The sequence below is a fragment of the Hevea brasiliensis genome, chromosome 6 (genome assembly GCF_030052815.1).
Source record: "Hevea brasiliensis isolate MT/VB/25A 57/8 chromosome 6, ASM3005281v1, whole genome shotgun sequence".
In the NCBI taxonomy this organism is placed as follows: Eukaryota; Viridiplantae; Streptophyta; class Magnoliopsida; order Malpighiales; family Euphorbiaceae; genus Hevea; species Hevea brasiliensis.
Genome location: NC_079498.1, coordinates 3,825,478 through 3,897,566, shown reverse-complemented (window position 1 = coordinate 3,897,566; position 72,089 = coordinate 3,825,478). Strand labels below are relative to the sequence as shown.

The following is a 72,089-nucleotide window of genomic DNA, read 5'->3' as shown; positions in this document are numbered from 1 at the left end:
GAAATTTTATATGTTTTCAGACTATGATGGTTTTGAACAGTTCACTATTGGCTCTCTTCAGTTATGTCACTCAACACAAACCTCAATTCCCATTTCATTGCTACACATCCATATTTTACCATCCCCATAAGATAGGCCAACTCCTTTTATTGAAATATTATTAACATCAAATTATAAAATATATTTAATATATTAAAAAATAATATATCAAACACTCATATAAAAATAATTATATTATAAAATTAAAAAAATAAAATTCATTATTTTATAAGTAAAAAAATATATATATATATATATTTAAATGTATAAAAATTTTAAAAGTTAACATTTATAATAAGAAAATTTATAAATTATTAATTAAAATTTTGTAATTTCAACTTCATAATTCATAAATTAAAATAACATTATTTTTATCATTTAAAATTGTTATTGATAATTTTTTTAAAAATATATTAATTAGTTAAAGATATTAAAATTAATTTAAAATTAAAGTTAATATTTTTTTAACTATAATAAAAAATTATTCAAATTATTTTTATATAATAAGATGATATATTTAAATAAAATATATTTTTTTAATGTTAAATCTGAATGTGAAACGGAGCAGTGCATGAGATGAGAGCAGGAAGAGAGAGGCTAGACTGTGGGCCTAAAATGTTATTTGAGAGAAACTATAGGGAGAAAGTTGTAAATGCGCCGAAATTATTAAGAAAACAGGTAAGTTTGTCGGTATGCGTGCAAATGAAACTGCTCTCTCTCTCTTTTTCTCACTGTTTCAAGCTCGGACTTAGGTCATTCACTGTCACCCCTTTTCCTCTCTCTCTCTAATATTTCTATTGAAGTCTCTCCATTTTTCGCTGGACTGTATCGAGAGTCATGGTTAGGGTTGCATTCTCTCTCCACATTTCCCTTCTTTTTTAGCTACCCATACGCAGCTACTCTCTAATGTCACACCCAATTGCGCTCTCTTTCTGGATAGAGAGCTTCCTGGTTCTTGTGTTTCTTTCTTTTTCTTAACTCTAAGCTCAATCAGCAGAGAGAGAGAGAGATAGAGAGAGAGAGGGAAAGAGAGAGAAAGGTTTCTGTGATAACCAGCTGTTTTGGTTTAGATTTGAGATAAAGGATAAAAACAAGGAAAAGAATAAGCTGGTTCTGAGAGAGAGAGGGAGAGAGAGAGAGAGGGAAAAAGGAGAGAAATTTGGTTCCGGGTTTGGATTTTTTTTAAGCTGATATGTTTTTTTTTTTTTTAATTATTTTCTTTATTTCCTCCCTTCTTTTGGGTTAAAGCAGAATTGGGTTTTTTGAGAGATTGGTGAACAAATAAGGGAGAGAAGGTTTCTCACAAAAATACATACAGATTCGCTGTGTCTGTATATATTGGCCTTAGCTCAGCAAAAACCCAGCTCCACTTGGCTTTTACCTTCCTCTCCAATCCCTGCCCTTTTCTTTTTTAGTTTCAAGATTCTTTGTTAAGCTCAAATCACAATTATCCCTCTCTCTACCTCTCTATATCTCACAACGCATCTTTTAAAGGGACTGACTTTACTAAGACCAAAGAATCTTTACCCATAAGCCCCCGAAAAACAGAGGAAGAAAATCCCAGAACAACTACCCTCTCTCTTTGGCTGGCTGACTATTTGGTTATTTAGTTGGTGGGTTTCCTTTTTTTTTTTTTTTTCTCTCCCCTGCGGCGGAAATGGCGATGGCGGTGGCGCAGCACAGAGAGAGTAGTAGCGGAAGCATAAACAAGCACCTTACTGACAGCGGAAAGTATGTCCGGTACACGGCGGAACAAGTGGAGGCGCTTGAAAGAGTGTACACTGAGTGCCCCAAGCCCAGCTCCTTGCGTAGGCAACAGTTGATCAGAGAGTGCCCCATTTTGTCTAACATCGAGCCCAAGCAGATCAAAGTCTGGTTTCAAAATCGCAGGTGAAGAGTAGCATATAAGATTAAAAGAGGAACTGATCATTTCTTTGGCTGTTTTGGCAGTTGTTTCACTGAATTCTCATATTATGAAGTTTTACAGTACTGGTTGATGGAAGCTTTAAAGTTTTGATATTTTTAGATATATTTTTGGTGCCAAGATTGAGTTTTTCAAGATATTAGATTACCTAATAATTAGTTTGAGCTCGCAAATTTTAGTATTTTAGATTAGATCATCTCTGTACTTGGCTTTCATTTCTGGAGACAGTTTAATGTTGTTTCTAGATAGAATGTTTGTTTTATCAAATTCATTGCGTCTATAATTTCTGATCTAATAATACTTATTTGAGTTTGAATAGTTTTCTTCCAATTGGATTTTTTATGAAGTCCTTGTTGGCCTGTAAAAAAAAGACATAAGTCTGGTTGGATATGGAGCTAAGCTTGTTTTGGAGATGAATTGCTTCTTGGGAAGCTAATAATCAATAATTCCTGGCTGGGTAGGTGTCGAGAGAAGCAAAGAAAAGAAGCTTCAAGACTTCAGACGGTGAACAGGAAATTGACAGCAATGAATAAATTGTTGATGGAGGAGAATGATCGCCTTCAGAAACAGGTGTCCCAGCTAGTATGTGAGAATGGTTACATGCGGCAACATTTGCAAAGTGTGAGTTCTTCCGGTTCTTATAGTTTTAATCTCCACTTTAATCAGGGATGTACGGTGTAAATGTACATTCAAAATGACTTGATTATGTTGATTCTGTCGTAAGTACATTCTAAGTATTAGAAATCATTCTAGATAGCTATTCCTATAAATAAAAATTAACATGAAACCAAAATTTCTAGCATTTACATTTCAATTACTTAATTAACGTATCAGTTCTTTTATTTTTCCCTATCTAATGAATTCACTCTTGTTTTATGGCTTGATTTTCCTGTCTCAGCCTTTCTATATTTTTTCATACTGCAGTAGAGCCCTCTCCTCTCCCCATTCCTTTTTCCCCTAGTATGCTAATTGAACTCCGTGAATTTAGTTCTTACCTTCTATTTATTTTTAATCTTTGGGCAATTTTCAAATTGATATGATTGCAGGCATCAGCAGCAACTGATGCAAGCTGTGACTCTGTAGTTACCACTCCTCAGCATTCACTGAGAGATGCCAATAACCCTGCTGGGTAATATCTCCAACCCATGACCAAGATCTGTTTTTGTCTCTCTGCATGCTTGTAACTAAGATTATTTTGGTTCTTACACTCTTTGGCAGACTCCTCTCCATTGCAGAGGAGACCTTGGCAGAGTTCCTTTCAAAGGCTACAGGAACTGCTGTCGATTGGGTCCAGATGCCTGGGATGAAGGTTTTACACTTTCTTCCATGTTTTGTTTTTCCATCAACCAATTTCCTTTGATATGTGGTTCATGATACTGAGGCTTATCTTAACGGATTTTTTTTGACAGCCTGGTCCGGATTCGGTTGGGATCTTTGCCATTTCACAAAGTTGCAGTGGGGTGGCAGCTCGAGCTTGCGGTCTTGTAAGCTTAGAACCTACGAAGGTATGTGTTCTCATATTTCTAAATATTTCAAGATGTTTCTTTCCCTTGGTTATGCTGGCCTTTTATTTAAAAATTTTTTGAGATGGTGATGACAGATTGAATATCATAAAAATGACAGATTGCGGAGATCCTTAAAGATCGTCCATCTTGGTTCCGGGATTGTCGGAGCCTTGAAGTTTTCACCATGTTTCCTGCAGGAAATGGTGGAACAATTGAACTAGTATACAGTCAGGTAAACAAGCATGATTGAAATCTTGACTTCTGCTGCAATTTATGGATTTTTACTCTCTTCCAGAACAACTAAGGTGAAAATTGCTTCAGGTATATGCTCCAACAACTCTGGCTCCTGCACGGGATTTCTGGACTTTGAGATACACTACAAGCTTAGAGAATGGCAGTCTTGTGGTATGCACATCTTTTATATTCTGTTATCTACGCTGCTCATAAATGGGTAATCGGTAAGTAATTTTTGGTATAGAGGTCGGCTAACTGATTTCTATGTTTTCTATTATTTTAAGGTCTGTGAGAGGTCTCTTTCTGGTTCTGGTGCTGGTCCAAATGCAGCAGCTGCTTCTCAGTTTGTGAGGGCTGAAATGCTTCCCAGTGGCTATTTGATAAGGCCATGTGACGGTGGAGGGTCGATTATCCACATAGTGGATCACCTGAATCTTGAGGTACAATTTTTGACAATAGCGTTTTTCAAATTAAATGTCTAAGTAAAAGCTAATTTCTTTCACATTCTTTTCAGGCATGGAGTGTTCCTGAGGTGCTGCGACCTCTTTATGAATCATCAAAAGTTGTGGCCCAGAAAACGACAATTGCGGTGAGTTGAGTTTGGCCTGTTGGACATATTGGGCTATTCTTCTGAGATGTGGTTGCTTAAGGAAAGAGGGATGCATGGTGGTCCACTGTCCTTCAAACAAATTCGATAGTTAGCAGTCCATAGAGCATGATTGAGCAGTTGCTGACCACCACTGATCAAGAAATTATCTGATTTATAGAATTTGTAGATAATTTTAACAACTAGGTTCTGCTGCATCTTGTAGGACTGTTAAGTTGCAGGGCCTTCTTCTGAAAAATGAAAATTATGGCTTGTGTTGAAATGTAGGCATGATCCTTTTTGTATACATGTTTTGTTTTGCCTCTGTTTTTATCATGAAAGAAAATAGAATCTTTCTATTTGGAGTCCATTTGGTTTCTTTTGGGGGAGGGGAAAGCAGATTGGGCAAGTTTCAACAACATTCTCTGCCTTCCTTGTTTTCTCCAATTACTAGGAGAAGGTACTAATTGGCTTGATTCTGTGAAGGCCCTGCGTTATATCAGGCAGATAGCTCAAGAGACCAGTGGTGAGGTGGTATATGGTTTAGGCCGGCAACCAGCTGTTTTGAGAACTTTTAGCCAAAGATTAAGCAGGTGGCTGCATAATTTCTCTCCCTTTCTTTCTTAATTTCAGTAGCTTTCTTTTTCTGAAATAAAATATATGGGCATATTGTGTCTGCCAGTCAAATAATCAACTTGTGTGTTTGAATGTTCACTGTGTTAAGAGTGTTAATCCATTTCTTATCTGTATTTTTCTGTGTGTAGAGGATTCAATGATGCAATCAATGGTTTTAATGATGATGGCTGGTCACTGACGAGTTGTGATGGAGCTGAAGATGTTATCATTGCTGTTAATTCAACCAAGAACTTGAGCAGCACTTCCAATCCTGCTAATGCCCTTTCATTCCTTGGAGGGATTCTATGTGCAAAGGCTTCCATGCTATTGCAAGTAAGTTTAGAAACTGGCATTATGAATTTTCCTTTGGCCCACAAGCGGAAATGTAGCCTGTTGCATTGATTTTTTTATTTTTTTGGCTTCTACTTGAGTAAGTGCTATTGTGTTATAGTAAGCCCTAAATAAGAAAATATTAATGTACAAGTTTCCAAACAATAGTATAATTGACTAAATCCTTCAATTTTTATTTTCGGCCAAATGGTATTTATCTATTATATATATAAAAAAAGAATCATTTGTGTTCATTGGCAAAACTTGGTAGTCGAAGTGATGCTTTGTGTGAAACATGCAAAAGGTTTCATGATTTTTTACTTTGCTTCTACTGTTAACATGTTTTTAGTGTTCGAACTAGTCATATTTTAGATTTGAGAGACTATAAATTAACGTCTTCATTTTTCTTTCTGTTTTGTGCATGGATTTTGTCAACTGTTCCTTTGAAAACATGGAATTCGTATTCTCCAAAAAAAAAAAAGAGGAATTCATAGTACTCATGCTTGCTTAGCAAATGAGCATTTCTGTAGCGTGCCCTTAGGTTCAGAACTGATGAGATTTTTCTGCCCCCTTTTTCATTGTAGAATGTCCCTCCTGCAGTCCTGGTTCGCTTCCTAAGAGAACACCGATCTGAATGGGCTGATTTTAATGTTGATGCATATTCTGCTGCATCATTGAAGGCCGGTTCATATGCATTTCCAGGAATGAGGCCCGCAAGGTTCACTGGAAGCCAAATCATTATGCCACTTGGCCATACAATTGAACATGAAGAAGTATGTTGGTCCTGTTACATTAGATCTTTCAATTTAAAAAATGTAATCATATATGTATTCATGTGTTTTATTCTTAACTGAACCTCTTATTCCAGTTGCTTGAAGTTATTCGACTGGAAGGCCATTCTCTTTTGCAAGAGGATGCTTTTGTTTCAAGGGACATTCATCTCTTACAGGTACTATTTTTGGCATTTTATAGGCATTGTTTGTTTGCTATTGCAACTATTACAAAGGTTTTGTTTAGTTTACTTGAGTTTGGTGGTTCATACAATTGCAATTCATATGTAGATTTGTTGGGCTCAATTAATTCTTATCTCACATCTTTTTTTTACATGTTCAACTTGGACATGTTTATTTTGGGATGAGGAAGCCAGGTTGAAGGGTCCAGGTTCAGATCTGTTACCTTAGGAGTATTATTAAAGTTGAATTTCCTCACTACCATTGAACAGACTTTGGGGAATTCCTTGGGGGTAGTAGTTGCCATGCTGTTTTAGTTGGCTTTGAGAGGCCTAGTTATTTTCTTTAACCATATGCATGTTCCTTAATGGCCTTCATTTATTTTTTTTTGGCAGATATGCAGTGGAATTGATGAAAATGCTGTTGGTGCTTGCTCGGAACTTGTTTTTGCTCCAATTGATGAAATGTTTCCTGATGATGCTCCACTATTGCCTTCTGGTTTCCGCGTCATTCCTTTGGATTCAAAAACAGTTAAGTCAAACAAGACTTCACATTTAACTCTACTTTCTTACATCATATATGGTTGTTGATTTAGTATCAATGTTGAAAATAACAAAATATTAGGCTTAACTTCAATTGTACTTGAACCTATGGAATTCCTTATGGTGCACTGCCTTTGCAATCTTCTGATACACGGGAATTGAGGCACAATGAGGCTCGTATTAGATCTACCACTTGGAAAAGTAAAAGTGTCTTGAGTTTGAATTTAGTCTTGGGGGGAATGTTTACATTGTTTTTATCAAGTATACTAATGTTGTAAATCTACAGAAGGATGCCCCGGATGTGATGAATACATCTCGCACCCTGGATCTCACATCTAGTCTTGAAGTGGGTCCTGCAACAAATCATGCTGCTGGAGATGTGTCATCATCTCATAGTACACGATCAGTCTTGACTATTGCCTTTCAGTTCCCTTTTGAGAACAACTTACAGGACAATGTTGCCACCATGGCTCGTCAATATGTACGCAGTGTGATTTCCTCCGTCCAGAGGGTTGCCATGGCTATATCTCCATCAGGATTGAGCCTAGCTGTGGGACCTAAGTTATCTCCCGGTTCTCCTGAAGCTCTTACCTTATCTCACTGGATCTGCCAAAGTTATAGGCAAGTTCTGCTGGAATCTTTATCATACATGATTTAGCAATTATAAGATTGTGTACGACAAACATAAGTCGTCTTCTGGCTGCCTGCTATACTTTTGTGCATAGATCATTGCTTCTTATTTGTTGAACCATCAAAGTCTATTATCTTCAATGATTTATTGATGTAGACGGAATATTCTTTTTTTTTTTTTCCTTCTTTTCCTCAGTTACTATTTAGGGGCCGAATTGCTGAGGTCTGATTCTCTTGGGGGAGATTCTGTGTTGAAACATCTATGGCATCATCAGGATGCCATCTTATGTTGTTCATTGAAGGTACAGTTACATTTGATTAGAGAACACAGCATATCCATCACAGATGTTGTCATAGTGCTGCTCATAATTGTATATGCTACAATTTATGACTATTGAGTATATTACTCAAACTACATAATCTTAGAAAAATCTGTCTTTTCTCGTGTTGTAGTCGCTTCCAGTTTTCATCTTTGCCAATCAGGCGGGGCTTGACATGCTTGAGACAACTTTGGTGGCTCTCCAAGACATCACATTGGATAAGATATTTGATGAATCTGGACGCAAGGCACTGTGTGCAGAATTTGCAAAGTTAATGCAACAGGTAACTTTTTTACATGGAAATATTATTTATTTCTTCTGCTGATGGAATGCATGTCGTGTATTGAGAAATAGCAAATATTTGGCCTGCTTTTGCCTCAACCCTACCCAGTTCAGCAGGTTCTTAGCTGAATTTCTATCATCATTGTGACAAAGTGATGACACAGCATAATGGTGCTCTTGTAGCAAAAACTCTATTTCTAATGTCAGTATTTTGATGAGTTTTTGAAAATTCATTTAATGAATTGAGAGAGTTTTCTAAACTGGTAGTTGATAGAAACTTGCTGTATATTCAAGGCTAAACCATAAGTTCCTAGGGAAGAACTGGATCTTTAAAGCTATATTACTAGTAAATCCTAATTGGTTAAGTTTATACTTCTCAGGGATTCACATACTTGCCGGGTGGAATCTGCATGTCGACAATGGGGCGTCATGTTTCATATGAGCAAGCTATTGCATGGAAAGTCCTTGCTGCAGATGAGGACACTGTTCATTGCCTTGCCTTCTCCTTTGTAAACTGGTCTTTTGTGTGATGATAATTCATTCATCTGATGTCCTCTTCCTCCCTGGGTTGAATATGAAAAAACAAAGGTGGAGAATCTTGAAAATGGAAAAAAAAAGAAAAAGAAAAAGAAAAGTTTTGTAATATTTAAACTTCCCAGGTTTGCATAACATTAATTTAATTAATTTTTATTTAGTGCTCCCAGATTTTGCCTCATCTTTGTACATAGATGGTGTGAAACTTTCTTGCCCTTTTGTTCTTATTGTTGGAACTTGAAATAGAAACTGAACGAGAGAAGAATTCTGATGTTCTTTTTTTTTTACCATTCAGTCCTTTAGCAGTTGCTGACAAACAAGGGGTCACGAGCTCTATTTTCATCCTTTAGCTTATCTGCTGCAAATTGTTTATAGGATTTCATTGAAATCTGTCTGCTATTTATTTATTTGATCTTCAATGCTATTTATTAATTGCTAGTACTTGTCTGGATTTTTCCTTTCCACCAAGATCTATTTATGAGCCTATGCATGTTGGCACAGTTCCTTTATTGGTGAATTGCTGTGTACCTGTAAGTTTCTTCTTTATTTTCTTATCGTTCTTGCAGGCAAACCTCCTCAAAGAAGAACATTAAATATGGGTTTTTCACTTTTGTGTTGGCATTTACTGCCATTTTTATTGTCATGATGGCCAAAGATTTTGGGTACCGTTCACCTGTATATCAGATGAGTTGAGCATTCTCTGGTCAGACACTCTAAAATCTGAACTGTGTTCTGTAATTTAATATTCTTTAATATATATATATACATATATATATGCATATACATTTTTCAGCTGATGGGTTGGGATTAGGATCAACAGTGCTTGTGTTGAGATCTTGAAGAAATCTTGTTATTTTCTGCACAATCGCTTCATCAAAGCTTTCGCGGTCCGGCACAGCCGCAGAGCCATTAGCCCCGTTGCTGTTCCCCCTGGAGTTCTGCAGCCAAATGTAATATTCTTTTTCATTTGTGTGAATTACGATAAATTATCTGCTAAAAGCATTTTTAAAATTTGTTTTTAAAGTTAATTTGGAGACTTTATAACAAAAATATAATAAATTTATCTTCAAAATAAATTTTATGGTAAAGAATGGAAAGAACAAAAAAGAATTTAATTTGTTATCACATTATCTTCGCTACACTACAACAAATCTTTGTCGTAATTAGGAATTAATTAGCCTCCTAATGAGCTAAAGATAAAACACCATAAAGGAAGGACACGTTCCACAATTTTATTATGGCGCGTTAATATTTATAAACTCACATATTTATCTACAATCAATATGGGATTTTAAAGAAAGCGTATGTACATTCATCCACAATCAATATGAGATTTTAAAGGATTAGCCTACTAATAAACGGAGCCGCTCCAAATTTTTCGGTGGACACACAACTAACAGAATCGTAATGTTGCTGTAGTTGCGGATATTTTCAAACACCTATCTCAAAATTCATATCGCACAATCATGTTGGCATGTGAGAGTGTGAAATAATCCAACAAAACCCATTATTTATTTATTAAATTAATCTCATTCATAACATCATCTAACACTAATAGTGAACCTAATTATCCTAACATCATCATCACATTTATATTATATTTAAAGAAAAGGTTATGGAGTGGATACACTTTTCTTCTTTGATAATCTGGACTTAGGGTCCATTGAGTCAGTTAGCTCATCAAGCAGTAGCACCTGGTGTGCGAAAAATTGAACTTGGTCAACTTCAACAAAAATAAAAATTTCAAAAAGGAAAAAAATAAAAGAAATACAAATATGAGAATACCTGTTTGACAATTTCTTCGTACTTCTTGAAGCAGCTATAGGGTCTAGCATCATCATCTTCCCTAGACATGTCTCTTTCTTCGAAAAATCTCTAAGAAATATCTAACAGTTTAGCCTGGATGGAGATGTATGTATAGTAGGAAGATGATAAATGAATCAAGCTTAGGTTGGTTTCAGTTTATAACCGCTAGTAACGAACCTTATTGAAAGTATTACTTTCTTCTGTGTTACTTCTCCAAATGCGACTCTCGTGCTGGGAAAATCCGTTAGGGGGTCAAACTTCTTTAGAGAAAAAGAGAGATCAAGAAGCTGTTTAATTAATTCTGTTGGCACAAGTTCAATTTTAAGACACTCTAATTATTTCCATTATCCATGTTGATGGCAACGAGCTTTAATTCATCTCTAAAAACCAATTGAAAAATAAAAGGTGGCATTGGGTTTGCCCAATTTGTGGCTAACCGTTTTTGGGTGTCCAATGCGTCTTCGTGACTTCTGAAAAGATTTCACAAGAGGACAACGTCTTCGGCTTTTTCATGTTCTCGGCAGTTTGGCTGTATTGACACAGACACGCACGCAATGAAATATACAACATCTCACCACAAATTACAGGCAATTACCAGGTCTAATACGGTTTCCAAGACACGGAGTCCACTGTAAATTCAAAAATAAAATTTAGAAAAGTAAAGGAAAGAAAGCGGCAGCAGCAGCAGCAGCAGCACAAGCTTACCTTCAGTTTTAGTCTTCTAGGCAACATTTTGGGGCTGATGACTCGAGTATCATATCTTTTTCTAGATACCACCAAGTACCATCATAGCAAAACCGGAGATCATCAAATAAGAGAGAAAATAATGCCAACATTAAACACTCGTCAAACGTCACACTGATTCACTTCAGATATTCCACATTGAATATCCACACCATAGTGGTCCAATAAAATTCATTTCCTCGCTAATAGACTAATGGAATATTTACATTCATCCTGATTTACAAAACATTCACAAGGGACGAGATGCGAGTTTAAATTTTGGGAATTGGAGCACACAACGGGCAATAAAGATCAAACAATACCATGTATTTCAGTTGGTCTAACAAAAATAGTCATCATTCTCCCCTTTTTATAATTTTTCGGTTATTCTCTTTTGTCATCGGGATGCCAGCGACCAAAAATTCAGGAGAAAAGAAGGTAATGCAGCAAACCAGCTAATGAAAGCCATGGCTGTAGCAGTTTCAAACTGCACACAATGATTCTCAGAACAGTTGCCAAGATCATTATCAATAAGGACTGTGATGCCAGCAGAAGCACAAGCTGCAGCAAACGTAAGAGTGGATGTGATCTGCATGGGAATGTCCGTGTCATTAAGCCATAAGAACAAGGAAAATATGCTATCATTGAGATAACTATACTAAAAAGTTAGACAAATGAGTTGACACATGTATAGAAGTAAAGGCGGCAAACTGCACAGCTGATGTGAACTTTCGTCATGGTTCCATATTTAACACCAATTGTTTAGATTCATTCCTATTCTTGAATTCAATAGGAACAAACATGATAAAGTTGTTCTCTGATCAATTTTATGTGATCATGTCAGTTTTTTCACAGGAATAGTTGAAATATGATGCATACATCCAGGATAGGGAACATAATGAAAATTTTGCTTGATCTTATTATTTGCCTTTCAAAAAGACATGATGGCTCGATGCATGATTTATGGTGAATTCATTCTAGGTCTCTTAGAATTAGAATAAAAAATATCCCAAAGCTCACACAAGCACCGTGTTGATTATATTTACAGCAGTTGCACCTGTGAAAAATGATAGCAAAGCCTGTTTCTTGCCATGCACAAAGATGGTAGTCAGATATATTGGTCCAAGTCAATTTTTTAGACTTGATTACAGACACGAGCAAGATGTAACTTGCTGAAATTGTCTGCTATATATGAGTCAATCAAAAATTAACTCCCAATGCAAGTAACTGTTACTACAAATTGGAAATCATAAATGAAATGAAAAAGAGAAAGGGAAAGAGGATAGCACATTCTGTATTGATTCTGTACCGACTAGAAAATTTGAAGAAACTTGCTGGGAAGGATTTTCATGAGCAGAAACAAGCAGTTCAAAACTACTTAACTATTTCAATGCAATATATTTGAGAATTTCCCATAACTGAATACAAGCCACAAAAAAAAAAGAACTGATTCCAGGATTAAATGCACCATTGATGTAAGCAGCAGCATGTGTAAAATATAAAAGGTCCTACGGCTCATATTTAGCATGGTAATCTTACCCCATCACCAATAGCAAACAAGCTGACAACTTGATAGTTTTGCAAGAAGCGCATCACCAAGAGAGCATAAATGTCCACAATAGCTAAGGTGAGGCTCCACAAACACTGCAAACCAGCAGCCGCAACAAGATAGCTGATATAGCATATATAAATCAGAAAAGATTTGATGGTATGAAAAAATCAGTAATGTGACTGTATCACATAGAGAGATATTAAGGCATACAAAAGATCAAGCTATTTCTTTGTCTACCAAAAATAACTTGTTTATCAACAGTTAATCATATCACTTGCAAAATATAAGACACATTACACTTAAAAACAGTTTCATGACTCCTTGAGAATGGGCAGTGGGATGTCTTTAGGCTTCCCAGTAATTCTTTTGGCATAGAGGCAACAAGTGAGCACAAACCATTCCACTGTTGACCTAAAGCAACTTGCTCATCAATACTTCCCATCACCTTCATCAACACTTCCCATCACTTTAATGTCAAAATATATCAACAAAGAATATCATCAAGAGCTTTGATTTGTTGTCTTCACAAGTGTTATGAAAAGAGGCTAGGTTGGGAGATCCAATTTTACATACTATTATCTACACAATGTTGACCTGATTGAAATGTACAATAAACAGATCTTTGCCAATGCTGATACTCCATTCATATTGTAACATTCAAGACCTTATCCACATCAATAGAAACAAAAGAGCTGTATTCATAATATGTACAAGTTCATTCTCAAATGGATGATCTTAACTCCAAACCTAAGAGTATTTGTCCATTTATACTTAGGTATAACTGTAAACCTTGTTATAGCCCTGGAATCCTGAGTCTCCCCAAAAAGCATAGCCAGGTCATATCGAGACATAGATCACTTATCCAAGTTGATCACCAGATATCAACTAGATCATTAAATGTTTATCCAATCTTCCCTAGTTTTAGCAGACATCCAATATATAAACTAGTCCAGACTACGAATTTCTTAGTAAATTTTCAATATAATTTCATCCGGATTATAAACCCCATTTGTTCTTTCCCTCGCATCTAAATCAAAATTCCAAGGGAACACCATCAAACAGTCTCAATTTACATCACACGACTCACAGAAGTTAATCTCCAATTAAATAAACAAATAAGTAAAATTGATGAAGCACAGCGAGTGTTTACCGGAAAGCAGTAACGGAAGGGAAGTCACTGGTGGAGGCCATGACAGCAAGTGCTGCAGCCGCAAAGAAAAACTGAAAGACACGCAACACAAGGCCGCCTTTCGTGCCAGGCATTCCTTGTATATCCTTCATCCTAACTATTGGCGCGTTGTTGTTATTGTTTCCACCTCCCGTCGTCGGAGGATCTTCCACCGGATGAACAGACGCATGGCTCACATTCATCTCTCCACCCAAGCCAGGCACACCCCTTAATTCATTGATTTGTCTTCTGTTGCATTAGTTATTTGAGTAATTTCACTGCATTCAGACAAAAATCAATTTAATTCTTGAATGGAATCTTATAGGTTACCACATCAGAAGCAGTTCGGTTTAATAAAATGAATGAAATTCTCGTTGTAAAAATAAATAAAAACAAAAGAGAAAAATTCTTGGCACCTATCAATTTGTTTCAGCTATAAAAAAAAAATAATCCTAAAATTACACTCAGATAATGAGACGCTTTTTAAAATAAAAAAAAAAAGTAATTCATTTTCATTGTTTCTTGGCAAACAAACAGAATCCAAGATCTAAAATGATCTTACCTTAATAGTGAGAAAAAGATAACAATCGCATGGGACAATAACGGAAAGCTCTCAATTTCGGCGGGCGATTCTATTGGGACAAATCTCGATGGATCTACAAACTCTCCGATAGAAGAAGGATCTACAAACTCTACTAACAGGCGTCTCTTTCTTCCCTTTTCTAATGGAAGCAAAGATGAGTTTGCAAATAATGGTCAATTAACACTAATTGCCACATAATTCATTTTTAATAAATTATTTGTAAATTCATTGGACACTCCCTCAACCTCCTGCTAAATAGATTTCTATGTAATTTAATTTTACATTTTAAATAAATTTAGCAACGGTTGAATTTTCTTAATTAGTAAGGTTTTGTAAACAAACTAAAATTATAAATTTTTTAATGCATTAAAAAGAATAATACATCTAATATAAATAAAAATGAATTTTATAAATTAAATATTTATATCAAATTTTATATAAAATTAATTAAAAATATGTATAGTTAATATATAAATTTAAATATAAATATTTAATCTAATAATTGTTATAAAAGTTTTTAAAACATCCGAGTTAAATTTATTTATCTATTTACGCTGACAATTTGAGATTAGGTGAAATTATTGGAGTAAATTTGAATAATGGTATCTGAATTATATAATTATAATATTATAATTTTTCAACTTAAAATTGTAGCATAAAAGTTAATTATCTTTTCAAGTTTACATAATAAAATCTTTCAACCTTTTAATTATTATTTTTTCAATTAAACGTTAATTTAGATGGTTCTAACATAACGCATAGTCACCATTTATTTTTTCTTTCTAAGTTATGTATAAATTAAATTATTTTTTTTATAAAAAAAAATAATTTTTCACGTATAAAAAGAATAATTTTACATTTTATATAAGAGATGAGAAAAAAATATTAACTAAGCGTTACACTAACCTATTTATATTAACATCTAAATAAAAAATAATTAGTAATTAGAAGAATTTTATTATATAAAATTTAAAATTTAAAAATATTTTATATTATATTTTAAAGTTAAAATATTATAATATTACAGTGAAGATATGTTTGTGTCACGACTCAAAATTCTGAATCGTGACCGGCGTATAATTTAAGTATTCTTAAATCATACAAGCCTTATCAGAGTATCTTGAATAAATATATTATCACTTACTAATCTCAAAAATAGACAAAATCTAAATAAACAAAATGCTGAATAAACATCATAAATATCCCATAAGTAAAGTCTCTATTTCAAATAAAAACTTAAACAATAAACTAAACTAATTATTAGGAAAACATGAATTCGGGCATACCATGAGAACAAATCAAAGTTGTCCCTCTCGGAAAATGGGTGAATATTTGGATCAACTATAATTCAACGTGGTTTGAGCTAGATGCTCAGTGAATAATAATTATAGCACACAACGGAATAAGAACAGGCAGACACTTGATTAATTTCACAATAAATTTTCTATTCGATAAATTCATGCTCATGCTGTCAAAATCATTAATAAAATAACTTCATAAAACATATATATAAAAGAAATTCATTCAATAAAAATTTTAGTGATGATACCCCACATCACCAAATGCCAGATGGTAAGCGCGCTACCAGATATTAGATACCTTCCTCCTCCTTCACAGATATCAATGCATATGATACTAATGTAAACCATAAACTACAATGATGCATGACTCGACAATGCAACCTAATACCGTGATAGTACACACGGCGGGGCCAGATAACAGAAACAAATACTGGGCACAGGTACCAATTCAAAATAGAAAATCATTTTATACAAATCAATCAAAATCAATAAAAAATTTCATATAGCAAATAATAACTGATAGTGCAATTCCAATAGTGTATTTCAATAGTTTCAGAGAGTCAATAAAACCAAATCAATCTCAAATCAATTCAATAAAATCAAATCAATCTCAAATCAGTTCAATAAAATCAAATCAATCTCAAATCAATTCAATAAAATCAAATCAATCTCAAATCAGTTCAATAAAATCAAATCAATCTCAAATCAATTTAATAAAATCAAATCAATCTCAAATCAATTCAATAAAATCAAATCAATCTCAAATCAATTCAGTAATACATCAGTAAATTTTATAGTCAAATATCAATCAATATAAATACATTAAAGGCCTATTCCCGAAATCCTAATGGGTCTAATGCAGAGATAGTTGGCAAAATCAATTATTTAATCAAAATCGAGATAAAATTCAATAATAAATAAAACTCTAGAAAATCACATATAAAATCATTGTTAAAATGTTGATTTAAAATTTCATTTAATAACAAACTTAGTGCTAAGAAATTTTAAAATGAACAAAAATGGTGCCATGTACTATAATTACCACTCACCTGGAACTTCCAAGACAGTAGTTATTTTCAATTAAAGAGAGACAATTTCAGCTGTCAGAATGAATATTTGAATCTCTTACATACCCAAAATATAAAAGAAAAATATTAAATAATAATAAAATATAATAATTCTTGTTTATATATATATCTATCTATCTATCTATCTATCTTGGAGGAATGGATATATATATTTATATTTGTGGATTTGCGGTGTGCATTTGGGAGGAATGGTTATACTGATATATATATATATATATATATATAATAATTAATTATTATCTAATAATAAATATGATCAATCCAATTTAATACCAATGATCGAAAATAAATTTTTTAGAGTAGTTGTAACAGATCAAGAAAATAAAATAAAATTAGATTCACCCATTATTGAATAAGGAATGAGAATTCTTACATTGAAAACAGAATCGAATGTGATGAATAGAGAAGTAAAAATTTAGGGATTCTCTGTTGAGAGTATTTGATAGAAAAAGGAGGTGACAAACAGGTTTTGAGAGCAAAGTTTAGTAGAAGAGATGATTAGGGTATATATATATTTCAAGAGTTCTATTAGGTGTAGAATGGGATAAGAGTTATTATTGAACTGGATTGTTCAGATTGCAGATATATATTTAATTTCAAAAATAATATATATATCTAAAAAAAATAAATAAGCAGACCATCTAATAAAATATATATATATATATATTTTTTATAAATATATTAAATTATTGTTAGCTAATTAAAATAAAATAATAATAAATAATAAATGTATATGGGTTTTCACATACTTCCCCCCTTAAAAAAATTCGGTCCCCGAATTTGAATAGACAAAATTCTAACCTGAAGAATTAAATAAGTGAGAATATTTGGCTCGCATTTCAAATTATGCCTCCCATGTGGCCTCACTACTTGAGTGATTATGCCACAAGACTTTGATCGGAGTTTCCTAATTTGTCGATCTAAAATCTGTATTGGTTGCTCCTCATATGACATATTATCCCTAAATTGCATGGTTTGAGGTTGTAAAACATGAGATGGATCTGGTACATACTTCCTAAGCATAGAAATATGAAAAACTGGATGTACATGTGCAAAACCAGGTGAAAGGGCTAAACGGTAAGCAACTGCTCCAATTCTCTCCAAAATTTCAAATGGACCAACAAAACGAGGGCTAAGCTTCCCTTTCTTCCCAAACCTCATGATTCCTTTCATAGGGGAAACTCTCAGAAATACATGATCACCAATCATAAATTCTACATCTTTACGCTTAAGATCGGCATAACTTCTCTGTCGACTTTGAGCAGTCAAAAGTCGATCACGAATTAGTCGAACCTTCTCTGAAGTTAATTGTATCAACTCTGGTCTAGTAAGCCTTCTTTCTCCAACTTCATCCCAACAAACCGATGACCTACACTTTCGACCATATAATGCCTCTCATGGAGCCATCTCTATACTTGCCTGATAACTGTTATTATAAGCAAACTCCACTAAAGGCAAATGATGATCCCAACCGCCACCAAAATCCATAACGCATGCACGAAGCATGTCCTCTAATATCTGTATGGTCCTTTCCATCCGTCGAGGGTGAAAGTCTACTTGTGTTCCTAAAGCTTCTTAGAATTTCTTCCAAAATCGAGAAGTAAACTGAGTACCACGATTAGAGACAATGGAAACTGGAACTCCATGAAGACTAACAATCTTGTTTATATACAACTGTGCAAGTTTAGCAAAGTCATATGTAGTCTTCACAGGAAGGAAATGAGCAGATTTTGTCAATCTGTCCACTATCACCCATATTGCATTGTAACCACCTCGTGTACTAGGTAAACCCACAACAAAGTCCATGGTAATATGCTCCCACTTCCACTCAGAGATAGGCAACGACTGAAGTAACCCAGATGGTCTCTGATGTTCTACCTTAACCTGTTGACAAGTCAAACATTTAGCAATAAAGTCTGCAATATCCCTCTTCATGCCACCCCACCAATAATGCTCCCTTAAATCACGGTACATCTTAGTTGAACCTGTGCCTCCTCCATGATTTCTCTTCTCAACTCATCAACATTGGGGACACAAAGTCTAGTGCCATAATGAAGAACACCATTATCATTCAACATGAATCCTTGAGCTTGGTCTTGATGAATATTATCTATAATCTCACACAGCTGAGAATCCCTCTTTTGAACAGCCTTAACTCGAAAATGTGCTAAGAATGATCCAGTTATGATTTCAAACTCTACTCCCTGATCTAGCAACCCATGTAATTCACCAATCAGAGGCCTCATCTTGGTAGATATATGGGCTAAACTACCAGAAGACTTCCTACTTAGAGCATCAGCCACCACATTAGCCTTTCCAGGGTGATACTGTATGGTGCAATCATAATCCTTCAGCAATTCTACCCATTTCCTTTGCCTAAGATTAAGATCACATTGGTCAAAAATGTATTTGAGACTTTTATGGTCAGTGAAGATTTCACAAGTCTCACCGTACAGATAGTGCCTCCAAATTTTCAAAGCAAAAATTACTGCAGCCATTTCCAAATCATGAGTTGGATAATTCTGCTCATGCCTTTTCAACTGATGAGAAGCATACGCAATAACCCGTCCATGTTGCATCAAAACACATCCTAAACTAATCCTAGAAGCATCACAATATACTACATAACCCCCTGATCCAGATGGAAGGGCTAACACTGGTGCTGTAGTTAAACGAGTCTTAAGCTCTTGAAAACTTTTTTCACAAGCCTCAGACCACTGAAATTTCACATTCTTCTGTGTCAACTTAGTTAAAGGTAGAAGTCTTGAACAAACCGTCTATAATACCTGCTAAACCCAAGAAACTACGAATCTTGTGGGTCTAGGCCAATGAACCTCAACTTTCTTCTTATCAACGCACACCCCATCCTTAGATACTGTATGGCCTAGGAAGGCCACACTATCTAACCAAAACTCACATTTTGAGAACTTGGCATATAGCTTGTGTTCTCGTAAGATCTGAAGGATAATTCTCAAATGCTGTTCATGCTCCTCCTTACTCTTTGAGTACACTAGAATGTCATCGATGAACACTATAACAAATTGATCTAAGAAAGGCTTGAAAACTCTGTTTATGAGATCCATAAAAGCGGCCGGAGCATTGGTAAGACCCAAAGACATTATAAGAAATTCATAGTGTCCATACCTAGTCCTAAAGGCCGTCTTGAGTATGTCTTCTTTCTTGACCCTCAATTGATGATACCCAGATCGAAGATCAATCTTGGAAAAATACTTTGCACCTTGAAGTTGGTCAAATAGGTCATCTATGCGTGGAAGAGGATACTTATTACGCACAGTTACCTTATTCAATTGCCTATAATCAATGCACATTCTCAAAGACCCATCCTTCTTCCGTACAAATAACACAGGAGCACCCCATGGAGAAACTCTAGGGCGAATAAACCCCTTATCTAGTAGGTCCTGTAGTTGCTCCTTCAACTCCTTAAGTTCTGCAGGTGCCATACGATAAGGTGACATAGATATGGGCTCAGTTCCAGGAACTAAGTCTATACCAAACTCTACCTCTCGGGGTAAACTGATAAATCTTAAACACATCAAACTCCTTAACCACTGCAACATTCTCCAAACCTGCACCTTCTACCTGAACATCTCTGACATAAGCTAGATACCCTTTACACCTCTTTCGCAATAATCGTCTAGCACTCACTACGGAGATAAGATTAATAGAGGCCATACTGCGATCTCCCTGAAATTGAAATTCTGCCTCCCCAGGAATTTTAAAGAGTACAACTTTATTATGACAATCCAATGAAACATGATAAGTGGCTAACCAATCCATACCTAAAATCACATCAAACTCAAACATATCCAAAGAAACAAGGTCTGCAGCTAATTCCCTATCTCCAATGTGAACTATACATCCCCTATACACCACATCAGTGTCTATTGCATCCCCCATAGGTGTTGATACAGATAAAGGGCACTCTAACAAAGTAGGTGGTGCACTAAATCTCATGAAAAAGTATGGAGAAACAAAGGAATGGATCAAACTAGCATCAAATGAGCAAATAGGAAGTGTACTGTCACTTGCATTAGATGCCCGAGCATCCTAGTCAAAGCAAAAACTCTAGCTTGACCTCTACCACGGATGTAGTTTGAGCAAATCCTCTACCACCAGAACCTCTACCATCCTGACCACGACCACCAAAACCTTGACTTCTACCACTATGAATGTGTTGCTTGACCGTTGTCTCATTAGTAGCACAACCAAAGCATGCTCCAGTGACCCAATGACAAGTGCCCTTATGTGGCTTACCACAATAAGAGTGGTAATAGGCTCGGTTATATTATCGAGCATTCCCTGCATGTGTCCTCTGCTCACGTCCTTGACCAACTCCAGATTGATGTGCCCTATTGCCAACTGTAGACTGAGAACCCTACTTATTATCCTGATAAGAACCCTGATGACTTTGTCCTCTGTTAAATTTATTACTTTGACTATCTTTCTTAATTCGTTTACGCTGCTCACGAGCCCAACGTTCATCATCATACATCTCCATCTGTCTAGCCCGATCAACCACCTCCTCATATTTAGGTAGTCGTAAATGAGCTACACGATCAATTAGCCTGTCTCGTAAGCCCCTTTTAAACCTGTGAGCCTTCTTCTCCTCATTTGGAATCAAGTGTTTACCAAAACGGAATAATTTGGTAAACTTCATCTCATACTTTGTAACTGTCATTTTACCTTGCTTCAAGGTTTCAAACTTTAAAGCCTTAGCCTCTTGAACACTAGGAGGGAGAAATCGCTCCAAGAAGAGAGAGTGAAATTCAGGCCAGAGGATAGAACCTTCAGGTCGCCCATTCTTCTTAGAGATATACCACTCACGAGCAACTCCCTTAAGATGATTTCCAACATTACCATCCTAGCACCCATAGTGTGACACCCCAGTAAGTAATGCCACACGGTGTACTGGCACACTCTAATATTCCTCAATTCATTTATATCATGCTTTGGAAGTTAATTTATGAAATACAATTTATTTAAACCATTTATCAAAAGTATCATTCATTTAAGGTTCCGAAAATTTTAAAGAAAATCCAAATGGAGAAAACTGTTCTTGAACAAAACACTTCCAATATTTTCATTCCATCATCTCAAACTCCAATATCCAAAATCTCAACAATATTTCTCAATAGCAAATTCTCAATAATCTTTTCATTTCACAAACATCCATTTCTCATATACAAGCGATAAATACATGCTCAAATTTTTGCATTCATAGTCATAACTTTCATTATTTACATGGACATCAAAATATATTACATGAGTTCAAATACATATGAAAAAGTAAAAATCTGCTACAAAATATCAAAATGACAAAATGACACCTAGTGCCCTACCAATGCGTAGTGAGGTGACACGGACGATGGACTCACCCGGTCTCACGGGCTCACGATCGATCTCGGCAAAAGCAACGCGCTAAGCAATAATACTTAGTGGTGCAATAATAAAATAACAAGAAATAATAGATATAAATATGTATTGCTTGTACATATTTTGTTTGTCATGTATTTGTATATCCATTCATTTATTTCTTCTACATTGCTCATTTTCATTCATTTGGTTGCCCAAGTAACCTACACTAAACGACTGGACTGGATAACGGGTAAACTGGGTACCTAGTACCTCACACCATCGGTCACATATGCATCTCCAATAATATCAGGCACAAGGCCAAGTCTCAATACAAAGTCAGAATGGCTAAAAGCCATAAAATCACGGAATGGCATATTGCCATGTGCAGTACTGCTAACTGAACCCTATTGGCATGCCAAACTATCCAAACCAATCTTGTTAGGTATACTAGGGCATTTGAAACTTTTAAATTCTTCAATCTTTGAATTTCAAGTTTTGGTGTTACTATTCACCTCTATGGTCAACTAAAATGTTGACTTTTTGATAGCAAATATGTACATTGACTTTGGCACTCCCAATATACCACATTTAGTGTTTAAAACTTGTTGGCATTAAGTGTTAATACCATTTCAAAGTAAAACTCAACACAAGCAGAATTTTCAGTTTTGGTGAGTCAACTTCACTGTTCCATTGGGCATTGTTACTGTAGGAATTTGAAGAAATGTAAAACATGAAAATTGTTCCTTATTTTGTCTAGTTGAATTTCCTTTTTTGAATCACTCCATTTGGAGTTTTGTAGCTCTAGATATGGTCCAAAGACCCAAGCTGGCCGAATGTGCATTCTGCAGAAAATTACCATATCTACAGTGCATGAACAGTAACTATAGTCACTTGGTTGGATGGGTTCTGGCCATAATTTGGGGTAGGTTCCTTCATGAAAGTTGTTTGTCTATGTCTTAACTTGTTGCTGTAAAAATTTCAGGTCAATTGACCAAATCTACAGTGAGTTATGGCCAAATGAACAGTTACTGTTCATTTGGTCAATTCTGCAGAATCAGTTTCAGGGTTCCGGATTGGGGCCAAGTTTTGGTCCTCTTGCTTTGGTCTTTTGGGCATGGTTTCTTCAGCAAAAATGTGCCATTATAAGCCTAGTTTCATGTCCAATTGGCCAAACACCAATTGGACTAACACAGCCCAAGTTATGGTAGTGCAAAGGGACTAAATTTTCAGTCCCTATTATACCTTGACTTTGCCATACCATTTTTCAGTTCTAATTATGGTCAACATACCTAAAATGGTCACTAATTGACCATTAAAATGTGCTCTAACAATTTCCTAAGCCAAATCAATTTTTCACTCCCCAAAACCCTAATTCAAATTCATAATTTATGCCATTTACCTTAGCTAGCTACTAAGGCATTACTCATATGTTTATAACTTCAAATATGGTTTCTAATTCACTTCAAGCTCATCAAAAACATTTCTACATATTCTTTTACTAGGGCAGCCGAAATTCAAGTGTTCATACTCATAGGTTTTTGTTCATTTAAACTACAAATCTTACTAAGTTCAAGTCCAAAATCATGGAAATAAAGAGTTTAATGGGTATAAGTGCACTAACCTTGAATGGGCAGAATTTTCCAAGCCCCTAAACCTCACTTTCTTTCCTCTTGTTGGCTGCCAAAAGCTTGTTTAAGGTGTGTAGATTAATTTTAGTGAAGATGACTTAGGGTTTTGGGGTGAGGTTTGAGAGGTTTGAGAGCTTGAAAATGAAGAAAATGGAGGTTTGGCTATGGAATTTTGAGAGCTACGGGTAGCTTTTGTGGGAGTGGTGGCTGCTGAAATTTTGTTAATTTGGTCTTTATTTAGTCCTTTTTATTTGTTGGTTAATTAGTTGTTTAAATAGGATTGGCATCTTCATGATGTCATTAATAAGCATTTTTCTCATTTTCTTTTTTCTTCCTTCACTACTCAATTTCAATTTCATTTTTAGTAATGTTTCTTCATATTTTATGTCATATTAATTATTTACTCAACTGGGCAAGTCGGCAAAAAATCACCTCTGAAGGCGAAATGACCAAAATGCCCTCCGTTTGGCTTAACGGGTCAAAATTGTCTGTACCGATTGAAAATTTTTCCTAGGTATTTTCTTGGCATTCTAATGCCGTAGGAACCTCAATGACCCTTCTCTGGAGTCTCAAAAATTATTTTATAATTTTTTCCCCGGGTCTAGGGCTCCTCGTTGCGAGAACCGCAACTTCCCTCCGGTTATCCATCGCTTGGGCACTGGCTCGTTTGACTTGGTTGTATTTTATTTCTAAAATTTTTACTAAGTGTTTCTTATTAATATTTGAGTTAATTATGGTCCCTCACTTAAGTTTAATTATTTTTGAATGTATGATTAGAGGGTGTTACACATAGTGTCATAACACCTCTCCATGTCATCTAGAAAATTTAAGGGATCAGCTAATACATCCTCTCCAGTGAACTCCTTTGGTTTTAGCTTGAGAAAATCTATAGAGTCAAGGAATCGAGCCCTATTAGAGCCAACCAGGTTGAGTTGTAAGGTACTCGGCTATAGTATTCGATTCACATGCAATCCCCTAAGTGCTTGAGCTGCAGTAGCTAATTGGAATGGTTGTGCCCCAGTCTTAGCCATAGGCGTCTATTCAGATGTCTAATTAATAGTTTGAGGTGGTACCTCCCCTATTGGATCAAGGTTTGCACCATTAAGACCCTTGGCCCTAGTTCTCCTCTTACGTCTAACAGACCTAGGCACCTATTCATTTTAATAAACAAGCATTAAATTTGAAAATGTGAGCCAAATTAAGACAGGCGAAAAAGTACAAAGGACGCAGATATCTGAAGCAATGATAAACTGAAAAGACGTTAAGGATCCTATACTCCGCAAGTTTACTAGACCTCAACCGAGCTCTGATACCAACTTTGTCACGACCCAAAATTATGAACCGTGACCGACGCATAATTTAAGTATTCTTAAATCATGCAAGCCTTATCAGAGTATCTTGAATGAATATATTGTCACTTACTAATCTCAAAAATAGACAAAATCCAAATAAACAAAATGCTGAATAAACATCATAAATATCCCATAAGTAAAAGTCTCTCTGATTTCAAATAAAAACTTAAACTGCTCAATAAACTAAACTAATTATTAGCCCGAGAAAACATGAATTCGGCATACCATGAGAACAAATCAAAGTTGTCCTCTCAAATGGACTGAATATTTGGATCAAAACAAATACGTGGTTTGAGTTAGATGCTCAGTGAATGATAATTATAGCACACAATGGAATAGGAACAAGCAGACGCTTGATTAATTTCACAATAAATTTTCTATTCGATAAATTCATGCTCATGCTGTCAAAATCATTAATAAAATAACTTCATAAAACATATATATAAAAGAAATTCATTCAATAAAAATTTTATGGTACAATGCACCAGGGTGATGATACCTCACATCACCAAAGACATATTAGATACCTTCCTCCTCCTTCACAGATATCAATGCATATGATACTAATACAAACCATAAACTGCAATGATGCATGACTCGACAATGCAACCTAATACCGTGATAGTCCACACGGCGGGGCCAGATAACAAAAACAGATACTGGGCACAGGTACCAATTCAAAATAGAAAATCATTTTATACAAATCAATCAAAATAAATAAAAAATTTCATATAGCAAATAATAACTGATATTGCAATTCCAATAGTGTATTTCAATAGTTTCAGAGAGTCAATAAAATCAAATCAATCTTAAATCAATTCAATAAAATCAAATCAATCTCAAATCAATTCAATAAAATCAAATCAATTTCAAATCAATTCAATAAAATCAAATCAATCTCAAATCAATTCAGTAATACATCAGTAAATTTTATAGTCAAATATCAATCAATATAAATACATTAAAGGCCTGTTCCCGGAATCTTAATGGGTCTAATGCAGAGATAGTTGGCAAAATCAATTATTTAATCAAAATCGAGATAAAATTCAATAATAAAATAAAACTCTAGAAAATCACATATAAAATCATTGTTAAAATATTGATTTAAAATTTCATTTAATAACAAACTTAATGCTAAGAAATTTTAAAATGGACAAAAATAGTGCTATGTACTATAATTACCACTCACCTGGAACTTCCAACACAGTAGTTATTTTCAATTAAAGAGAGACAATTTCAACTGTCAGAATGAATATTTGAATCTCCTATATACCCAAAATATAAAAGAAAAATATTAAATAATAATAAAATATAATAATTCTTGTTTTATATATATATATTTGTGGATTTGCGGTGTGCATGTGGGAGGAATGGATATATATATTTATATTTGTGGATTTGCAGTGTGCATGTGGGAGGAATGGTTATACTGATAGATATATATATATATATGATGAATGGGACGGGACAAACGAACAGTTATACTTTTGTATATATATATATATATAATAATTAATTATTATATAATAATAATTATGATCAATCCAATTTAATACCAATAATCGAAAATAAATTTTTTAGAGTAGTTGTAACAGATCAAGAAAATAAAATAAAATTAGATTCACCCATTATTGAATAAGGAATGAGAATTCTTATCGAATGTGATGAATAGAAGTAAAAATTTAGGGATTCTCAGTATTTGATAGAAAAAGGAGGTGACAAACAGGTTTTGAGAGCAAAGTTTAGTAGAAGAGATGATTAGGGTATATATATATTTCAAGAGTTCTATTAGGTGTAGAATGGGATAAGAGTTATTATTGAACTAGATTGTTCAGACTGCAGATATATATTTAATTTCAAAAATAATATATATATCTAAAATAAATAAATAAACAGACCATATAATAAAAAAATATATATTTTTTATAAATATATTAAATTATTATTAACTAATTAAAATAAAATAATAATAAATAATAAATATATATGAGTTTTCACAATTTGTTAAAATTTATTAAAAATTACTGTTAATACTCTCACTATGGAATAAACAAATACCAGCAACAGACATGACCCAGGACTGATTTAGAACTAGAATCGTTGAAATTTATTTTTGACTCGAATTAAAATTGAATCAAGCAAGTTAATTTCGAGCCGAATCATTTTTTTATTTAAAAAGTTAAAAATAAGTTAAATTGTTGAATTTAAATCAAATCAAATTAAAATCAAAATCAAAACTTGAATCGATGTCTTAGGTATTCACAGTCTTGATTCCAATTCACCCTTTCAAGTGAACAATAACCGATGATTTCAAATTAATTCGAACCGGAATCGCGGTGTGGCGGGTCTAAGTAGCACTGTGAGGCCAGTGAGAGATGCAGATCTATTGCTACTGCGCTGTCTGCACACCATATGCAGATTCCTGCTCTGTGTCGGACAATAAGCACCAATCAATTCAATATATATATATATATATATATATATATATATATATATATGCTCTTGCTTTCATTTTTGTGTGTGTATTGCATTTTTTTTTTTAAATCAGTAGTGTGTGCATTTTTATTAATTAATTATATTTATTATTTATATTATTAAATAATATAATATTTATATTAATATTAGTGGAGTGATTTATAAAAATTATTTGACATCATTTTTAAAAATTGAAAAAATATTTTAATTAAGATCAATAAGATAAAAATTTACATTTAACGGTTAATATAACTATTATTTTTATTTAATATTTTTATTTTAAATTATTATATAAATAATTAATTATTAATTGTTAATATTTAATCATTAATAAAAAAAATAGCTAATATTACTATGGTATCAGCTTGTGAGTGATAAAGAGCATGATACTCCTTTGCATGACATAAACTTTTTTTTTTTTCTAATTTAACCAAATATCATAATATAATTAACTACAAATTATCATAGAATGTAACCAAGATAAAAATGCCCAATTAATTAATATGAAATTACTCTTTAATTATCTTGTTAATTATGATTCATCGGTTAGAATCAAGACTTGCATTTCCTACCAATTTCATGACATATCAATTAATATTTGTCAATTTCATTCAACTAAATTAATTAAGTCATGTTGGTGTGGTGCCATCGCACATCATTTTCATGGCCGTTTCTTGTTTCCCATTCGGTAATGCATAGCTTTCAATCATCTCTCGGTGACAATAAGTATTATAGCCATTAATTTCATTTTAAAATGAAAATTTAAAATACGAAAATGCCTTTTATTAATTATTTATTTTATCATTTTATTATTTTAATTTCAATTAAATCGTGTATATTTGAATTTATTTGTTGGGTATTAATTACTCTAATTTATTTATATAAATAATTAATTAAAATAAAAATATATTATTATTATAATATTTATAAAAATATTATATAATATATTTTAAATAAATGTAATTTAATTATTTTATAGAATTATTAAAATTTTAAAATATAAATTATTAATAAAAATATATTTTTGCATAGATTATTAATTAAATAAATTTTTTGAAATATAATTTATTTAAATTTAAGATGAATTTAAATATTTAAAATTATTAATGAAATTTAAAATTTGAGAATAATCTATTTGCTGCTATCCCTAACTATACCCAACATGCTTTGGGTTGATATGATGTTCTATGTAATATATAAATGTTCATGCAATGGAACTTTTATCTTGCTAATAATAATAATAATAATAAAATCAACCTTTTGGTTAGTCCAAATTAATCCATCTGCCTTTATTGGACTTTTTTCTTTTTGGTCCTGATTCTACCACGTGCGCAGAAAATTTTGAACCACACCCGCCATCATTTACCTACTTTTTTTTTTTTTAAATTTATAATTTTACCCCTAAATTTTATCTTATATTATATTTTTATATTTAAATTTTAAAAAATTAATTATTTAGTCTCTAAATTTATACTATATTATATTTTAATCTTTAAATTTTAAAAAATTAATTATTTAATCTGTTTAATTTTAATATATAAAATAATTTAATCTCTATAATTTTAATATTTATAATAATTTTATCAATTTACAGAAGCATTAATTTATTCTATATATTAAAATTATAAGGACTAAAATATAATATAGTGTAAAATTTAAGAATTAAATAATTAATTTTTTAAAATATAGAGATTAAAATATAATATAATATGAAATTGAAAGACTAAATGATTATTTTTTTAAATTTAGAGATTAAAGTGCGTAAAATTTAAAGACTAAATTATAATTTTTTTTTTATGCATCGAATTCAAAATTATTTTTTTCTCTAATTAAATTCTACCCATTTCTGATTGAATTTTGCCAACAGTTTTAATATATGTTTTGTCGGTGAGGTAGTTGGGAAGTTAATTTTATAGTTATGGTTATAAAGATTTTTATAAAAATATATTAAAAAAAAAAAGAGAGAGGGAAAGGAGAATTTGTTGAGAATGATAACTAAATTGCTTGATAGTTTGCCGTGCTTATCAATACGCCAGGAGTTGCGAAGTTTCATCCCCATGAAATAGTCTTTCATTGACTGGATGAAAAAAATAATATATTTAATATGATGTGTATAAATTAATTTATGATAGTTTATTATAATTCACAAGAAGATACAAAATATGTTTTATTATGTAATTAAATTAATAAATTAATGGTGTAATAGTTATGTTAAATAGTCAACAGTTGTCTCTCATAGGGATCCTTCTGTGTCTATTTGGCATTGCGTTTGGAGGTTCAAAATATCTTTTCTGAATAAAAGCATAATTTTAAATATTATTAAAAAAATAATTTAGAAAGAACTGTTTTATTATTTTAATATTCATATAACTAAAATTTATTAAATTTAATTTTAAATTATTTTTTAATACTCTCTGACTAGTATATATAAAAAAGTAATTTTTTTAACAACAATTCTAATAGCAACGCCAAATAAGCCCTCATTTTCTCTTTGGTGAATAACTCCCTCTTCTTGATTCAAACTTAATGTTAATGATTCAGTCATAGCTTCCTTTGCCTTAACAAGAATGGGTTGCGTCTTTCAAAATTTAAGTGGTGCTATTGTGTCATCTGCTTTCATTAAGCTTTGGCCTCATGGTCGACCCTTAAGCTTTGGCCTCAAGGTTTTCTTCTAGTCGACCTTCTATCAGCCATTATTTGTCCTTTTCTAGTAGGATACAGCCTTTCTCTCTCCTGCCTAGTTGTGAGTCATCCCTCCTCTCCTCCTAGTGGTATTTGTAAATAAATAAAGTCTTTGGTTTTGGTTGGTAAACCAATGGTTAAACTGTTAGGATTTTGATGATCTGCCTCTACTGAATTGGTTACATGCAAGGATGGTTTACTCATTTTCTACTATGATCTTTAACTCTATGAGGGAAAATGCTTTTAGAGATGATGATACCTTAGGGGTCTATAACTGGCTTTGGCCTTATGGCCAACCCCAAGGCTTTTGCAACCATTAGAATTCTGTCACATCACCCTCTAGGAGTGGTTGCCTAGCATGTGTTGATGTTTGGAATTACACAATCAGTTTGTTCTGAAGCTTTTTTGTCAATTTTCATGGGTTTCTCGATCTTACCGCTTAATGGGGATAATGATTGGGTGATGACATTGTTGGGACTTCATCGGGCTTTGCCATTTCATATCCTTTGACTAGAAGAGCTTTGCCTCAATGCCTCTCATTATGTTCCTTCCCTCCTTCATGTAGCTCTACAATATGAATATGTGGGTCTACTATTTTTCTTTCAAGTTACCCATTTAGAGTAGGATTTCATTTTTTTTTTTTAGCCTTGGGCTATATTTGTCTTTAATATTTATGTCGTTTGTAAACCAAGTCTTATTTAACAAGTTTAAAACTATGCCCGCCTTGCTTTAGTCCAGTGGCAAGGGTATAATGAACCTGTGGCCACGTCCCCGGTTCGATCCCCCTTCCCCCCTACAAAAGGAAAAACACAGGTTTAAAACTGTATGTGTATAACTCTTTTATTAATGAATCTATCTTTTGATAAAAAAAAAATTCTCTTGTTATTTTATAATTTTATTATTAAAATATATTAAACTTAATTTTAAATTAAATTTTACTACGTAGCGCATAATTTTATCAATAACTTAAATAATAATAATAATAAATAAATATTCAAAATTTTCATCCAAAAAATCTTCACCTTAAACTCAAGAAGACCCGAATAAACTTTTTTTTTTTAAAGGGCAAACTCGTTTATAACATATTAATCATTCATTTAGTTAAAAGTGTTTTGGATCATCTTCATCCTAGCTCACTTTTGATTAACCTTACTTGACATGTAATTATTTCTAACTTAACCTCTATTGATATTTATCATCTTATTTAATTAACTTCACTTTTTAGGCTTCCACCATAGTCAAGCTTTTTCTTTATCGGTCAACATAGTCAACCTTTTTCTTTAAATAATTAACTCATTTGAAAATGGAAGATCCATTTTTGAATTGGTATAGTCTGCCCTAAAGTTCAAATTAGTTTTTGAAAGGCTCGGATATTTTAAGTTCAAGTTGAATTGAATTTGTTATTTAAGGTAAACACAAGGTATTCGGATAAGATACAAAGTGTTCGGATAATATATAATGTACTTGGACAAGATACAAGGTGTTCGAACAATATATAAAGAGTTTAGATGAGACTAGAAACGAAACTATTGAAAAAACTTTGAAGGATTAACTCGGATTAAGCTCGAATAAAAAATGATTATCTTAGAAATCAAACATAGGTTGTTGAACTGTGCTATATTTTTGTTGAGAATGTCGCTAAATAATATATTACGTTTTCGTAATATACGAAAGAAAATAATTGGATTGAAATTGGTAAGATCTCAAGTGTTGTAGAAATATTTTATCCTTTACCCTATAAGTAGGAGTCATGATACCTGCAAAAATACGCGAGTCATTTCTTTCATTCTTTTTCCATATTTGCTTAGTATTATTTGATATTTACTAACTTAAGTATTAGAGTGATATTATTCATGCCATCGACCTCACATTTTCCTTTCGTTTACAGGCTATTGAGAGTTTAATTACCAATCCGAGAATTACAAACAATATCAGAATTTTATTTATTAAAATTATTAACTTTTTAGATTTTAGGAATAATAATGACATTTAAAAAATAAATAAGATTTATTAATAAAATAATATTTAAATTTGATAAATTAAACAAATAGAAATGAATAATTAAAAAGAAAAATTCAATAAACAAATGAGAAACTTCTATTATGTTGAAAAATAGTGGTGCGCACTGCGCATTGTTCCCTCTCCAGCTATTCAAAAGTCGTCCAGGAAAGGAAAGGCGGTTAGTCTGGGCACGTGAAAACCATAAAAAAATTGGGGTTGTTATTGGGACAGTATTCCAATTCAGTTACACTATGGTCACAGGACTTTCATCACTGCCAAAACTTCATACCTTCCATCAACTCACACGTGGTACATGCGTTGACTAATGGTCCCATCCGATCGTCAAAGTTCTCAGCCTTACGTCACAGACGAACACAAACCTGAATTTTGAAAATTAAGAAAAAAAAAAAAGACAAAAGTGCACAGCGGTATCTCATGTGGGACCCGTTTGTAATGACAATGTGACAAAGGTATGGACATGTTGTCACCAGCACATCATTATTCAGCACATTTGAATTTGTCACCTTTTTCTAGCGTCACACGTGGCACTGAGTAAATTATTTGAAAGGATAATTACATAATTAGTCACTAAGTATCGCTATTATCCATTAATTAATTTTTATATTTTAAAAAATATATTGATTATTTTTATTATTTAATTTTTAAAATTAACAATTTATTTTTGAAAATTCTTTTTTTTTTAATTTCAAAAAAAAATCCAAACCTTAGCGCAAAATCAAATAAAATGAAATAGAAATTATATTTTTATTTTTTTTAAATCATGATATTTATATTTGATAAATTATTTGTCAAATCTCATACGTCTGTGTACTTAAGCATATAATGTGCTTCAAAAAAATAGACGTTCCTATAAAATATTTAGAGTTGAAATCATTTAATGTTTAGAAAGTGTAAAAATCATAGTCAGCTTATATTCACAATTTAAAATTAATATATTAATTAACCTATTTATTTATTCATACTTAAAATAAAATTATAATTAATTAAAAATTTTATCATTAATAAAATTTTATAAAATAATTGTAAAAATATAATATATAAAAATACATATATATTTATATTATTAAAACAATAAATAATCCATGAAAACATGAGTAAAATGACTAATTAATTATAATAGAAAGAAAAAAATAAATTACCCATCAATATAATAAATATTCTCCAACCAGTAGGATGGAAAGTATCGGACAGTCAAGCATTTATCTTATTATCATTAACCAATTATTTCATTTTTTATTATTTTTCATGTTTATATTGAGATATTTAAATTCATTAAATTTATATAATTTAAAATATGATTTTTATAAACGTTTAATTTAATGAATTTATATAATTGATAAAATTTATGAAATTGAATTTTCAGACAAAAAGTACCCATGAAATAGAAAACATTTATAGAATTAACCTTTTTTTTAAGAATAAGAGAGAATAATTTGAAACTAGCCCATTTTAAGAAATGAGAGATTTTATAAAATCTCACATCCTAAAATGAATTTAAGTGGATGATAAATTTTGACTTCGCTCTTTTTTTTCTTTTTTTTAACCAAATAATGAATTTTGATTCAATTTATACATTTTTCAAAATTTTTTATTTGAATACATATTAAAAGAAATTTACTATTTTATTATATATAAAGTACTCCCTGCATTTATTTTTATTTATTATATTTAAGTTTTTCTTTTGTCTAAAATTATATGTTATATTTAAAAAAGTAAAGAGTATTAACTATTTTTTTATTAAATATTATACGTGATCACCCAACTTTATGAATATTTTTATAAAAATTATTTTAATTTTTTATAAAATTCAATAAATTTTAATTTTATTTCATAAAAATCACTGAAAAAAAAAATGTTTATGAATCAACTTATTGACTTGTCAACTATTTTATAAATTAACTTATTTTATTAGTTTATAAACAAAAAAAAGATTCAAAAAATGTTTTTAATTATCCCCTCGCCATTAAAGCTCTCCTCTTTTTTTTCATTTTTTCTTCACCTACTAGTTAGGTAATTTTATTTATAGAATAATTGATAAGTCAAGTTAACATAAAAATCTTTAATTTTTGATTACAATAACTTTTATGAAATCAAATTAAAATTCATTGAATTTTATAAAAAAAAAATTTAAATTTAATAACTTTTATGAAATAACTCATAAAATTGAGTGATCACGTGTGATAATTATTTTTTTTTAATTTTATCTTTTATTTTTTATTAAATATAATAAATATTTATACAATAAATAATTATATCAGATAAAAAGTAATTAATTATTTAATTATTTCTTTAATTATTATATAAAACTTAAACATAAGAGATAAAAATGAATAGAGATTGTGTTAATTAATCTTTTTATATCCCTTATACTTAGTTGATATAACTAATGTGGAAAAGATTTTGTCTATCCCATTAAGGATGTAAGATTTTGACAAATAAACCATCTATGACTATAATTAATAGGAGTTGATGATTTGGGAAACTGCATAATTAATAGTAGTAGATTAGGTTGACAAACCTTTTATATGGGGTAATAATAGATGTCAATTTTATTTTTCTTATGGCATGCATGAGACTGTGAGAGCTATAATGTGAAGAAACATGTTAAAATTAATAGAGTTAAATATTTATGTTTCGTTTATTTTGTAAAAATATTTTTTGTATTTTTTTCAAAATTTTAAAGCATATAGAAAAAATAAGTTAATAAAAAATATTTTTCTAATGAAAGATTAAATCATTTAAGGCTCTATTTATTTAATAAAAAATATATTTTTTATATTTTTTAATATTTGAGACACTTAATAAAATGAGTTAATTGATATTTTTCTGTTTAAAAGAAAATTAAGTTATTTTTTTAAAAAACAACTTACTCTATTTAAAAGATAAAGTCAAATTTCATTTTTTAGATTTTAATAATTTTATTAAAATATGAAAATATTTATATATACACTATATAAGTAGATACCATTAATTTAATATTACAATAAAATAACAACAAACATTTTTATAAAAAAAATTTTCATGAAAAATATTTTTTATACAAGTTATTATCCCTTAACAAATGAAATTTTAAAGAAAAAAATTTTTTAAAAAAGACAATATTATTAAAATATGAAAATATCTATATATATACATAATATAAATATATATTATTATTTTAATATTATAATTAAATAAATAACAAATATTTTTATAGACAATTTATATTAAATAAACGGAGTCTTTTGTCTATTATTTTTTTTATTGCATTGTAAATAAAAATTTTAAGTAATTAATATTTATTAAATTTTTTTTGAAAGAAAGAAATACGGAAATTGTTAAGGAAAAAAAATTACATTGTTAAAAGACAATGTAGATTTATTGGAATAATGATAATTTCACTCTTATATTTATTGGGATATTTAATTTAGTTATTTTTTATTTTTATAATTAATTTAAAATTTTCAATTTAAGTAGAATTTATTCCTAAATTTAAAAAAATTAAAAAATTGAGTTGTTTAATTTTTAAACTAAATCAAGAAATTTAGTAAAGAAAATTAAGAAATTAAATTTTAGATTTTGGTCAAAATTAAGAAATTTAGCTAAAAAATCTTAATTTTTAAACTAAATTAAATTAAATTAATTTTTTTTAATTAATTTAAACAAAAATTAAAAATAATTAAATTAAATATCTCAAAAAATTTGGGAGTGAATTTACCGGCTATTACATGCATGGACAATGACATACATACATAAATGCAATGTGAGAATAAGCATCCATCCATCATCATGAATGATGCATAGAATAGAAATGGTTTTGTGAATTCCTGAGTACCTCTTTTGTACTTTTCTGCCTCTCACAACTCCACCTTTTGTTGTTCGCAGCTGCTCCTGCTCTGCTATTTTTGTTTTCAATTAATTAATTAATTTATTTTACCTTTTGCTTCCTCTCTACTCTCGATCTTCACGGTCTCACTGTTTTTCGATCTCTCTATTCATTCAATTTAGGGTTTCCAGCTTCAGCTTTCTCGCCAGCTATTACTCGAATCTCGAGCTCTTCTTTTGTTTTCTTGATTAAGACCTAGATTTCTGCTCGCTCTTTTAGGGTTTACAGATCTACGCAGCTCCTGCTCCTACCTCTGCTGAATCTCTTCGACTCTTTTAAGATGTTTTGGAAGCTTACAGCTCTCTCTGCATCCTCTCCTGTGAGTGAGAATTCATGGCTCTAATTTGTTTTTTCATTTATTGATTTTGAGCTTTGCTGAATATATATGGTGGCCTGTTGTTTTGCTTCTCTTGTTATGTGAAGGATTGTTAATTGCTGTTATTGGATAATTTTGGAGGTAGGGAATATGTCAATTCTAATTTCAAATTGAAGCTTTGTTCTCTAAGTTTTACTTCTGTTTGCTGTTTAATTGTTGTTGATGTTTGCTGGGTTTGGATTAGGACTCATTGACTTGGGCTTTAGTAGTCTTCGTTTCTGGGATTTATTTGGTATTTTATTATGTATTTGTAGTAGCAGAAGGAACCACGGGCAAATATAGGCGTTTTCGCTTGCATTCTAAAACATTGATGTTGGCTGTTCTATTATTATGGCATTTTATTGACATGAATGCTGTTTTAGAATATATTTAGGCGCCGTTTGGTATTGTGATTGGGAGGCCAAAAAGCTACTTTTTAGAAAAGCTTCATTTTAGATGCTGTTGCAAAAACTTTTTTTTGTTTTGTTTTGAAGTTCCCATGACTAATACATGTCAAATTTATCTTTAAACCAATTTTAATAGCTGCTTTTCTCAATAGCAATGCTGAATAGACTCTTACTGTCTGTTTGTTTCTGAAACAGAGGACAAAATATGGATTAGTTTAAGTAGTGGGTTTTACTTTCTGAATTATGCCAATTCCATGGTCAATTCTAATGGCTATAAGTTTTTATACTAACATTGAATTCTTCATGGCCATTGTTGTTTTAGATTTAAACCAACTGGCAAAGTGCATTAGTGTTTTCTTTTGTTTATATGTTTTCTGGTTTATCTATTCTAGCGTGCTGTTGCTTTTGTAGGTGGAGTCTGTACTAGACAAGGAAAATTTCACATTGGAAGAGCTTTTGGACGAGGAAGAAATAATCCAAGAATGCAAAGCTTTAAACAGCCGTCTCATCAATTTGTAACTTTTTTTTCTTCTGTTATTCCATCTTTACTCTTTCATGAATATTGCATTTTCTTTTTCTTGGTTTGTAGAATATTTTGTAAAATTGATTGTGGTGTATGGTCATCATAATTTTTGGTTTGCAGTCTACGAGACAGAGCCCAAGTAGAGCAGTTGTTGCGGTATATTATTGAAGAACCTTCAGAGGATGCTGAAAGCAAACGTGCCTTCAAGTATATCACTTTGACTTGTACAGGAATTCTGTTTGTGTTGCAGTGTCTCTTAGTTTGCTTCTGACAACTCTTTTATATTTAAAGGTTTCCCTTCATCGCTTGTGAGATATTTACATGTGAAATTGATGTTATTCTTAAGACTTTAGTAGAGGAAGAGGAGGTAGGATTCAGTTTCTGTATATTCCTTCCGCTGTGTTTTAATCCTGGAAGTAAATGTGGAAATGTTTTTCCCCTAATCTTTGTTTGTTTCTTGCTACTGTAGCTAATGAACTTACTCTTCTCTTTCTTGGAACCAAACCGACCTCATAGTGCTTTGCTGGCTGGGTATTTCAGCAAGGTATGAAGTTGAGTGCTTTATATCCATTGCATGTGATGCTTTATGAGAAGTTTTTATCTAATATGCCTTTTCTTTTGTTGAACCACTTTTTTGATGCTATTCTCTGTTACATTTTAGGTGGTTGTTTGCCTTATGGTACGCAAGACTGTCCCACTTATGAAATATGTTCAAGTAAGTAACATATTTTTTTTCCCAAAAATCCAGATTCCATACCAATAATAGCTGTTTTATTTCTGTACAGCATAGTTGTCAAATTGAGAATTGAAATTTCATTTTCCGAATCGAAAATTGAATCGAATCAAATCGTAAGATTCGATGAAAATTCTTAAAATTAATTAAAAATTATATATGTTCTAGAAAATAAGTAGAACTGTATCACAATAACATATCTTAATAAATATAGAATTATCATTTAGCTAATTGGAACTATGCTTTATTATAAAACAATATATTCATATTATGTTATATAGTTTTATGTTATAAATTATGAACTCTTGAATTGTAGACAATAATTATCATTGTGCATGCGTCGAAACTCTCATTCAAATTTGATCAAATAATTAAATAGTAAAAAACTATAGTGGATTAAATTAAAAGGTTAGAATATATTAATATAAAATATCATAATTTGACAACTATAATTAGAGAAGTAAATTAACTAAAAGAAAAGGAAAAAGAAAAAGAAAGAAAAGGGAGAGGGAAAAGAATTGCTAGTGGAGAAAAATAGCTAGGGGGAGGTTTTATGTGGACTTTACATAGTAAAAATGAAGTGAAATCTTAAATTTTGACTCTGCAAGATCTAACAACCCTTTAGAAAAAGAATCAACAGAATCTGTTGATTCGTATAGGTTCACTTGATTGACTATTGAATTGTAAGTTTCGGTCACGATTTAGGTATATTTGTGATTCACTCCATAGATTCTAATCGTACGAATCGAATTGAGAAGCATAAGATTCTAAAGCAGAGTTGTAAAGTGCAAATGAGTCATACATACCCTGTGGTCAACATGTAAAAAATAAATAATTAAATATTGTCAAAATATATTAAAAATATAATATTACTGTCTTATAATCTGACTAAACAAAATTTAATACTCTGAAAACTATTAAAAAAAAATATTATTAACACTATCAAATACATCTCTCTTTATATAGGTAGCTAAACAGTTATTCATTAATTGATCACAAATACGGTTATGCAATTTTGTCTTTATAAAGTTCATTACTGAAAATAGTTACTGTAGAGTTTTAAAAGTCAAAAAAATCTTTGAATACACAACGTGATTTTGTCTCAACTTGTTTTAAAGTTTATCAAAAAGAGGTTCAGTAATTAAATTTATGAGGGTCAATATAGACAAATCTCTCTCTCTTTCTCTCTCTCTCTCTCTCTCTCTCTCTCTCTCTCTCTCTCTCTCTCTCTATATATATATATATATATATATATATATATTTTTTTTTTTTTACCCCCCATTTCTTGCATTACATCTGCCACTGGGCATACCTACATTGTGGGATCATGCATGCTGGTGGTCTATGTTTTGTGGAAACTAAGTTTGTTACCAAGGCCAGTTTTATGATTTGTTACATAATTTAACTTTTACAGGCCCATCAGGATGTTTTCCGCCAACTGGTTGATTTAATTGGAATAACATCCATCATGGAGGTAGTTGAGATACTTGAATTTGTATTGTTTTCCGTTCAGTAAGTTCTTGTAATTTGTCCTGTTGTTTTATGATATTGACTGCTTTGTGCAGGTTTTGGTTCGGTTGGTGGGGGCAGATGATCATGTTTATCCCAATTTTATTGATGTGATGCAATGGTTGGCTGATAGCAATTTGCTAGAAATGATTGTGGACAAATTGAGTCCTTCAGTAAGTGATTATCTGCTGTACTGTCAAAAGAATTTGCAATTATATTATTTTTGCACACCTGCACATACAGAGTTGATAATATTTAGTTCATAATTACTTTCCCTGTTGGATGATGAAGTGATTCACCCTATGTTGTTCTATATGGAACTGATAGTTCCTTGGGTTACTTGGTACTATGCATATGTATGTTTTTACTATTGCTGGTGTACCATGTATTGGGTGTGCTTATGGTTTGTGGGAATTGTGGGCAATTTCTTGTAAACATTTCAAAAGATTGGTATATAAATTAGACAACTGAAACTGAATTGGCAGAATTTCTTAAATGAGTCCACCAGCTTAGCTAGTTTTTCAATGCATACGTGTATGGACAGTTATATTCGTGTACGCATAATGGTTCCAATTTTGGTTATACATACAGACACATGTCGGTTGTGTAGGATATCTGATTCTTTTATGCGGCCATCAGCTCTGTTAACCCCACTTTTAGTTCGCATTTTTTTTTTTCATTTTTTGAATCTTATACAATTTTCATGGATTTTGGGTTTTCTAAGAGGTGGAAGCTATGTATCTGAAGATACATTACGCTTATATTGGCAAGGATGCTGCCCTAAATTGACTTTGAGTTGGTTTTCTTGTGCTGGCGAGCAGATGGCTAATGAGCCCACTTTGGGCAATTTCTGAAAGGATAATTTTCAAAGTTTTGTTTTGTCACATTGGCATTATTTATTTGTGCTTATGCAGTCATAAATAGAAATACTCTGGTCTCTCTGTTTGCTTTTTGGCTTGAAAAATAAATGCGTCTGATTGTCTTCCTATGTTTTGTTCCTGCTATGTCTACAACATAAATGAGAGAATTCCAGGGGCACAAGGTAGACAGAAACAGAGTTAAAGCAAAAATATAAAAATTATTAGCAACAGTAAATCCTTAGATTAATATACTTTGTTAGCCTTTGTATGTATTTCAGTCATCTGAAATTTGCTCTCTGTGGATCAGAGCCCTCCTGAAGTTCATGCTAATGCAGCAGAGACATTATGTGCAATAACTCAAAATGCTCCCTCGGCTTTGGCTACTAAACTCTCTAGTCCAAGGTTTGTGTGACTTGGTGCTCCTTTATATTGATTGCAAATTTTGGTGGATCTTTTTCTTTTTCTTTCTCCACATATGCATTTAACACACGTTGGCCATGAAATTTCCCATATGCAGTTTTGTTTCAAGGATATTTGGCCATGCGCTGGAAGATTCACATTCAAAATCTGGCCTTGTTCACTCACTTTCTGTGTGTATATCTTTATTGGATCCAAAAAGATCTGCTACTTCTCCCCCCTTGATGCATTCTTTTCGAAGTCAACATATTTACGAGTCTCCAATCCCCGTAAATCCAGAGACTATTGATGCAATGCTGCCTAAACTTGGTGAGTGCTTTGTGCTTCTATCTGAAAAAATAAATATGGGATAAGATCTTTTGCTGCCTTGCTGTTGATGTCAAAATTGTTTTCCAAATTTGAAGACTAACTTCCTCCTGTTTTTATCCTTCTTTCTCTTAAGATTTATGTATCTCATTGAGATTGAATCTGTAATTTCAGTGCAATGAAAGCGTAGAAGAGGCAATTGACAGGAGTGTTATTTGTATTATTTTCCCTTGTTTGTTGATGATATTTGAAATTGCCTGTCTTCTTTTGCAGGTGACTTACTTATGCTATTAAATGTGTTGTCTGACGATAAAATTTTACCTACAACATATGGAGAACTGAAGCCTCCTCTTGGGAAGCATCGCCTTAAGGTTTGTCATGCTTCTGCCATAAACTTGATACAGAAGATGGTGCAGAACATAATCCTTTTCTGTAGCCCCATTGGAATTAGATTAGTAGAGTTGGGTGCTATTTTTCCTTAACTTGGGATAGTTGCCTTGTAAATCATAGTCTTAATAAGTTTTCTCCACCATTATTAGAATGTGTAATATATTTTTAAGTGTAAAATTGTAGTTTATACTGAACAGAATTTGTTTATTATAGATTGTTGAGTTCATTGCGGTGCTTTTAAGAACGGGGAATGAAGCTACTGAGAGGGAATTGGTCAGCTCAGGAACCATTAAACGGGTCCTTGATCTGTTTTTTGAGTAAGTTTCTAGTCAATGTGAGATTGTGAATTCATGAATGATTAAATTGTTGACATTGGTATCCAGAAAACACTGGTTTCTTCTCAAAGGACATCTTGCTATGTTATTGTTCCCTTGGATAATTATGCAAAATTTCTGGTGTTTTAATTGATACAGGTACCCATACAATAATGCATTGCATCATCATGTGGAGAGCATTATATCGTCATGCTTGGAAACTAAGAGTGATGCTATGGTTGTTCATCTTCTTGGAGAATGTGATTTCATTGGAAAAATTCTCCAAACTGATAAAAACCCCATTATTTCAGGCGATACTAATAAGGTAGATGGATACTAATCTTTCATTTTTTGCACCTAAAACTGATGAGTACATATATTAATATGTGATCTGATGAGTCAGGCATTCTCTCTCATCAGTAAATGTGGCATTTTTAATCTTCAGTATCTTTTTGAGCTATAGATAAATGTATCTATCCTTGTGCAGCCAACTGTGCCTTCTGCAGGAAAACGGGCACCACGAGCAGGAAACCTTGGTCACATTACGCGAATTTCTAATAAACTTGTTCAGTTGGGAAATGCCAATAGCCGTATTCAGACATATCTACAGGTGAGTAGTAAGATAATACTATTTAAATGTCTCATTGGGACTAAAATTGTTTAAGAAGCCTGCAGAGTTTAATTGTCGTAGGGAATTCCTTAGTTCCTGTGATGATGGCTTTAACATCTCTTCCCCCGGACAGAGAGTGTTACCTTTTTTACTCAAGAACAACTTCAGAATATTTTATGATATGCTTTGATGGGAACTAGACTTCCATCTTTTATCTGTTTCAAATTACCTTTTCAATTTTTATGAATATATTTTCAAATATTTATTTTACATGTTTCTAGTACAACATAACATTATTGCTATCTTCTCTTATCAATTATCAATATATCTTCAAATTGTGGTTATGTTTTTGGAAATGTTATTTTTGGTCTAATGCCTCTGCTGAAACAGCTTTCTTTTATTGCCTTTAGGAAAATAGTGAATGGAATGAGTGGCAGGCCAGCATTTTGCAAGAGCGTAATGCAGTTGAAAATGTCTACCGATGGGCATGCGGGTATACTTTTGCTTCACATCTGTGATGTATTGCATGTTAGTGTGAATTACTATTAAAGATATTGAGTTGTTTTTGGTAAAACGTAAGTTGATATTTACAGTCAATTTATGATTTATGACCATTATTTATCTTTTGCATTCCCATGGTGACTACATAAGATCTGCTATTTGCTGCAAACTGATTGAAGATATTATTCCCACTATTTTGCTCTGGCTAAAAATATTTTAAGGCTATGTTCACCTCATGAGCTGACTCCAAATTTTTGGGATTAAGGCTTAGTTGAGTTGAGTATGATCACCTCATGAAAAGAGAGAAATTGGTTTTTCCATGTAATTTTCCCTTACACTAACAAACCTATTAAACATAACCACCTCACCTGTCTCCTTTTCTCTAATTATGTTTAGCGTCTTGCTGGTGATATTTGACTGGGAGTAGGGTAATTGAAATGACAATGAGAGTAATTTATGAGTAGGAGATGTCATAGTGGCTCTTTTAACCTGATTCAAATTTCTCCATTCTATTAATATGGTAATGATTGCTACATTTGTTAATTTCACCAGCAAGTATAACATTGATGTTGGAATTCTCAAGAAAACAAGTGGAGTGGAGTAAACAGAGTGCAAGTGAGTTTTTGGGGGCTTTCAATTGACTGTGGAAAAAGAGAATAGAGATATTGAACTCGGCATGTTTAGCTGTAATTTTATTAATTGTTGGTTAGGGTACAAACTGGTCAAGTTTTGAAAGGGGGGGGGGGGGGGGGGGGAGGAATTTTAAAGTAAGAGACCCTCATGGCCCCACCTTAGATACTCTAAGATCCTTTTTAAAAATTGTCTTGTTAGATGCTGCAAGATAAACAAGGGGGATTTTTTACTTCTGAAGAATTGAGAATTATATGTTTGTATTCAAAGCTCAAGGTGGTGGTGATCTTGGTAGGTGATAGATCTTAGCATGTTTGAAGTATGCAAAACTGAAATGGTACTGCAGTTTGATTGGTCTCTAAAGGATCATTATACCAATTGCTTCAAATTTCTTATATTATCTAGAGTTACAGCACATTTCTGTTTTTTCACATTTCTGTTTTTTGTGTTGATAAGCAAGCATAATTGTGAGGCCTAATGAAGGTTTCATCTACAGGGTGTGCGCATGTGAGAGAGACATGTTTCTTCTAATATTTCTCGTGTTTGAATGTTCTGGTTTTGTTAAAGTATTAATGAAGGTTTTCGTTTTGTTTCTTCTTATTGTGTGCAGCCGCCCAACAGCATTGCAAGATAGGACCAGGGACAGTGATGATGATGACCTTCATGACAGAGATTATGATGTAGCAGCACTAGCGAATAACTTAAGCCAGGCTTTTAGATACAAAATGTATGGGAATAAGGATAATGAAGAGGTATGTTCAGACTTCACTTTATTCATAATTTAATACTTTTCTTCACATTTTATCTTTCTATTATTTTCTCTTATTGATGGGTTTGTGGTGCTCTCTCTATCTCGTCCAAGAAAAAAAAAAGGAATAACTTTTTTACTTGTTATTATACTGGTTGCAGGACCATGGAGGCCTTGATCGAGATGATGAGGTAACAGTTGGATTCTCTCCCCCACCCCTTTTCTCTCTCTCTCTCTCTTGTTTTTTCTGTCTCTCAGAGTGGGTGTGAATGATGTGTTTTTCCGTGTGGAAATTAGGATTGGTAAGATGTGAAGAAGTATGAATAGATCATAATGGAAGTTTTTAGATATCTGTTGATAATTTGATGTCAAATTAGATGCTAACTGTTTTGTTTGATATCAATTTGCAGGATGTCTACTTTGATGATGAGTCTGCTGAAGTTGTTATATCATCCCTGAGGCTTGGTGATGACCAAGGGAGGTGAGTCTTTTAGCCATTGAATAATGCGACTCCTGTTAAATGTGCTATAAATTGTCTTCCATTTCATTTCTTTCAATGTACTGGGGAAAAAACTGTATTCATACTTGCTAAGTTTTGATTTGTAACTTTATCGATTCATGTACTAGATTATTTAGGGTGGAGAACTACATCTCAAGTTAGGCTGTACAAAGCGAAAATCTAATGCATCTATGATCTATTGAGATATCATGATGTGTTTTTGACTTGAACCTGTAATGACCAATAAGGTCTGGCAGGTTTCTGGAATGCGCATAGAATTTACCTACTTATTTTATTCTTTGGATATGGGTATGGGTTTTGGCATGGTGGTTTTTTTGTTCCCCATGATAAAAATAGTGCATCATTTGGGAAATTCTCCTGAACATCAGATGGGACCACAATTTTAGCTTGGCAAATTCTCGAGCCATCTGTTCATGAATTGATAACATATTTTCTTTATGAATGCAGCAGTCTATTCACAAATTCCAACTGGTTTGCATTCCAAGATGATAGAGTTGGTAATGCCCCTGTGAGTACATCACCCATGGAAATAATGGACGAGATAAACTTGAATGGAGCTGCTAATGGCGGTAACAGCAGTAGTGATGATGAGGTGGTAGTTGGAGAAGATGATGAGTTAACTGAGAGCAAAGACACTGTTAATTCTACATCCACTTCCAATCCAAACTTTGCCAATGGATTTTCTGGGAGTGTTCCCATTCCACAAAGTGAGAAGACGACTACTCCCCAGGATATTGGATTCTTCAGATTTGATACTCCAGGCAATGATGACTTGTTTAGAGGCAGGCCTTTCCCTGCATGGGTAGGATGGGGAGAAACATCAGATTTGCAAGTAGGTGGATCAAGTTTGAATCCATTTGAAGATCATGATATCTCTCATGTCAATCTTTCTAACCAAGCTGAGGTAGCAACTCATGATGTTAATTCCCCTTCAAGTGGAGAATCTATACTGCCAAATGGCTCATCACCTTCCAAGGACTCTAGTGATGGGTCAGTGGGCAGTGATACAAGCCATAAATCTGCGACTTTGCCCTCATTGTTTGAAGAGGATGTTGAATTCGTTGGTGTGGAATTAGAAGGAACGGAGAAGGCAATGGAACAGGCTCTCAAGGAGGGTATAGTTGGTGAAGCAGGGCCTTTAAAGAGGAACATAATCCCAAAGGTTACGGAGAAGGAGAATTCTGATGATGGAGGAGCTGGCATTAAAGAGTTCAACGACGCAAATTATTGGAGGGTTGATCAAGAGGTTGCTGTTCTGGAGTGATTGTGGGAACATCCAGTCAAGGTTGGCCCAACCTGAAAATTTGGGTCCTACAGCCACAGACCCCATTTTTCGTTGGCAAGGGCTCATGCAGCAGACTTATGTACAGTGTATTTTTGGTTTCCAAATGGGGATTGGATGGTAGGTTGTGTTATGATGTTACTGTTATTAGTTGTTATTGTTACTTCTTATTGTTGTTTATTATTCAAGGTTTTTGTTTTATTCCTGTTAATGACTAGCGAGGTTTCCCTCACCCAATCATATTTACATTTTATTCTGGCTGCCATCATTGCTGTTGTTTTTTGGTTTCTTGATGACTTATCTGCTTTCTGCTGCGTCATTCTTTTCAGCCCAAATTTGCCGGCTTAATTCTTTTATTTCTCCTTAATTTCGACAGGGACAGAATTAACTGGACATTATTTCTATTTGTTTTGGTTGTTTCATCTCCAATCGACACAGCTTGAATACCAGGGAGTCGAGAAAACGAATCGATTCGATTATAAATAACGGCAAACAAGCGGGCACTCGTTTGATTGGAATGGATACTATTTCAATATTATGAATGAACCAATGATTTCCGGCAACGTAAACAGTACCGAATCTTCTAGACTTTTTTTTTGGGTTGGAATAGACTTCTTTTTTAATAGAATCTTCTAGACATGCCTGCAGAAAGCTCCCAGGATAATTAGTAGTTGCGTGAATGAGCGATCGTCAAAATCGGAGAATCCAAACTCGCAAATAGAAAGAAGCCATTTCCCCAACACTTTTCTTCTCCTCCTCCCTCCTCTGATCAATTCTTCTGCAATCCAATTGCAAAATAATCGATAATCGAATATGATTGAGGTGATTTTAAACGACAGGTTGGGAAGAAGGATAGAGTCAAATGCAACGAAGATGATACCATTGGCGATCTTAAAAAGCTCGTCGCTACTCAGACTGGTACCCGACCCGACAAGATTCGTATCCAGAAGTGGTACACCATCTACAAGGACCACATTACCGTCAAGGATTACGAGATTCACGATGGCACGGGTCTCGAGCTCTACTATAACTAGTTTCTCGTCCATTCTCTCTGGTCCGTTTCTCCCTTTTCAAATTAGTCTACTACGTTACGTGTGTTTGTGTCGTGTGTGATGTGATTTTATGGACTAGTGTTAGTGTACTTGACTGATAATGCAAACTCTGCGTGAATTGGATGTTGAATTGAATTTAACAGATTCCTGTCCTATAATTTGGATATTAATTAGTTGTGCTTGAATTTGAGTGCAATAAATCTCTTATAGGCTTTAAGGGTATATGAAGATTTGAGATGAGTATCATATTAAAATTGCATGAATTTAAAATCCACCTTAACTTCAAATGCATACTTACTGTTTTTAGCGAACTCTATTTCCTTCAATTTGTTTGCTAATTCTTTTCTTAAAAAAATTTGCTTATTTGAAAGCAAAAGCAAAAGCAATGATTATTAGTTGATTATAGTAAATTACTGTCTGGGGTTCAGAGATTAAGTAATGATAATTAGTTGCATAAAATTCTAAAGCAAAGCCTGTGGAAGGTCTTCACATCATTTGTATCAAGCTGTACCTTACCAGAATTTGGCAGAGAAACACATTCTCATTGCTCACGCTTAGTGCTACTTATTGTTAGGTTTTTGCCAAAAAAAATTATTATTTAGCAATGGCATTGTTGTTTAGTAATTACATAAGCAAAGTTCCTTGGTTAATAAGCGTTTTTATAAAATCAAATTGCAAGCCTAGAATGCTTATATCTGCTTTGAGGGGAAAAAGTTCAGACAGCAAGCCTGGAATTGTAAGACAATGAAAATAGAATATTTCGCTTGATGCATTTTATCATTCAAAATGTAGACTATTATTTTAATGAAATGTTGTCATTTTGTTTCTACCTTGTTACAACTTATTACAGTTCATTTACACTTTGTTTGTCTCGAAGGAATAAATATTATTGTCCTATTTTCGTTTATTTGGATAGTATTACAAACTTAATTGAACACATGGAGATGGATGAATGGGATGAGGCAAAAGTCCATGAAAAATGAAGATTGGGCTTAATTAATTAGCTAGTTAGCCTTTCACCTTTGTATACTCCTTTGAATTCCTTTCTCTTTCCAATGGGTGATCCTTGACATTTCTCCTTAAGGAACAACTTGATATCTAGTTAACACTTGAACCTTGAAATCCTCTCTCGAAATCTTGAATTTGAATACAATAGCAACACACTGATACTTGAACTTGAAATTAAACTGAAATTGAAATGAAATCTGACCTGCTTTAATACTATATTACAAACTTGAATTGAACTTATAGATATAAATGAATAGGCTAAGATAAGAGTTCATGAAAAGGGAGATAGGCTTACTTAATCTTGAACAACCAGTACTAAAAGTTATAACCAATTAATTAGTTAGGCCTAAAAACTTTTTCACTAATTTAAAATGAAAAGGAGGAATGAAAAAGGGAAAAAAGGTACGAAGGCTAACATTATGAATATACCTTTAACATCATATAAATGCCACATGATGAGGGTATAACAGTAAAAATAAATCTTATAAATTTATTTATTTTATTTTTTATTCAGTTTCTCACACAAATAACTAAATAATAGAATGAAAATTTTACTTGTTTTCTTTCTTTTTTTTTTTTTTTTCTTTTCCTTTCCTTTATTTAATTGCTTTGGGAACCAAAGGCTTAGAAGAAGCAACGAAAATGAAGTTTAATCGTAGCAACATATAAAATGACTTCTAGGAAGTTTGGGGCATTGGAAAGCAACTGAAGGATAAATTAAGTCAAATTTAAGTCATTGGTTTGAATAAAATAGTAGGAATAAAGAAAATAAACGTGAAGAAAGTTTGAAAGTTTTTAACGTAATCATTTGAAGGAAATTTAATTCAAAGATGAAATGGGCAGAGCACATCAAAATCAGACTTGATTTTTTTTTTCTCACTAATTATAGTTTAATTTCAATTTATTTTACTTGATTTATACATTTGCATGAGGTATTAAATGGTGATTTTGAACATGGATAAAAGAAGAAATTTCAACAAACGTGAATTTTTTAGGAACCACATACAATAGACTGACAATTGAGACTTTGTTAGGGTTTTGTCCTGTTTGGACATTGATATTTTATGGAAATTTCTGTTTGAGATTTGAAATGACTTGAGTGAAGGTTTTCTTCATCAATAAAATTGCAAATTCAAAAAAGATTTCCGGCTTTTGATGGTTTGATTAGCGGAGAGAATAAGAAAGTAGTTCTGGTTAGCAATAGCATCCCTCACACTCACCAAGTGTTGGAGAGTATATTGCATATTAGCTTGAGCTTTCATTTTCATATTCTTTTGTTGGGTGAAGTTAACTTTAGAAAAAGGGGTGAACCTCGGTTAATTATTACGTAGGCCGGCTGTTCTTTTCTTGTTCATGATTCTAGTCTCCGTGCAAATCAATTTTTTGCACTTCAGCTTTTTTCAAAAGACATTAGCTTATTCATTAGTTTGGTCAGTTTTGTTTGCCTAGAGATGTTCAATATCTCAACAAGCAAGGTTGTTGGCTTTTAATGGTTAGTCAAATTATGTGTTCTGTTTTTGGCTTTCTTCGTTCTTCAGTTATAACCTGTATGGAAATCAAAGTTTTGGTTCCAAATTTCATTAGATTTGTTATGTTTTCCTTCTGGAAATCTCTTTGGAGTTCAAAGGTAAAATTTGATGGAGAAATGTGGCCGCAATTGCCGGTCTGGGACTGTTGTCTCAAAGCTAATCACATAGGACTATTGTGGAAGTAGCATTTACTTCAGTCTTTGCATTGCTGTCAGCAGAACAATGATATTTGGCATTTTGATTATGATGTATTTGACTAATTCCAACATTGATCTATTTCCACTTGTAGATGGAACTTCATGATGTTTTGGATAATTAGATCATTTGCATGTAGAATACGGAATTAATTATGAGTTGAGGAATCCCATCATGGGTTTTTCTAGTGTTTGCTGTTTAAACATCCCTTTTAAGCAATGGTGGCTTTATGTAAAATATTCTCCACTAAAAAGTGTAGCATTATGATTATATTGCTGCTTTAGATTGTGCTCTTGAATTTTGATGCTATTCTTGTTTGCTTGCTTATCTTTCAAGGAAGAATGGCAATTTTGGTAGCATCCTTTAGCTCATATTTTCTTTTCTTTAATTGATGGACTTTGCAATTATATAATCTCCCGCTTTCATATATTTATCTCTGTTTGGAAATTAAATCTGCATACTTAAAAAAAATGACTCAGATATATGCAAAAAGATGTGTTGCTGTGCTTTAGATGATTCGTGCCAAAAATATCAACTGTGTTAGGCAAATGTTTTGGATGCTTTCAATATGCATTAGTCCCTGAATCATTCTGCCATATTGAACTTTACATAATCTGAATTCCACTATAATTGCACCCAAGTCTTGATTCTTGAAGCAGGGTTATAATCTTATATTAATTTTTGTGATCTAAGCATAAGCAGACCATTCATGTCATGATGAAATGAACTTTTAAATTATATTATAAATGATGTCGATGGTACCTTAGCCTTGAAGCAATGTGTGGGATGGCAAGACTGGTTTTCGCATAATCTATACAGTAAGTCTTGGGATGATATGCTTGCATGTATTTATGTAGTATGTATGCGTATGTAAGAGACAGAAGGTCCTTTAGAGATCAAGTTGAGTATTTGATTAAGTGGTGTGTTTGATGACGAAAGTGTTAGAAAAGCAGAAGGATAAATGAAGAAATGGGTACAAATCCTTGCGTTTAGTATGATATGACAAGACAAATTACCAAACAATTAATGGTAGTGCAATAATTCATGATGAGCTTATGGACAATCCCATATAATATGCTCTCTTTTTAGTATTGCTTGTCCTTTCTTAACCGGCCATTAAATTTCTGACGGGGATCTTAATCAGATTGCACATGCACAGTTTTCACTTGTCACTTGTCCATCAAGCATTTGCCATGCTTCCTCATTATTTTCTCCTTCCACCGTTGTCATCATTATGGTCTTGTCCATTGAGGTCTTCCTTTAGCCAGGAAAACATTCTTTCTTGAAAAGGGACTCTTTGTTTAATTTTTTCAGTATTTTCTAATTTAATTTTTGAAATATAATAAAATTACTTTTTATTTTTTTATTTTTTATGAAAAATATATATTTCTGTTATAAAATAGTCTTTCTTATTCGATTGTTTAGTTATTTATAATCATAGCAGTTATTTTTCATAATCATAATAATTTGTGTTGCATTAAAAAAGCATCATAAATGAAGATATAACTTGTAATTAAAAAGTAAGTTAATAATGATGAATTTGAGACTTTGATATATATATATATATGTCCCACTAACTTTCATATCAATATGAAAAAAAACTTAAGACTGAGATCCTATCTTATGAGGCTATGGTGTCTCCTCAAAAGACTACTTGAAACTTAATTATATCTTGCATATTGACAATGACAATGATCATTAGAATTTGATTCGGATTACTACAAAATTATTGTGAAATTGGATTTTGGATGTAACAATTTCAAACCTTTTGATTGTACCTTGAATCAAATTAATGTTAACCAATGATCAACATACATAATAGACAAGGAGAGAGTCAGAAAATTAAATCAGTAAGTCAAAAAAATTTTATTTAACACAAATCAAATGAAAGAAAAATATTATAGATAAAAATATATTATTTACTGAAAAAACAATATATAAAAATAAATATAAATTTTAATTATATAATTAAGTAAAAAATTATTTTATAAAATAGTAAATTATTACTATAATATTAAACTTATAATTTTCCTTGACCAGTTTTTTTTTAAATCATTATAAAAATATACTTTTAATACTTATAGTTGTAATAAATAATATCAATGTTAATTTCATGAATAAGAAAATTAATAAGTACACTAGATTTTTCATATATTACATGTCAATTATCAAAATAATAAATACAATAATTATTAATCTATTACATATATAATAAAATACTTAAATAATAAAAGTTTACGTTTTACTATTTCTTTTTAGATATATGTAATAAATATTTAAGGTGTGTTGAATAAATTTAATTTATTAAATATAATAATATTTTAAATATTTTAGTAAAATAAAAAATTATTTTATAATTAGTAGATTGTCATATGAATATATATATATATATATATATATATATATATATATATATATATATATATATATATATATATATTTAGTTGAATAGAATTGATTCCATTGAAATAGGTGTAGGTGTAGCTCTGCCCTTGATGATAGGAATGACAATTGTTTTTGAACTCGATCCATTTACTTCCATACTTAGAGCCTATTTAGTTTAACTGTTTAATATAATTGATAGCTGTTACTGTTAGCAGATAGCTGTTACTGTTAACTGATAACTGATGATAATTGTTTTATATTAAGTATTTAATAAAATTATATTTAGCTATTGCTGTTGATATGTGAAATAACTAATAAAGGTATATATTATATAATTTATTTTATTATTTAAATAAATATAAAATTATAAATTTATTATATTATATTATTTATTTTATTATTAAATTAAATATATAATTAATAAATTAATATATTATATTATTTAAATAAATATATAATTATTAATCTTTTATATTATATTATTTATTTTATTATTTAAATAAGAAAATGATTATTTTTTAAGATAATTAAATAATTTTAAAAATATAAATAAAATAATAAAATAATTATTATTGTTAATAGAAAAATTTATAATTAATTTTAAGTTTTTAGATATAAATAAATATTTTATATTTTATGTTATTAATAAAAAATATTTTAATAAAATTGAAATAAAATTAATTAAAATGTTAAAATTACAAATAAAAAATAAAAATATTAATAATATTAATTTTTAAGTTAAATAAAAAAATAATATAGTAAAAATAAAAAATAAAATTAAATCAGCTATCAACTGATGATAAACAGTTCAAAAAATAGAGCTGATAAAAACTGCAACCGATAAATATTATATCAGTTATCCATCAGCTATCAGTTTTATTTTTTTAAACATGTTAAATAATAAAATTTATCTATTTAAATATCTATCAACTATAAGCTGTACCTAATAAATAAACCAAATATCCTCTTAATCAATTTTCTCTAATCAGGCTTTCACTTTGATGTTGTGCAGGGCAAGGAGAGATTCATCCTAAATCTCGATGACCCTTCATTTGCACTAATATATTAATTTTGATTAAAAAATAATTTTTATATTTTATATATTTAAATATTATAATTATAACAAAAAAATTAGGGATATAATTAAAATTATGTTTCGAAATTATATTTATAAATTATAATTTTTTGATAAATAAAATTATATTATATAATAATAAATTAAAATACAAGAATAAAAAGAAAAGTCTCTGTGGAGAAATTAGCCTGACCCATTATCTAACAGAAATGTCTCTGCCCAATCTGCTTTGTTGTCATTCCTAACTATGATAAGAACGGTATTTCTTCTTAAAAAAAAAAAAACTTATTTTACTTAAAATTTATGTCTTATTGAGCTAAATATAAATCTATTAATTTTAAATGAATAATATTAAAATCATTTCTAAAATTATAAAATCTTAAATTTAAATCAGTGATTTTTATTTTTTTAATCTTGTTTCTAAAATTACATGATAGTTTGATTTCAACGTGATGAAATCAATTTAATTTTGAAAAAAAAAATAATGAAATCGATTTTGAAAATAAAACTCCCTACAAGGCTTTATTTGTTTAAAAATACATTTTTAAGAAATTTTTTTCTACATTTTTTTAATGTATAAAAAAATAATCAATAAAAAATATTTTACTAATTAAAATGAAAATTAAGTTATTTTAAACCTTTTCTTCTCCAGGTGATTAATGGCAATTATAAATAAAAAATAATAATTTTTTATTGTCTAAACATTTTTATAATATAAATTATTTCCTCATAAAATATTTTTTACATATAAATTATTTTTCATTAAATAAACAGAAATTTAAATTTAAATTATTTTAATTTGAATAAAGCGATATTTAAGCCTGTATTTAATTTATATATATTTTTGTTAAAATTTCAATCATTAAGCCTCAACTCTACTCTAATTTGTTTTTATTATAAACCTATTGACCAATTTGATATTTTTTAAATATTGAATATAATAAATAATTAATTTCCAAATAGGCCAAATGAAAAAAAAAAAAAAAACATTATAAGCCTTTTCATTTTAACCAAATCTTTTAATTTTATTAATTTAATTTTAAATTTTCAAATTAATTTTAATTTTAGGAATTGACTTAATTGTATTATTTAATGGATAAAAGTAATTCAAATGTTTACTGACATTATTAATATTAGTTAATTGTTTTATTTTATATCAGTATTAGTAATTTTTTTTTAATTAATAAAAATATTATTTTGATTAACTTTTTATATTCTGAAAGTTATAATTGCATTTATTTTTGTTATATTATTTGTTCATATTTATATTTAAATACTTAATTTCTTCTTTAAATTTGAAATAAAATAATGAGAAAGACGTGTATTAAAAGTATGAAAAGAGAGAAAAAAAATTAAAATTAAGATAATAATATTAGATACATTATTCATGAATTGAATAATTTTTAATTAAATTTATTATTAAAATTAAAAACAATGAAAAATGTTAATGATTAAAATAATAAAATTAAAAATTTTAGCTAAAATTAATAATTAATATAAAAGTTTTATTATTTTTTATCATTTCACCTTTTAAATATTGTATAATTTTGTCAATAATTTAAAATATTAATTAATGAAGTGAATATTAAATTTACTCATTAATTAGATAACACTTAGGGCAACGTGTGGTAGAATATTGTATAAGTTTTAATCTTTAAATAGGATAATTATTAATTTAGGCTCTTAAAAATTAATATTTACGATTTATTTGGTATTGCTATTAGAATTGTTATTGAAAAAATTATTTTTTTAGATATATTAGTTAGAAAGTATTAAAAAGTAATTTAAAATTAAATTTAATAAATTTTAATCATAAAAATATTAAGATAATAAAATTAATTTTTTATAAATTAATTTTTTAATAATATTTAAATTAATACTTTAATCAAAAAATTAATTTTAGACTTTCAAATATAATACTAAATAGACAATTAATATTTTAAGAAGAAATAAATATTAATAAAATAAAAAATTATCTTATTTTCTTTGCAATTACGGAGTTTCAATTTTGAGAAAAAGAAATAAATATTTATTTTATAAAATACCAAATATCAACTCTACTACCGTAAAATAATCCAGTGTAGAAAAATTCGAGATTATATTTTAAATTTATCGTGAGAAGTTAAATATCTTAGGTACATATCGTGATTTATTTAACCGGAGTTACAAGATAATCAACTGTTAAGATTAAACCAACATCATTGCCTGACAGAGTGAAGAAGGCCATAGCCGTACACGTACTATAATCTCGATCTTTCAAATCTTAAACGCAACCGCCCGGTGAACCTAACAAATTTTTTATTGATTTTATCTAAACGTAAAAGAAAACTCATAATGGGGTCCACCGCACGAACGGGTCTTGAGGCCACGTCATCAAATCTCTGTCGTTTTGATCCTTCAATGCCTTTTTTTCTCGCCAACTCAGAGACGACTTTAACTTTCATTTAATATATATATATATATATATATATATATATATATATATATATATATATAGATTATTAATAATTATTATTATTAAAATTATATTTTATTATAATAGTACAAAATAAAAATAAAATAATTATAAAAATATGCTTTTTTATTGAAATTTCCTAATATGTTGTAGGATTAGCCTAAAAATTAGAAATTTTGTAGAGGAATTATTAATTAGAATATACATAAAAAAATATAATATTAGTTATCTTTTTATATTATAAATAATATTATATTTTCTTAAGGTGACTTAATTTGATTTAATTTAGTGATTAAAAATATATCATATGAAATTATCTAATTTAATTTATTTTTTTATTTTAAATATATAATTTTCACTTTTAAGTCAGAGTAGTATTCAAATAAAATTCTGATGAACATAATATATAAAACTTAAATGTAATTAATAACATTAAAATATTATTGTAATATTTTCAATTTTCAATAATGAAAGAAAATTATTGGTAAAAAGAGATGGAGTGAATAGAGGAAGTGTGTTGACTTCTTGATCTTATAATGCGGTACATGTTTGTGGAAGTATTAATATATTCTTGGATCTTGCATTAGCAACACCAATTTTCTTTTGTCTTGCCTCATCAAAATTCTCAACCATTCAAATGCCATTAACTACTCCTTGTTGGATTCATCACTCTATGCTAATTTTCTTCTCCCCCCAATGATTTTTTTTTTTTATTGAATTTTGGAAAATTAATGTTGCCCATTTGATTAATTGTTTCACATATCATTAAGAAATGCATGAATTTGCCATTTTATTATATTCTTAGAATATTAAATATGTTAATTTAACTCAATTCGAGCTTATATAAATATAAATTTAATAATAATTAAATTAAATATTTACATAAAATTTATATATTTATTATATATTTTTTAATTAATTTTATATAAATTTAAATATTAATATTTAATTTAATAATTATTAAATTTATCTTTATATAAAATTAAATTTATATTAATGACAAAATAATTTTAAAATAGGTAGAGAAATTGGTAAACAATAATATAGGAACACAAGGAAGTGGGTAGAGGGGTGGAGTCAAATCCAAAGCCCAAGGGTGGACTAAAATCAAAGGCCCGGACAACGTAACGGCGACACAACTGGGACCGCACGTGGCTCCTCCAGTTGGCCTCGGGTCCCACGTGCACGTGTGCTTGTTTATTTATATAATTTTATAAATTTTTTATTAAGAAATTATTAAAAATATATGGCGGGGAGATTGTGAGTAAAAGTTGTGGTCTCTAAGTCTATGCTATAAAGGGCTAAAAATAAAAATAAAAAATTCAAAAGTTTCAAAATGGAATACAACACAAGAGGATTTGCGGCAATTTTTGTAGTTGGTCCCTAAATTTGAAGTCGAATTTCACTTTTATTTCTTAATTTTAATTTATTATTAAAAATATTTAAATTTTAATTTTATTTAAATAAATTCTTATAATTTATAATATCTATAAATATAATTTTAATATCTTTTAATAATCCATATTTTTTTTAACGAAATAATTGATTATATTAATACTTTGTAATAAGTTTAAATAATAATTAAAATAATTATTTTTTTAGTAAAAGAGATAAAAATGTAATTTATTTTTTTAATCCTAAAATTTATTATAGTAAATTATAGAAATTTTTATGAAATAAAATTAAAACTTTTTAATAATAAAATAAAATTAAAAGATAAAAATAAATTATGGAATAAAAATCAGGATCTGATTATAAAAACCATCCGAGGATTTGGTGTTAATTTTTTTTATATATAATTTTAAAATAAAAACATAGGGATTAGCGTGCGCAAAAAGTGGAAAGAGGTTAGCCAGACCAGACCAGACCAGGGCCAGACTGGCCGTCAAGCTGCCGGAACAGTCAAACAGTGGTCATGTTTTCTGGACTTCTACAGATCCCAAGTTTTGGATAAGTTTCAAACATATTGATTAATATTTAATTAAATTGTAATTAAATCACATTAACATTCATGCATTGGTAATCAACCCCACATTTCACAAATTCAACCTCATCAAATTAATCTCATTTACTCTAAGTAACTCTAATGAATAATTATCTGATATAATAATGAACACATGAAAAGATTTTTTTTTTTTTTTTCTTAAAGGAGAGGGGCTAAATGAAGCTTGGTTCTAGGCCTCTGCTTGGCTGTAAACATATAGACGTTCCCTGTGGAAAGCTCAGGATAGGATAGGATAGGATAGGATAGGTCATTAAATGGGAGCATTAAATGTGCAAACACCAGCAAATACACAGGCCAAGAAGGCAATGCCAACCAAAAGAATACTGGAAACTGCAACACATCCGGTTGAGGTATATTCCACCTGATGATTCATATTAAATAACTAAATTCATCAGGTGGGAGTTAAGTCATCTGTCATCCTGTAGGGCTAAAACTCAGATGCTGTGAAATCCCACAATCCAATCCATGAGTAAGTTAAAAAAGTAGGTAAACTACCATTAGATCATCACAGAAGTCCTACCCAACGCTTCCTTCTAGGGTATCATTTACATAGGTAATTGTGTTTGTTTTTCATCTGTACCCTTCAAGGCAAGGAACGACTCCACCTGCTAAGCATATAGCAGAAGGAAGGAGTTCACCTGATTTTAAGTTAAACAGCAAGTTTCACAGAAAAATCAAGTATGCACTTGTCATCTCAAGTTCATGAACTAACAACCTTGGTAGTGCACATTTTCTCACGCTACTATCATAGGTGGAATAAGAGCAAAATATAGGCAAGAAAGCTTTCATTCATAATATTACTCAGAAATATTCAGTACAACAAACACCCACGCTAAAAAGAAACACATTCAGAGAACAACCTTAGTAAGAGATGAGAGTTCTTTATCCTGTTTCTCCTATCTATATAACAAAAACAACTGAAAGCTCTCAATATCAGTTATTCTCTTTGCATCTACTCTCATAACCCACACGCTATATTATGCAAATATGCTCAAGGGACCAGTCTTATTTGAAGCCTCTAGACCATTTTCAGCACTCCTCATCCCGGTGATCCATGGCCTGAAGGAAAAAAATACAAACTTTGATAAGTGATAAAAGTTCGTGAGACTAATAAGCTTGGAAATTGACTTCAAAAGCGAAACAATTTTAAAATTTGAATGTTTTTAAAACCCATATGCCTGAAAGACAGTTAGTTCCTTACGGAAAAGTGGAAATCTTTTTTCTCCCTACTTTCTTACCTTCCGATATTGTCACTGTTAGTTGGTTTCATCGGAATTGTCAACCTTTTTGCTGTTTTTACAAAGACACTGCATTTCCAACAAGAGTGAATATAAAAGTTCTAATAAATATAGTACCAAGGAAACCTGTAACATCTATAATTGCAACTTTAGCAGTCACGTTAACCTTATAAAATCAAAATACTAAAGGAATGAGGCAGAAAGGTATAAGATGAGGAAAGAACTTTTCTTCACAATGGTACCTGAATGGCTCATCTCCCATCTGTTTAACAGAACCAGTTGCATCTCGGTAGAGCACATGGCCGAACATGTCAGATCTTTCTATTCCAAACATGTTGGCCAGCCTACCATGCAGCTCTTCATAAGAACCAAGAACAGATAAGTCAAGGGTCCGACCTACATCCTCTGATTCCAAGAAAACCTTGCACTGACCGGCATCCAAGCCAGTTTCAGTGGTGTGAAGACTCTGCCATGACAAGCCGGTACTAGCCGACTTTTCCACTGATTTTTGTTTCTCAGAAGCACATCCCAAAACATCATGACTTTTTGATTTTTCCGGACTCTCATCTGATGAAAATTTTCCACTAAGAACTTGGGAGACTGCATCAGTGGAACAGCTATGAGAAATCTGCTGCTCAGTGAGAATTGGTTGACCAAAGAGTAAAAATTGGTGCCTCTTTACATTATCAGATTTCTCTGAATTTGTATTAGAGCTCCCCATTGTCAACAAGCAAGATAAATTCTCATCGCTATTTGTATGGCCTTTCATGAAACTTTCAGAAATTCTAGAGTGTGAATTGAACCGCTGGAGACCGGACAAAAACAGCCCTGACTGCAGTTTGTTGTTAAGCTGGAGATCTGATAAAGATATTCCAAATTGAGCATGCCTGGCTCCCTGTATGCCTGCAGGAGTGTTATCAGATAGACAACACAAGGGGCTGCTAGGCCCAAGCGGGTTGCCTGAAAATGATGGCCATTGAAATTGGCTATCAAGGGGAAAGTCCAAGTGTTGCGGGAGCCGCAACTTCTTCCTTGGTGGGGAGAAGGGTGACAGGTGGATGACTGGCATGTTTGAAACCAATTCAACCAACCATGGGCTGACACATTTTACATTCTGCAGCAAATCCGGCTCATCCCACGTCACCTGCAATGAGAATTTGCAGAGATATTGTAAGGATTAAAGGATTAAAAACAAAAGAAGATGTCATAAACAGGGCTGCTAGTGCAGGAAAAACAATTCTAAAATGCAAGGGAACAGTTGAATCATAGAAGTACTAAGATTCTTTAATGATTCTCCATCAATAATTACTGCTGTAAAATCCATGAAATGGCATACTCAAAGTACCACATGCATCAATGTATTATAGTTTGAGAATCTGAGATTAAGTGGATCTTTTTAAAAGAATATTAATACAAAAGTATTTATTAACTAAAAAGAAATCACAGACAATTAGATTAAGGAAACATCATAACTTGGGCAACAATGTGTAGGGAATCCCCTAATAATTGATTAGCTCAAACACATGGATTATATATTTTCTGGTAACTTGCATGATGGGTATATCATTTATTGAATATGCCATGTCAGAAACTCCTATCTGGTTCCCATGTGGAGCTTATTAAACGATCCAAGGACAAAATTTACAAATTCTGTCAGGTAGAGGACAGCATAAGGGATAATAGTAATTATACAGATCAAGCAGATCATAACACACAAAGAATGAAAGAACTCCTAAATAAAAAGCCGAAAGCTAAAATGATGGTTACCTTATCAATCAACTATGGGACAATGGTCAACCGTTTAACATAAATGAGCAGGTGTACTAGCCATAATGCTATCTGTTTCAACTTATCAGAAACTTCAATTAAGATAGTAAATGCCCCACCATTGATTCAAAGAAACTTTATCAGGTACTGCACAGTGATTCATCAGCAAGCAATACTCTTAGCACACGACTTCCACAAATATCACACAAAAAACCCATTTTTATCCAACAACTGGTTTGGTGTTCCAGGTATGAAAAGGAGATTGTCAGTTGCAACAAATGGCTGACAGAAAATACTATAACTGAATACCAGAAAAGCAAGGGAAATAAAACAAGAAGAAATTTTGCGACCAAAAGTGGTATAGCATCCACATCTTCATCCTCCTATAATTTATTATTAAAGAGGCCTACCGTACGGATAAAGTGTTGCAAATGAGAGGCACAGGAAGCCAATCAAGTCTCCAGGCAACTAACTCATGATTTGAAAGAAAATGATGCAACTCTGAATGTTTAACAAATTAGAGACTCGAATAATCCAAAATATCAACAACTAGAAAAACACTAGACAAAGGCTAAATTGAGCAATAGGAGTTACAGGAAGCATTGGTAATAAAGTGAAGTGTAGAACCTGGAGAAGCCGCCAAGGAGAATTAGGCCACCGGATGGGATCAAAAACCTGAACAGAGGCCACAGTCCCCATGAACCAGCTAATCCGTGAAGAATCCTCCGTCTCGAAGGCCATCTTGAACCTCATTCCAGAGCACCATTGGATCCTCATTGCAGCCCTCACCGAAGACGCCTTAACGCAAAACTCCGGTGTGCTTGCCCGAGGGTAATAAACAACCTCAAACGGCTGACCGTTGGCTGCATGCGCCACCGCCTCCAAAACCTCTTCAGGCCTTACTCTTCCCCTGCCTCGTAGTCCCCCATTTCGCATTCCTTTATTCTCATCTTCTTTCAGAAAAAGAGAAAATCCACTATATGGGTTAACACAACTCGCATTTGCAGTCCATCCAGAGGAAGGTGACGACGATTCAATCCCATTTCCAATCCCAATTCCCCGCTTGGCGCGGCGAATTCCGACGCAGAGATCGCCATTTTCAGCTCTCAGGAACACAATTGAATCCCCAGCAACCAATTTCTTCTGGTTAACAAACGTGCTCCACCCAGTAGTCAACAAATGCCTTCTCGGCGTCCCTCTATAAATGTGCCTGAACTTCCACATCTCCCCATGAACATCCTTGGCAACAACCGTCTGCACAGGAGGATCTGCTGAGTAATCCAACCGGGGAAATATAGTCTCAGCACAGTACCTTGGTACAGAGAAACCCCCACCATTATTAGCGTCAGATTGGGTTAGAGTTTTTGCGAAAGAAGCAGGCTTCTCTGTATTATTGCCATTATTATTATCGCATATACCCATTTCTTCTCCGAAATCAAACTCGTTGTTTGGCAATGGGACGATGCTAATCTTGGCGTAGACTTCATCGGTTTCTAAGTCGGCTAGGTACTGGACGGCGGCCAAGCGGCAGAGTACAAGAGCCGGGATTCGCGGGGAGGAGGAGAAATCGACCATAGACTGGGAGTGCTCAGCGTGGCCTTGAGGAAAGTAGAAGACTCTGGAGTTCACGGGAGGGATCTGTACCATGCTTCCTGCGCAGGCATGCCATAACTGTGGATCCAAGCTCTTCTCCAGCTCTTTCATTGCTTCTGGCGGCGGAGGACTTGATGGTGGTGAAGAGTGCTCTTGAAATGCTACAAAATGAAAATGAAATCAAAATCTAAATTAAAATTAAAGGAAGAAGAAGAAGAATAAGAATAAAACCACACTTCATTAACCAAGGAACAGAATCTTTATCATTACATCTTTACCTGTTAAGTTAAAGGAAAAACACACTGAACCAGACAAACAGAGCAAAAGAGAAAACACTGATTCTTTCTTTATTTGCTACTCTCAGTGAAAGCCTGCCTCTATATGGACTGAAGTATCAACATTTACTGCCAAAACACTAAATCCCTCTATATAAACTTTCAATTAATAAGATTTTGAGACCTGAAATTTCTCAATTCTTTTTCACTCAAGAAAACCCTATTCCTGTTTTGGGCCAGGAAAAAGCTGTTCTGACTTGTCTAATCTCCTCTCTTCCTCTTCTTCTTCCTCTTCACTTAAAAAAGGCAGAAATTTTGAACTACGTGACGGTACATTTCCATGCAGAGACAGACACAGGGACATTAATCGGCGATCAAATACTTTGCAGCAGCTTCAATCCACCAAATTACTCTCCAACTAACCTCAAATTTTAAATCACACCCATTTCACTAAACTCCAAAACAAAAGCTACCCTTTTCTCCTTCTCACCCTTTTTTTAAAGATCACCCTCAAATTTTTGTTTTTTGTTTGTGTTTGTTTCGTTCAGATCTCACAAACTCCAACTCTCTCTCTCTCTCTCTCTCTCTCTCTCTGCACAAACAGAAAGGAAACAAATAAAGAAATCTGGAATGCCCACAGACTGAATAAAGTCTTAATTTATTGAACTAGGGAATTTATTATCTGTTAAATTTATTTTTTTAAATAATGTCGTGTTATGATATAACGGCTAAAATATCGCGATTTTTTTAATGCTCATGAACCCAAAACTGGAACTGGACAAACAGAGCTTGACCATAGTTTAAAAAATCGCATGCATAATTGTCGGATTAAAAAACCATAGTTAAGAGGGCCATTGGGATGTTCGATGGTTTATTCTTACGCTTCTGTGAAGCGCGTGATCTCCAAGGCAATTAGTTATTGGACAGTGAACTGTACATTCTCTTTGAGGTTTTCATAGAGATTTTTTTTTGGAAGGTAAAGTGGATGAGTTGGCGATTTTGGGGTCGGCTTGTACGTATTGCTGGCCTGTTTCGGAAGTTTGGTAGGGTAAAAATAAATACATATTTTTTTTTTTACAATCATAGAAAAATCTTTTATTTTATTTTATTTTTAGTACATTCTTTCCTTGTTTTGGTAATTGTTAAATTTTTATGTATTTTTTATATGAAATTAGGGGCCAAATTCATTAAAATAAATTAAGGCTATGTTTATTTCATAAAAGTGTTACATTTTTTTTCATATTTTTTGATATTTGAAGCACTTAAAAAATAGTTAATAAAAAATATTTTTTTAATTGAAAAAATTAATTTATTTTTAAAAAAATAAAATTTTTTAAAAATAAAATAATTTGTAATTTTTTAAATTTTGATAATTTTATTGAGATGTGAAAAAAATATATCATTAGTTTAACATTATAATTAAATAATAAAAAATATTTTTAAAAAATATTTTTATAATTTTATATATAAATTAATTTTCACGAAATAAATGAAGTCTGGCTGTATTAACATTAAAAAGTTTACAAAAGAGAAAAAAAAATTCCTATTATCTTAATTATCCTAAAATAGAATTAGGATCAACCAAAGTTATTATATATAAAGTTATTATCATCCCTAATTAAATATTATACACATTAATTTTTCTTCATAAAACTTCAAAAATTGGAAAATTCTAGGAGGAATAATTTTGGTTGAAAATCATTAAGTTTTGTAAGAAATATTAAATTAGATGAAAGAAATGAGTAGATAAGTAATGGTTTGGATTGGAAGGTATGTGTAAATTAAATTCATCAAAAAAGTTATATTATTAATTAATAAGAGTATTACAATTCTTTTTGGGATTATAAAATTTTGAATCTAAGACTAATTATGAGTTAGGATCAAAATCGAAACTGAATTGAAATTAAATTAAAATAAGATTAATCAAAATCAATATTACATTAAATTAAAATCAGTCAAATTTAATTTCATATAAAATTAAATTGTGAAAAAAATAGAAAAAAACTAAACCATTAAATTTAATTAAAATTAGGATCAAATCAAAATTAGAGGAAGCTTGATCAAGTATCAATTCCGATTATTTAAATCTTGAACTAAAACCATTGATTCAAGTTCAAAATCACCCATTCATAAAAAAATCAATTTGAAATTAACCCTTGACTAGGTCTACTCAATTGGAACTATATATATATATATATATATATATAAGCTATGCTATCAAGACGGCAAATTCATGCAAAGAATAGCACTAGTTGTTTCCGGCTTAGACAAAAGGAAGCCTCCTATATTTTTATTGTCAATTTTACTAATACCCATCGACATAATAGACACGGATGGTATGGTAACATTACTACATAGTTGAAAGAGGTAAAGTTAACACGTCACATTGAAGTGTCCTTAGATAATTTTAATGAAATCCCTATCTTCATTTTCTCATGTTGTTTGATTCAATGAAAATGTGGCCACCAGTCACTTTTAGGGTTGAATAGATTTTGGTTCAAATAAAAAAATTAAATCAAATCGATTTAATTAATTAATTTTAAAATTTAATCAGTTCGGTTCGATTTTATATTATAAAATTTTTTGTTATTTCGATTCGATTTTAAAGAGAAAAAAATTCAGTTAAACAAAATCGAATCGAATAGTAATTTTATATATTTAAATTGAACCAAATCAAATTTTGAATTGATTTATTTTTATGGAGAATTTATGAATTATATTTAATTTTATATATATTTATATAAATGGTTTAATTTCATTGATTAATGGTTATTAGGTTCAAATCAAAGTCAAAATTAAATCAAATAACTTAAAAATTAAGTCTAAATAAAAAAATAATTAAAAATCAAAATCGATCTGTTTGAACCAAATTGAACTGAAATAGAGTAATTTAATTTGATTTGATTTTTCATCGATTTTAGTTCGGTTCGATTTCTAAAATATATAATTTAATTTTCATAATTTAATTCGATTTGGTTCGATTTTATTCAAACCAAATGCTCACCCTTAGTCACTCTCTTCCAAATTCTACAAAATAAAGAATATATTTAGAATGAATGAATTATTTTTTTAAATAATTTATTTAAAATAATACAACATTTATTTGACATGGCAGACTTTCTATCATTTCACATAGCATCACTAAAAATTTATTTGACATTATTGTTAAATCTATTATTAAAAAAATATTTTTTTAAATATATTAATTAAAAAATATTAAAAAATAATATAAATTTAAATTTGATAAATTTTAGTTATAATAATATTATAAAATAACAAAACAATATTTTGTAAACTAATTTTTTTAATAACATTTAAAATAATTTTTTTAAAAATTAATTTTGACCCTCTAATTTTAATGGCAGACAAACGCTGGTTGCAATGAGCACCCTTTCTATTTAAGCAAATTAATTACTCCTAATTTGTGAAGCTTGAGAGTGTTATACATACATATATATATATATATATATATATATATATAAGATTTCAAGCAAGTTTTGTCTTTGCTTTAAGACAACTACTTCTCTCTAATCCACATTAAGACTTGGATTGAAAGCTCAAATTTTCAAGTGTCAAGACAAACACATGTAGCAATTAATATAGGATAAAATTCCAAACCTACGTACAAATTTTATGTCAACATTGTCTAATATTAATCTTAATCCTAATCACGATCATAATAATCTCAGTATTATTATTATTATCATTCAGCAAGCAATATATATTGAGATTATTATGATCATGATTAGGATTAAGATTAAGATTAGACAATATTGACATAAAATTTATACGTAGGTTTGAAATTTTATCTACATGTTTTTGTCTATTATTATTATTATCATTCAGCAAGCAATATATATATATATATATATATATATATATATATATAAAAGCATAAACCAAAAATTAAACCCATTTAAATAAAAAGAAATTGAAAGGTTTTGGTGAAGTAACAACATCACTAGCGACATAAAACATCAAGACAATTAGTTAGACAATAATTAAGACCAACTTCAAAACTTCTTGTGCTTGTTATATACATGAACAGAGAGAGAGAGAGAGAGAGATAGAGAGAGAGAGAGAGAGAGAGAGAGCTTGGTGAAGAATCGACATTGATACCGACACAGCATACATCACCACCTTAATTTAGATGTGACCTTAATGCAATTATATATATATGAATATCAATTTTAAATGATGTGATTATAGATAATTAGAGAGAGAAGCCTAATTAATATTTACATTTTACTGCATTGGATCCCACTTGTCCGTCCCCCTAACCCCAATAATCAAACCATGCACATGCTTTGGTTTAGGGTGTCTCCTGGTCTTAATTAGCATGTTGAGTTGTCTTATTATAAATATAAATATGCATTTTTTTATTGAATTATTGGCTTTATAATTTTTTATTTATACAATTAAAATTAAAATTTAAAATTTTATAATTCTAAAAATAATTTCAATATTGTTAAATCAAGCTTATTAATTATTAATGATGTTCTTTATAATTCTTTAGTGTTGACAAGATGTTGCTAGCTAATTTTACGAGGCCTAGTAAGAGAGAAGCATGAGAGTGGCAACTAGCAAGTGAAAAGACATATGCTTTGGACCATCTTCATTGTGGGCTCAAATTAATTCTAAATTATTTTTTTTATTAGCATTATACGTTTGAATTTGAGTTGAGAGTGTGATATTCAGGTAAAATCTTTTCAATAATAATAATTTCAAGATTCAAACCTATAATTTTATAGATAAAATTCAATTAAAAATCAAATTTATGTCACTAATCCAATCACTTCTATGTCTAAGGAAAGTCTTACAACCAAATCATAAAAGCTATAACTAAAATAGATGGTTCATCCTCTTCCCATTTCACTTCTTTAATCGTTCATCATTCCAGGCGTAAGCGTAGCCTCCTCCTCCTCCTTATTTGCTTTTAATTAAGCAAACCATTTAACAAAGCAAGTATACTATAATTTCATATCTCCAAACTCTTTAATTATTTAGAAAAAAATTTACAAAAAATATATTTACAAACAAGATTTAAATATAAAAATTATTTATTGCAAAATCATCGAGGTGGCCATGCAAGGGAAATCACATAATTACATACATACATCTAAATATTTGTGACAAAATGTTTAATTTACCCCTTATATTTATTGAGAAGGTTTAAATTAGTTAATTTTTAACTTTTTATTTAAATTAGCTTAAAAGTTTTAATTGAAACTAAATTTAGCTCAAAATTTATATGCCAAATTTCTTAATTTTTTGATCTAAATAAAAAATTAAAAAGTTTAATTTCTTATTTTATAAGTAAATTTCTTGATTTCTTGATTTAAATGCAAAAATTAAAAAACCCAATTTCTTTATTTTTTCAATTTTTCAATTAAATTGAATTTAAATTGAAACTTTTTTATTAAGTTAGATAAAAAATTGAAAATGAATTAAATTAAAATTTTCCAATAATTATAAGGGTGTAATTGAGCTTTAAGCCATATATTTATTCGTGATTTTAAATATTAACTTTGCTAGTTGAAATCAACTCTATAACTAGATCAAAGATTAATAATGATTGTAATCTTATAGTAAGAGTTTCATATATTGCAATATTTTTAATTGTTCAATGCAATATATACATGGAGATGACTTTAATTTGGAAACAATAGAATCATATCAATAATTTTAAATTAAATACACAATAATTAATACACTTAATAATTTTTTTTTTTCATTTATATATGGAGAAGGAGAGAGACTAGTGTTTAGGTGGAGATAGATTAAAAGTTTGAGAGATTAAATATTTATTTATTTTATTTTAAATAAAATCTATAATTATAATTAAAATTTATTTTAATTAAGTAATTAATGCCACACTAATTAGTATTAACGATGTTTAATAAAAAACTTATTTTGCTAATGGTACGTAATAATCGTATCTAATCCCATATCGATTATAAATAGTACGTGTATAAAATATAGAACTTGAGCAAGTTTAATAAAATTGTTAAAGTTTTGTTAAAAGATGTATATTTTCTCTATTTTGTGTGTACATAATAATTAATAATTTTTTTATATTTTGTTAAACGTAATATAATAATATATAATATTTAACGATTAATAGAATAATTCAATATTTGGATAGGTAAAAAAGGGGTAAGGAAAATAACTTTGAAAATATATTTTTTCTTATTTAGATAAGAAAGGGAAAATAAAGAAAGAGAAAAATAAATCTTATTTTTTTTCTAGTTTTTTTCTTTTTAAATTGAAAAGAAAATAAGAAATCAAAGAAAAAAAATTTATACCTATGAAATTACATATTTACCCTTTATTTTTAATGCCAATTTTTACATTTTCTCTTTTATTTTTTACTCATCTAAATGTAAAAAAATAAAAATAAAAATAAAAAATATTTGTATTCTTTTATTTTCCTTTCTCTTCCAAATTTATCCCAACATAGTGTGTCAGTCCTGATTAAATTTCCCCTCCATTTCCAAATTAACGGTTTCATCTCAAAACCGGTTTGGACCGAAGCTCTTCCAACCTCTTTCCTTCTCGTCGCAAAATCGCCGATTTTCTTCTAACTTCGCTTTCTGGGTCCCACAACGTCCCCCGACCACCTCCATGATAAAACGACAACCCAACTGATTCAAACTATCAGTGCCCTAAACACAACAAGACACAAGAGCGCATATTGCTAAAATGCGCTGTCGGTGCGTTTTTCTTTAATGCGCTCCTCTCCTCCTCTTTTCTTTTGTTACAGCTAGAGACAGACGGTCGTACAAAGTTGACTCGTGGTGCTTGATCATGACACGTGGCGAAATCACAGTAGTTTTTGTTCATTCATATGGATTTTTGGAAACTCAGGAATGGATGTGACGTTACAGTGGATCGCGGGCCCAACTGATTGAAGAGGCTAGGAATCTCTGTCGTTGGTCCCGAGATGAGATGGGCACGGAGGCTTCACTCGGACGCGTTGACTCACGAGTCAAGTGACTCGTCCGTGGGCTTAAAGCCCAAAGGGAAAGCGAAAGTATGAGTGATGAAATAAAGGCCACTTGCCACTTTCCAAACCTTCCATTTCAATAAAGCAATAAAGTCACTACAGAAAAACAAACGTGCCCAAGTGGCTTGTCTCCCTTGCGCTCACGTGACTTCCATGTGAGCTGCTATTTTTATTTAATTAATTAATTTTTTTATTATCTGAAAGTCAACCTTTCTACTTTTGATTTTCTATTCAGTAATCATTTTTAAAATAAAATATTAAAATTAAAAAATATAAAAAATTAGATATTAGTAAATAATAAAGTAACATATTAATTAAAAATATATGTATATTTAAATTGACCAATTAAAAATTTATATAAGAGCATGAGATCATTAATTTAATTTACTTGTATAAGTATAAATAAAATAATTTTTTAATTTGAATAAAATAAATGATAAAAAGCTAAATAAGAGGAACAATAAAGAAAAAAAAATATATTGTACTCATAGAATGAGGGGAGAACAAAAATAAAATAAAATAAAATAAATTAATCTAATTTTAAATTATGTGTTAGGACATTATTAGATTAATTTTAATTTAATTTTTAAATAATAATTATGAATCAAATTTTAATTTATAAATATAAAAATTTATATAATTGTCCAACTTTTATATTTATTTAATGGTAATTAAGTAAAAAAATCCAATGTTTTGAGTAGAACAAACAACTACCAATCTTGTGTGAGGAATTTGTTTTGGTTGGTCTATAAGCTTCAAAGACTATTAATTAATGGTCCAGTGGGTTCAGAATTTGGGCTCTTGCCATCTAGGTTTAGTAGATAGCCCTTTTAACATTATTGCACTGGATTTAAAAGGTCTGCTTTGCCTTTATGTTTGAATGCTTTTGTAGGAAATTATTATGGAGCTTTTGATGCTTCTATAGTTGCATTCAAGTTTATTTGAGTTGATGAAGAAAAGTAATGAGAGCCTAATCCTATGGACTAAATTAATGAAAGATTTAGAGCAAGCATTAAATTATTTGATAACTCATTATGAAATAATTATGTAATTATCTCTCCATTTTTAGTGAAAGAAATATAATTTAGGTTAATTCATGTAAGCCAGACTTCATATTAGAACGAGTTTAATAGTTATTATATCAAATATTAATATTGAAATTTATATAAAATTAATTAAAGTATATATAATGAATATAGGAATAGCAATGAGCAGATCAGGAGCAGAGATTACTCCTCCCATCCCCACCCCACAGGAGTTCGGGGTTGAGGAGGAGACTTTCTCGCCAGAAAGCAGGGTGGGGCAGGGCAGGGCAGGGAGAGTTTTTTTACAATCCCTACAAGATCAGAAAAAATTAATCTGATTGAGGGTGATCAGATTGGATTCGAAAACTTTTACAATCCTTATAAATAAATGTATAAATTTAAATACAATTAGTTAATTTAATGGTTATTAAATCTAATTTCATATAGGCTCCAACTTTGGCTGCACTTATACTTTATAACTTTTGAAAAGAGTATTCAATTATTGAAAGGCCGAAAGAAAAAGCACCCAATTGGATACTCTAATAGTGCCTATGCATGATTGATGCATAGTAACTCAAACCTAACCATTTTCAAAAGTTGTGTAACAGAATAGGAGGCCATTAGCCTTTTGATTATTGTTTCTTAATCTTAATTAAATGTGGAGGACTTTTTATAAAAAAAAATATTTTAAATATATATTTTTTAAAAAGTTGTTATTTTAAATATTATTAAACTTTTATGATTAAATCATGTAAAATTTGTTTATTAAATTAATATTTGATACCGTATAATTAACATATTTTTTTTTTTAGGATTTTTTTATAAATATATTATAGTTGTTGTTTTTTTTTTATTTTTATTTTTTTTTAAATATATTTATTTTTTTTTTTTTTTTTTTTTTTTTTTTTTATAATTTTATGTTTTTTTTTTTTTTTTTTTTTATATATTATTTTTTTTTTTTTTTTTTTTTTAAAAAATATATAATATATATCTATACCACAATTATTTATATAATATATAATATAATTTAAATTAAAAATTTAATCAAAAATTTTTTGTTTTTTTTTTTTTTATTTATTTTTTTATTATTTATTTTTTTTATTTTTTTATACGTACTCATAATTTAAATTTTTTTTTAAATTTAATAAAAAAAAAATTAAAAAAAAAAAAAAAAAAAAAATAAAAAAAAAAAATACAAAATTTAAAAAAAGAAATTACATTCAAGTAAAAATAGCAAGAAAAGTTATACGTCTTAATTTTACTG

At 30.8% G+C, this 72,089-nt stretch overlaps 4 protein-coding genes and 1 pseudogene across 5 annotated transcripts; 3 read left to right on the top strand and 2 right to left on the bottom strand.

Moving 5' to 3' along the window:
- Window positions 1-774: 774 nt before the first annotated feature.
- LOC110648065 (homeobox-leucine zipper protein REVOLUTA) lies at window positions 775-8,778 on the top strand. Its single transcript, XM_021802167.2, has 18 exons — window positions 775-1,929; window positions 2,425-2,584; window positions 3,010-3,092; window positions 3,182-3,272; window positions 3,373-3,468; window positions 3,587-3,700; window positions 3,790-3,873; window positions 3,987-4,142; window positions 4,217-4,291; window positions 4,775-4,881; window positions 5,053-5,236; window positions 5,818-6,006; window positions 6,102-6,182; window positions 6,579-6,713; window positions 7,012-7,346; window positions 7,552-7,657; window positions 7,809-7,958; window positions 8,338-8,778. Exons 1-18 carry the CDS (start codon window positions 1,697-1,699, stop codon window positions 8,485-8,487), a joined length of 2,529 nt encoding a protein of 842 aa, XP_021657859.2. The 5' UTR covers window positions 775-1,696; the 3' UTR covers window positions 8,488-8,778.
- A 2,331-nt stretch (window positions 8,779-11,109) lies between these two features.
- LOC110648069 (CASP-like protein 5A2) lies at window positions 11,110-14,649 on the bottom strand. Its single transcript, XM_021802170.2, has 4 exons — window positions 14,303-14,649; window positions 13,723-14,018; window positions 12,560-12,692; window positions 11,110-11,609 (listed from the first exon to the last, which is right to left on the bottom strand). Exons 2-4 carry the CDS (start codon window positions 13,941-13,943, stop codon window positions 11,418-11,420), a joined length of 546 nt encoding a protein of 181 aa, XP_021657862.1. The 5' UTR covers window positions 13,944-14,018; window positions 14,303-14,649; the 3' UTR covers window positions 11,110-11,417.
- A 21,410-nt stretch (window positions 14,650-36,059) lies between these two features.
- Window positions 36,060-46,482, top strand: LOC110648062 (uncharacterized). 2 transcript variants are annotated; one of them, XM_021802164.2, is made up of 19 exons: window positions 36,060-36,431; window positions 37,286-37,389; window positions 37,518-37,604; window positions 37,689-37,764; window positions 37,867-37,941; window positions 38,059-38,112; window positions 39,545-39,604; window positions 39,696-39,812; window positions 40,807-40,901; window positions 41,017-41,225; window positions 41,496-41,593; window positions 41,826-41,929; window positions 42,086-42,251; window positions 42,414-42,536; window positions 42,947-43,029; window positions 44,278-44,419; window positions 44,577-44,606; window positions 44,826-44,896; window positions 45,386-46,482. In XM_021802164.2, the coding sequence occupies exons 1-19, from the start codon at window positions 36,393-36,395 to the stop codon at window positions 46,197-46,199; spliced, it is 2,547 nt and encodes an 848-aa protein (XP_021657856.1). In that variant the 5' UTR covers window positions 36,060-36,392; the 3' UTR covers window positions 46,200-46,482. The 2 variants fall into 2 exon arrangements, with proteins under 2 accessions (XP_021657856.1, XP_021657855.1); XM_021802163.2 differs by having other exon boundaries at window positions 45,383-46,482.
- Window positions 46,483-46,615: 133 nt separating this feature from the next.
- On the top strand, window positions 46,616-47,427 carry LOC110648063 (ubiquitin-like protein 5; annotated as a pseudogene).
- Window positions 47,428-58,691: 11,264 nt separating this feature from the next.
- LOC110642710 (auxin response factor 10) lies at window positions 58,692-63,437 on the bottom strand. The gene is made up of 5 exons (XM_058148247.1): window positions 62,798-63,437; window positions 61,554-62,680; window positions 59,402-60,303; window positions 59,160-59,228; window positions 58,692-58,980 (listed from the first exon to the last, which is right to left on the bottom strand). Exons 2-5 carry the CDS (start codon window positions 62,628-62,630, stop codon window positions 58,899-58,901), a joined length of 2,130 nt encoding a protein of 709 aa, XP_058004230.1. The 5' UTR covers window positions 62,631-62,680; window positions 62,798-63,437; the 3' UTR covers window positions 58,692-58,898.
- Between the last annotated feature and the right edge of the window lie 8,652 nt (window positions 63,438-72,089).

What these genes read in the sequence shown, in the direction of transcription:
- LOC110648065 (XM_021802167.2), top strand. Translation starts at nt 1,697, where the DNA reads ATGGCGATGGCGGTGGCGCAGCACAGAGAGAGTAGTAGCGGAAGCATA. An exon ending in TCCAGATGCCTGGGATGAAG is followed by an intron (nt 3,273 to 3,372) that starts GTTTTACACTTT and finishes TTTTTTTGACAG; the next exon opens with CCTGGTCCGGATTCGGTTGG. An exon ending in TTCCTTTGGATTCAAAAACA is followed by an intron (nt 6,714 to 7,011) that starts GTTAAGTCAAAC and finishes GTAAATCTACAG; the next exon opens with AAGGATGCCCCGGATGTGAT.
- LOC110648069 (XM_021802170.2), bottom strand. Translation starts at nt 13,943, where the DNA reads ATGAATGTGAGCCATGCGTCTGTTCATCCGGTGGAAGATCCTCCGACG. An exon ending in CCTTCCGTTACTGCTTTCCG is followed by an intron (nt 12,693 to 13,722) that starts GTAAACACTCGC and finishes ATGCTATATCAG; the next exon opens with CTATCTTGTTGCGGCTGCTG. An exon ending in TGTTTGCTATTGGTGATGGG is followed by an intron (nt 11,610 to 12,559) that starts GTAAGATTACCA and finishes ATTCCCATGCAG; the next exon opens with ATCACATCCACTCTTACGTT.
- LOC110648062 (XM_021802163.2), top strand. Translation starts at nt 36,393, where the DNA reads ATGTTTTGGAAGCTTACAGCTCTCTCTGCATCCTCTCCT. An exon ending in GAAAGCAAACGTGCCTTCAA is followed by an intron (nt 37,605 to 37,688) that starts GTATATCACTTT and finishes TTATATTTAAAG; the next exon opens with GTTTCCCTTCATCGCTTGTG. An exon ending in TTGGGAAGCATCGCCTTAAG is followed by an intron (nt 41,594 to 41,825) that starts GTTTGTCATGCT and finishes TGTTTATTATAG; the next exon opens with ATTGTTGAGTTCATTGCGGT.
- LOC110642710 (XM_058148247.1), bottom strand. Translation starts at nt 62,630, where the DNA reads ATGAAAGAGCTGGAGAAGAGCTTGGATCCACAGTTATGGCATGCCTGC. An exon ending in ATGGGAGATGAGCCATTCAG is followed by an intron (nt 59,229 to 59,401) that starts GTACCATTGTGA and finishes TTGGAAATGCAG; the next exon opens with TGTCTTTGTAAAAACAGCAA. An exon ending in AACAGTGACAATATCGGAAG is followed by an intron (nt 58,981 to 59,159) that starts GTAAGAAAGTAG and finishes TTTTTCCTTCAG; the next exon opens with GCCATGGATCACCGGGATGA.